Raw genomic sequence first — 72,089 nt, 5'->3', positions numbered from 1 at the left:
TTCATATCATTCTTTCTCGAAAAAAAGAATTAAAAATCAAAATTAAAGAACATATATTGAATATATGAACTTATATTAAATTAAGTACTGAATTTTTAATATTAAATTTTATGATTGTTGAATTTATATTTAAAAAATTACTTGATAATTAGTAAATATAAGTATTGAATATCTGAACTTTTTAAAAAAGGTAATTTATTTCATTTTTTTAATAAAATAAAATCAACATACAATTTTCTAATAAGTAGTTACCTAGCTATTTATCATATTCAACTTTTTTTTTTTTGAAAATTTTATATTTAATTATCAAGCACATTAAAAATATTATATGCTGAAATTTTTAATTTTCAATTTCCAATGATTTATCAAACACAACCTTAGATTGTAAAGTAAAATGAAGAAAATTGGAGATTTTAATTTTAATTTTAGATTTAGTTTGTATATTAATAAAAATGGAAAAGGAAACAAAATATAATTAAAAAATTTATTTTTTATTTTTTAAATAATTTATATATGTTAAATTTTTATATATATCAACAAAATTAATAGATATTAGCTTTTCTCTCTGATTTTAGATAATTTAACAAAAACTAAAATTTCAAAAGTCAAATGAAGCATAAAAGGGAAAGGGGGCTAAAATGATTTTTTTTATGTAGTTTGAGGACTAAAATAAGTAAGCATTTTTGAGACATTAATTTGCAATTGTTTGGTCAAGAAGTCATTGGCGCCTTGTATGGGCTCTGCCACATTTACTGCTCCTACTAAAATTAGATAAATTATAAGTCAATGGTCATCAACTTGTTAGCTGGGATTAGAGTTGTTTACGAGTCTTTGAAAGTTTAATACAAATTTAGGAGTTACACGTAAAAATGTTAAGTTTGAAAAATATTAATTTATAGTTTAAGTTTCACTAAAATATTTCTAGTTGGATCAGACTTGAATAAATATAAAATATGTTAATATTATGCTTAAATTTAATCCGACCATAAACATCATTAATTAGAATAAGGGTATGATATGTCAAAAAATAATAAAAATTCGAACTAAAACTCACGCTAGCACATGATGATATTAACAATGCACACACGTCAATTACGCATGAAGAATCTCAAGTTTGTGTATTCAAAAAACTAAAACCTTGAATTTTTTTTCAACAATAACAAAGCCTTATTCACTGTATGTCGCTATTGTTTTACATTATTTTTATTTAATAATGTTAAAAAAAGGTAATATATATTGTTATACCCACCCACGTAAAGACACGTGGTAAGCCAGAAAAACACTTAAACAATAAGCCTATCATCATAAAACTAAAACGCACCCTTGAGCTCTCCTTTCCAAGATGGCTTTCAGGAAAAGTATATATCGATCGCCATTTGGATTCTTTAACACAATTGTTTTATCCCACCAGAGTCAAAATGAAAGATAGAATTTGTCCTATCACAGACATCCTCGTCCCATCAAAGACATCTTCACTTGTTCTATACAGATAGTTAGGTGACAAGTCTAACACGTTAACATAATCTTACATGGGATTCTTGCCGATAAATACTTCCAGGAACAATGAAAATTAAGAGAGTCGACTCTTCGAGAATACTAAATTTATACTCAATCAGCACTCCTTCAACTTTTACGTTCTCTTCATCTCCACTCTTCAAAACCTTCAACTTTTCATCCTTCATAGTAAACATCTTTCTCTCATTTATACTCCTCCCTTATCATATACTATATCAATAATTATACATTTTATTATTTACAACCAACCATCAAGCGTTACAATATAACCATCCACGATATTGGATTATAACATTTTGTCTTTTATTGTTAACTTTGTTATCTCCTTAATGAAATGATAATATAGAATATTAACTTTATTAACTAATTTAACTCTCCACCTACAATTAAAATATAAATTTTATGCTTTTAAAAACAATTAAACATAATTTTTAATAAATTTCAAAATAATTATAACAATATCATAAAATTATAGTCTCCATAAATAATTCCTTCGGCAAAAAAAATAAATGAATAAAAAAAAGTTTGGAATTCTTACTATTGTGGACCCAAAATGTCTGTGGTGTGAACGAAGACTCTTATAAGACTTCATAAGAAAAGGTTTTTAATCAAATATAAAAAATAAACCATTTATCCCACTTAGAAAATTTGACTGATTTATATGAGTATAGCATCACGATTTTTAGTATTTGTTTTATGATAAAATATATAAAACTATTCGTAGCTTTTCCTCAATTCTGAAATAAGAGGATAATGCATTTTAGTATACTCAAACCCATATCCTCTTGTATTGGCAACAATATCGATATCAATGAAGCTAAGACTCAATCGACAAATTAAATTATGACAATATAAGATATTTTTATGTAAAAAAAAAGATTTAAGTTGGACGCCATGAAGAATTCAAAAAATGCATGTACTCTATCCTTATCTTAGACGAAGGGGCACTGGTCAAATTTTCTTGGAGTGAAAGGCTATTTCAAACATTGAAGGGATGATATTATGGATATTTTAAATTCAATTTTAAAGGATATTGTCTATCCTTACTTTGAAATTAATGGACATATAGCATGTTGATTTTGCAAATTGGGTGTAATTTTTAGGAGTGATTCATTTTATAACTTGAGAGCTCAACATTGTCCCTAATGGATTAAGTATTTGGTGAATTTTTTTTGGTTTGTAAATGAGATTTTGGGAAAGTGATTGTAAGAGTTCGAAGATAATTTTGAGGTTACAATTATTTATAGGTATGAGGATAGATTGAGCCTAAATCAAGAGTTTTATTGGATTAGTTATTGAGTAAAAATCAAGGGTTTTTCTGTGACAGTCCTAATTTGGCCCTAGTCGGAAAGTGGTTTCGGGATCACAAAATCGAGTCCTAAAAATAATCAAATGTTATATTGTGTGTTTATTTCATGTGAAAGTGCATGTGTGAAAATCCCATGCTTTGATTCTGCCATTTGTGAATGAAATTATGAAATAGGACCTATGTGAAAATTTTTGAAAATGCTATAGGCTAATATGTAGTGGCCTAATAAATAGTAGTGCAAAATAGGAGGATTTGCATGTCAAACTCCCCATTTTATGTGTAGTGGTCGGCCATGGTGTTAATGGTAGACAAGATGTGCAAAATTTTTTTATTGAAGTTATGGCATAAGTATGGCACAAATAATATATGTTATTTTGTGTCATAAATGTTTAGTAATAGAATAACAAAAAGGAAGAAAAGGAAGGTTTTTGTTCATTCTTGTTCATGAAAGCTGAAAATAGAAGAGAAAGGAGAGGAAAAGAGCTCTTGAATATTCGGTCACTTGGGGAAGAAAAATCCAAGGTAAGTTCATGGTAGTTTGCTTCTATCTTGATGTTTATGAGTTCTTCTTGATTCTACCCTAACTCATGAAGCATATTTTGATTTTTGGTTGTGTTGTGAGCATTCGGTCATGAATTAAAATGAAGGAAATGGTTGTTGTTTCATGTCCTTTTGATGAAAAATGGAAGATAGGTGAAGTTGAGCCAAGCAAATGAGCATGCATGTGCCTTAGATGCTAAGGGAAAAATCGGCTAACATGTTGTGCTTTAAAATGATGAAATGAAGATTATGCTTAAGTAAAATTATAGATATGTGATGATTGATTGGTGATATGCATGTTTAAATAACATGCATGCAAGGTATGTGTGAAAGAGTGATTTGGTAATAAATCTGTTTGAGACAGCAGCAGTAATGTGATTTTGGAAAATCACCATAAATTGTGGGAGATGATTTAGAAGCTGAATAAATTATGTAATTAAAGCTTAATGAGTTTAGTTTCTTATAAAAGAAACCGTGTAAGCAAAAGAATTGCCAATGATGAGATATTTGAAGTGATGTGGGACAGGGTCAGAATGACTTCCAGATCCTCTGTTCTGTCTTTATAAAATCATTATAAATTGTAAAAAAATGTTCATAAGATGAAATTTATATTCTTAGACTCCTTAATGAGTCTAGTTTCAAATGAAATAAACGAAAACATATTTTGAATTCTGTATAATGAGCAATTTGATTCGTAGTGAGGAGTGGTTAGATTAGTCAAACAGTGAAACAAGGGAAACTTTAAGAAAAATCTGGTATTGATTGGCCAAACCAAAAATTCTGAAAATTTTATGGATGAAAGATGTATGAGTCTATCTTCAGGGAAAATTAACGGTACTTTATTTGGAGTTTCGTAGCTCCAGTTATAAATTATTTAGTGACTGTTGCTCAGGAAGACAGCTTGCAGTGATATTATGATTATGTGGTAAACATTGACAAAAATTTGTTAATGAGTTGCTTATTGATTTCTTATAAGCTTACTATGATCAGTAGGTGTGAAACTCGAATATATATATATGTATATATATTATATTTTGAAAGTGATGCTCGAAGAGTCGAATAATGACTAGTTTAAAATCTTTGAATTTAAGCTCAAGAGCATAGAGGGGCAAAATTCGGATAAGGGAAAAGAGAAAGTAATCGAATAGCCGTTGTAATCGTTCGGCAACATTCAAGGTAAGTTCTTAAGTGTTTAAGCTTGATTCATTTTTATATGCCTAAGAGTTAAATTAATATGGTAAAGGGAATGTAAATTTTATTTAGTTAATGTGCCGAATATGTAATGATTTAAGGCTATAAGCTGATTATGGCTATTATGCCTAAGTTGAATTGGATTTGGAAATTTGATGCACTAAATGAGTGTTACAATGAATAAACTATGCCGTATATGTGCTGGTGGAGATATCACGATTGTGATTATTGAATATCTAAAGGAAACCATGATGTGCAGGCAAATTGCCGATAAACTATTAAAAGTGTGGTGCTATAAGACTATGGGCTAATACTATATGTGGATTCGTTCCGTATAGTAAATTATTCAGGTACGAACAACCTAATTAAGTACATGTAAATTAAATGAATTTGATGATTGATGTGAATCGAACGTATAAGAAATGGTTTCATGTTTATGTTCAACTATGAGACCTTGTGTTAAATCGACAATCGAATTCATTCAAATACATTAAGTTGGTCAAGTATGCGATATGTACTTATGCATGTTAAATCTATTGGAATTGAATCACAAATGTGAATTGAGAAGCATAGGTAAAAATGCCTATATGTGAGTAAGGGTAAAACCATCGTAAATTATCGATAAGGATGGGCTATGTGCAGAACCATCTTCTAATTGCTAATTTGAAAGGTTGTGTACGAATCAGTGAGCAATATGTACATATTAGATGAATTGTAACCTTTTGGTTCTACCTGAATTAAGTTGTGCGATAAATAATTTATGTATATGACTTAGAGTCGAATGGTCACTATGGGTTAAGTTTGAATGGTGAAATGGATATGTGATATTTACGTATGACTTTTGAACCGAAATGTAAATGATGGTGTTCATAAGGAGCTTATATTCGAATGTAGCAAATGACTACTAATGTGATATGTTGAATGAGAGGTGTTAAAATATGATTAAATATGCATGATATTCGATGTATATCCGGGTTAAATCCCGCAGGCTTCGTGCTAGTATTATATCCGGGTTAAATCCCGCAGGCTTCGTGCTGGTATTATATCCGGGCTTAAAAACCCGCAGGCTTCGTGCTGGTAAAATATCCGGGTTAAATTTCGCAGGCTTCGTGCTAGTATTATATCCGGGTTAAATCCCGCAGGCTTCGTGCTGGTATTATATCCGGGCTTAAAGACCCGCAGGCTTCGTGCTGGTAAAATATCCGGGTTAAATCCCGCAGGCTTCGTGCTGGTATTATATCCGGGTTAAATCCCGCAGGCTTCTTGCTGGTATTATATCCGGGCTTAAAGACCCGCAGGCTTCGTGCTAGTAAAATATCCAGGTTAAATCCTGCAGGCTTCGTGCTGATATTATATCCGGGATAAATCCCGCAGGCCTAGTGCTGGTATTATATTCGGGCCTTCGTGCCTAGCAGGCTTCGTGCCGGTGATGTGTATTCGGGCCTTCGTGCCTAGCAGGCTTCGTGCCGGTGATGTGTATTCGGGCCTTCGTGCCTAGCAAGCGTAATGCCGGTGAAATGATATGTTATGTGAATTCGGTGTTCCTTGTAAGATAAGGGTTTAGCCAAATGTTAAAGATGAAATGATAGTGTATTGTATCATGCCTATATGGCCTAATGGCAAGTATAACATGTTGGTAAAAATGGAATATGCTTTTATAATCGAATGATAAGTTTGAAATGAACGTGAGTGAAATGTTATGCATAAGCTATCAAATGCTAAGTGTGAAAATGAGATGAAAGAAAAGTGTTTGAGATGTATAATTATATACGTTCGAATGATGTTAGTACTTAATTGATATGAATATGTTATATGAAACTTGTTGACTTGATTATTCGGGCCTTTGAGCTTAGCAAACTATAATGCCGGTGAGATACTATTCGGGCCTTCGAGCCTAGAAGGCTATAATGCCGGTGAACTGATATCAGGCCTCGAGCCTAACAGGCGAAATGCCGGTGATTTGAGAAAAATCCATGACTAAGGTACCTCGTGTTAGGTTGACAAATGAATACATTCAGTACGTTAAGTAGGCTAGGTACGCATTATGTACTCATATGTGAGTTTGATCTGCAATGAATCATAAGCATGCATTGTGATACATACGTGAATAAATGTTATAACTATATATATGATCATGATACACCGGGTCAGGGTGTGAAAGTATGTGAAAGTATTCGATTTAATTATGTTATACGAATTTAGATTAAGTGTGATAAGAATGCTGAACGTGCATTATGTGTTTGTGTGTATTCGGCCAGATGGCAATATACCTGGAATATGGCCACTTAAGAAATTGAATAATCGAAGTATAATTGCGTTTATTTGTTTGCATTGCTTAAGACTTACTAAGCTTATGAAAGTTTACTCCATTGTTACATTCCTCTGTTTTATAGATTGTTGACTTCAGTTACCTACTCGGGTTGGAGTTCGCCGGAAATATTATCACACTGTCGAGCTCACATTATCGGTGTAAGTAAATCCTAGTATTTCGAGTCTATGGCATGTATAGGGTTTTAATGTTTTGGACCTCGTAAGCTCATATATGGGATAGATTGCATGTGAAAAGAAAAGTTTTAAATTGATTGAAATTTTTCAGCACGATTTTTGTGTGATTGACTGAGTTTAAGTCGGGTAACACCTCAAACCCTGTTCCGGTAAGGGATATGGGCGAGGAGTGTTACATTTTCCGTGCAATCCATTCAAAGTAATAGTGAACTGGCGAAAGGGGTGATTGGAAATATATAATTAGGGTTAAATTAATTTGTAATTAAGTTCCAATGCTTTGCCTATTAATTACATAATTATTTAATCATGGAGTCAATTTACTAAAAATATTATAACTAAACTCTCTATTATACGTCATTACCAAAGTTATTTATTTTTAACTTTAGTCTAATGACCTTGTTTGTTACCTCAAGGGATATCCATTAATCTGATTTGATCCCTTTTTATCTCATGATCACCATTATATTTTTCATAATGAAAATTATCATTACTTATGCTAGTAATATAAATTAATTTGTCTCGAACAAATGACTTATGGTCATATTCCATTATTGTAAGTGGACTCATTTCATGCATAAGTTACTTGAAAGTTTATATTTACAATGAAAATATAAATAACGGATGCGTGTTTATGCTATCTAGACATTTAACTATCACTTATAATTTAACGACTTAATAACTACTTTTTTATTTTCCAAAATATTATCTAATTAATTTAGTTAATCTGCTCAATTAAATTATTTTCTCAATCTAATTCTAATTTTATTAAAGATAAATATATTTAAATACATCGTTAATAAAATTGTGATGACTAATTAATTTAATTTCCACTTTGAATTTCAATTATTTAATTTCAATCAAGAAAATAACAATTTGAATAATTTAATTTAATTTCTAAGTCGTCTTTTGTACTTAAGCTAAAAAACGCATTCATTACGGATACTAATATATACAATATATTTATCTTAATCATCATTTTCATTCGTTTCAAAGTATCGGTTCTATATCCAACCCGTTTTGGGTTATGTCGAACTAACAAAAGGACTAATTGGATATAATTAGGGCTCAAATAATCTGTAATTAAGTTTTGATTATTCGTTTATTAATTACAATATTATGTAATCATGGAATCATTTCAGTAAAATATCATATAAAAACATCATGCAAAAAATATTTGTTTATACAACTTAATATTAATTAACTTTTAAGTAACCAATGAACAAATATTTGTTTATACATTTTGTTTTACATAAAAACAACATCTAAAAACATCATGCAAAAAAATCAAATAATCATTCAAAAATATTTATTTATTCAATCTATATAAAAATTTACAAATAAACCATCACAAAATCAAAACACAAATCCCAACAAATTTACAAAAAAAAATATTAATGAAATTCTTATTTGATTTAACAATTGTATAGCAAGCCTATTCCACCACATTGTCAGCATTTTATAATTCTTTCACATTGATAACAATACTCATATCAATTAAAATAAGGCTCAATCAACGATTCCATAATAATGTCATTCTATCATTTGCAATCAATTGGACAATAAATTCTGCAGTTATTGTTCTAAAACATAAGAAACTAAACATCTATCAGCATTTTCGAATGGATATATATTTACATTATTCAAATAAATAAAAAAGACTTTGATTAGTCTTAAATTTGATGATTCAAATAAAATAAAATAAAACCTGTGATTAGTTTTAAAAAAAAAAACTTAAATTCACCCGAATAAAATTGATTTGATTGAATTACATATATAGTTGACCTCGACTGCCAATTTTCAGGTAGAGAAAAAGGTGATTGGCCCATGGTGAATGTTGAAACCATTCCTCGATTTTAAAATTTTAAAATTTTAAAATTTTAAAATTCGAATTAAAAACGAAGTTTTGGGGCAAATTTAAAAAAAAAGAAAAGGGCCTATTTAAATGCACGTGAAACAACAGAGGGCCTAAAGTGCAATAACCCCCTTTATAAAATGCACAGCATCAGCTAGGATTAAATTGAAAATTGTGACAAATTTTGGTGCCAAATTAAAAATAAAAAATAATTTAATTGCAAAGTAATAAAAAGCGGAGGGGCTAAACGCGCAAATAGCCCCTCCAATGAAAACACGCGGATCCTGAAGTTAGAGCGGGCCGGGTCGAGGGTCGGCCATGGGTTAAGAGCCAAAACGACGTCGTTTTGGCATTAGTGGCTTAAACCCAAAACGACATCGTTTTGATGGGGCTATATAAGTCAAAATTCCTAAAAAAAAACTCATTTTTCCCATTTCATAAAAAAAAACTAACCCCTTTCTCTCAAACTCTCTTAAGGCCTTCTCCCTCCGACCAAACTCCGGCTCCGTCCGCCGCCATCCTCCGCCGCCGGCCACCGCGCACGGTGGTCGGAAATTTCAAAAAGGTTTTTTTTTATATTTCTTATATATATACCTTGATATATTTTAATACATGAATGAGAAGAAATGGATTCGAATAATAAAATAAAAAAGAAAAAAAACCTTATGCCGGTTTGCACTTCTTCTTTTTTTTGATGGCTTTGTTATTATCTTTTTTTTTTCTATTGCTTGCTGTTTTTTTTAAAGAAAAATCTTCAGAGAGATTACACTTTTTTTCTTCAATCTCTTTTTTTTATCAAAAAAATCCCCCCCTTTTACAATATTCTTGTTCTTGTACCGAAAAAAATTCGGGATTTCAGTCTTTATAGCCGAAATACCATGGATTTGCTATTATCTATTTCCTTGTTTTCTTGCTTCTTTTCTGCCCCTTTTTTTGTTTTTTCTTCTTTTGACTTTTGCAAGTGTAAGTGGAGCAAGTGGAGGTGGCTAGGTTTTTTTTTCTCTTTTTTTTTACTAAAAATTAGTTAAGGTTGTGGGTTAATTGGGCTTTTAGGGTTTTAATATTTGGGCTGTAATTGGGTATTGTATTTATTTATTTGGTTTATTGGGCCTCGGGCAAAGTTTGGGCCTTACAGCTACCCCTCTTTGCTCATTGTCGTGTAACGAGAATGGAGCAAAGACTATAAAAAGGACCAAATTTGCCCGGTCTGGTTAAATCTCAAAATCTTGCTCCTCATCTTCCCTAAACGTATTCTGATGTCTTTAGGAGTGTTAAATTTGCTATCTTCAACTTGCTTCCTGAAAACTCAAGAACACCGATCTGTTATTTTCGATCTGCTCTCTGCCGCTACAGAGACGCCAAATCTGTTACCTTCGATCTGCTCTCCGCCGCTACAGAGACGCCAAATCTGTTATCTTCGATCTGCTCTCTGCTGCTACAAAGACGCCAAATCTGTTATCTTCGATCTGTTCTCTGCCGCTACAGAGATGCCAAATCATCTTCGATCTGCTCTCCGCCGCTACAGAGACGCCAAATCTGTTATCTTCGATCTGCTCTCCACCGCTACGGAGATGTCAAATCTGTTATCTTCGATCTGCTCTCTGCCGCTACAGAGACGCCAAATCTGCTATCTTCGATCTGCTCTCCGTCGCTACAGAGACGCCAAATCTGTTATCTTCGATCTGCTCTCCGCCGCTACAGAGATGCCAAATCTGTTATCTTTGATCTGTTCTCTGCCACTACAGAGATGCCAAATCTGTTATCTTCGATCTGCTCTCCGCCGCTACAGAGATGCCAAATCATCTTCGATCTGCTCTCCGCCGTTACAGAGACGCCAAATCTGTTATCTGTTTCAAGGAAGGTTAGATCTACTATGCTTTAGCATGTTACCCTACTGTTTAGGGGATAAAGGCACATCGATCTTCATTGTCCCTTGAAGGACTTAACCTGTATAATGCATATGAGTTTATGCCTAATGATTAGGATGCCATGACTCGAATGAGCCAAATGCTCCTAACTAAATGAATGATTACGAATGTATAAATATCATGAGAGTGGTTTCTTTTTAAATGTTTAATGTATCGTTGCTAATAGTTCATCCGGGTTCTATCATCGATGCACTATCGTGTCTTCCTGCTTAGTCGTTATCTTTGATAGAAGATTCAAAGAAATAGTCACAACTTGGACTATTCTTTCTCCAATGTTTCCCGCTTTTGAGTCTGGTTAATTCTACCTAGTGGCCCTGCTTCAGGTCCTTGTACTGTTTAGAAACTTTCCAGAGTAATATGCGTAACCTCTTTTATATGAATGTTAGAAGTCCAAAAATCGTGATTTCAACAAAAAAATGCTCGAAAGAGATTATCATAATGGACAAGATGGAATTTTATTGAGCAAAACTTGAAGTGAATACATTAAACAAGACAACAAATCTGGTAAGGCTCAAAATAAAATGAGGAAAATGTGCCCCAGATATCGCAGCACGAGCTTCACTATTCTAGTTTCTCAAAGGCTCATTCGAACCAAATGTGTGTTCAGGAGATCCCGCGTCTTTTGTTGATGCTCCAGGGTGTAATATTCTTCTGTCTTGCTAATTTCGGGAGGACAAGACTGTCATATGCCCCATATTCAAAATTTGAGCTTCCCGTTTTCGGGTTTTCAACTCAAAGGCCCTTTTGGTTCCAAAGTGCCCTTTGCGGGTTTTCACATTTGCCTCTTTCTTTTTTTTTTTTGCGAATTCAGAGCGCCCTTTGCGGGTTTTCACTCTGGCCGCCCTTTCTTCAGGTGAAATACTTCTTGACCGAATCCGAGTTTACAGGATTGGGCAAGTTTCTACCGTCCATCTCGGCTAGAATCAATGCTCCTCTAGAGAAAGCTTTCTTCACCACGTAAGGCCCTTCCCAATTAGGCATCCATTTCCCTCGAAAGTCCTTCTATATGGGAAGGATCTTTTTCAAAAGCAGGTCTCCCTCGTGGAATTCTCTAGGGCGAACCTTTTTGTTATAAGCCCGCATCATTCGCTTTTGGTACATCTGACCATGACGGATAGATCTTAACCTCTTTTCCTCAATTAGGTTCAATTGATCATATCGAGACTGGATCCATTCAGCTTCTTCTAACTTTAACTCTGACAACACTCGAAGAGACGGGATCTCGACTTCGATTGGCAACACCGCTTCCATTCCGTAGACCAAAGAGAAAGGGGTTGCCCCAGTTGAAGTTCTAACTGACGTTCGATAAGCAAAGAGGGCAAATGGTAACTTCTCATGCCAGTCTCTGTAGGTTTCGGTCATCTTCCCCACAATTTTCTTAATGTTTTTATTGGCCGCTTCCACTGCCCCGTTCATCTTTGGGCGATATGGTGACGAGTTGTGATGTCTGATCTTGAATTGACTGCAGACTTTCGCTATCATACTATTGTTCAAGTTTAATGCATTATCAGATATAATCCTTTCTGGCATTTCATATCGTCATATAATCTCCTTTTTCAGAAACTTGCTCACTGTCGACTTGGTCACACTAGCATACGAAGCGGCTTCTACCCATTTGGTGAAGTAGTCGATAACCGCGAAAATGAACTGATGCCCATTGGAAGCTTTCGGCGATATTGGTCCAATCACATCCATGCCCCACATAGAGAATGGCTATTGAGAAACCATGACATGCAGCGGTGAAGGAGGCACATGAATTTTGTCTCCGTAGATTTGACACTTATGACATCTCTTAGCGTAATTGACACAGTCTCCTTCCATGGTGGACCAATAGTACCCGAATCTCATAATTTGCCTGGTCATTGTAAAGCCATTAGCATGTGTCCCACAGACTCCTTCATGGACTTCTTCCAAGATTTTCTTAGCCTCTACAGCATCTACACATCTTAGTAGCACTTGATCCTTTCTTCTTTTGTATAGGATATCTCCATCTAAGACATAGTCGATAGCCAATCTTCTTAGCGTTCTTTTGTCATTCTCGCTTGCCTGGTCCGGGTATTCACAATTTTTCATGTATTGCAATATATCGTGATACCAAGGGTGATCATCTCTCTCTTCATCTTCTTCAATATTATAACAGTGGGCCAGAGTTTCATAAATACTCATCCAGATGGGTTTGACATCTTCTTGTTTGTTCACCTTGATCATGGAGGCTAAGGTAGCCAAAGCATCAGTCATCTGATTTTCGTCTCATGGAAGGTAGTGGAAGGTAATGTCATCAAACTCTTTAACCAATTCCAGGACCAGCTTTTGATAATCGATTAACTTGGGGTCTCTAGTATCTCATTCTCCTTTGAGTTGATAAATCACTAGCGCAGAATCTCCATACACCTCTAGCACTTTAATCTTGCATTCTATAGCTGCACGGACTCTCATGATACACGCCTCGTATTCCGCCATGTTATTCGTACAATCAAAATCTAATTTACTAGTGAATAGATAATGATCTCCATTTGGGGATACCAAGACAACCCCGATTCCATTGCCCACAGCATTTGACGCCCCATCGAAGTTTAATTTCCAAGGAAGTTCTTCCAGGGCACCTTCTTCAATGGTAGCAACACACATTAGGTCTTCATTCGGGAAGTCAAAGTTCAAAGGCTCGTAGTCTTCCAAGGCTCTACTGGCCAGAAAATCTACTATTGCACTTCTTTTTACTGCTTTCTAGTTCACATAGACTATGTCGAATTCAGAATGTAGAATCTGCCATCGGGCCATCCTTCCATTCAAAGCTATTGACTCCATCATGTACTTTAAGGGGTCCAATTTTGAGATAAGCCAAGTGGTGTGATATAACATATACTGCCTCAGTCTTTAGGTTGTCCAAATTAGGGCACAACACAACTTCTCTATCGGCGGGTACCTTACCTCACATTCCGTGAACTTTTTACTGAGATAGTAAACAGCTTTTTCTTTCCTCCCCGACTCGTCATGCTGACCCAATACACATCCCATGGAGTTCTCAAATACTGCCAAATATAGTATCAACGGCTTATCGGGGTTAGGTGGCATCAGCACCGGGACGTTGGATAAATACTGTTTGACCTTGTCGAAATCCCTTTGGCATTCTTCATTCCATTCACCTGGGTTATGTTTCTTAAGGAGGCGAAAGACAGGGTCACATTTCTTGGTCAGTTGTGAAATGAACCGAGTAATGTAATTTAATCTTCCTAGAAAGCCTCGAACTTCTTTCTGAGTGCGCGGGGGGGATAGCTCTTGTATGGCTTTAACTTTGTCTGGATCAATCTCGATCCCTTTCTCACTAACCACTAATCCGAGCAACTTTCCAGACTTGGCTCTAAAGGTACATTTGGCGGGGTTGAGTTTTAGCTGAAACTTCCTCAACCTCAAGAACAATTTCCCCAGGACTTGTATGTGCTCCTTCTCTGTTCAAGATTTAGCTATCATGTCATCAACATAGACCTCGAATTCTTTATGCATCATGTCGTGAAAAAGGGTTACCATGGCTCTTTGATAAGTTGCCCCCGCATTCTTCAGTCCAAACGGCATCACCTTGTAGCAGAACGTGCCCCACATAGTTACAAATGTGGTTTTCTCCATATCTTCAGGATGCATCTTAATCTGGTTATATCCCAAAAAACCATCTATAAATGAAAACAGTGAGTGTCCCGCCGTGTTGTCCACTAGGGTGTCGATATGAGGTAGTGGGAAATTATCTTTTGGGATGGCTTTATTCAAATCTCTGTAGTCCACACACATTCGCACTTTTCCATCTTTCTTAGGGACAGGGACGATGTTGGCTACCCAATCTGAGTATTTTACCACCTTCAGGAATCCAGCATCAAACTGCTTTCGAACTTCTTCTTTTATTTTTAGCAAAACGTCGAGCCTCGTTCTTCAGAGTTTTTGCTGAACAGGCTTACACTCTTCTTTTATGGGGAGTCGATGCACCACGATGTCAGTGTCCAACCCGGGCATATCTTGGTATGACCATGCGAAGACATCTTTGAATTCTTGAAGTAATTCAATGAGGTCTCGCTTCATCTCCGTGGTGATACATGTTCCGATCTTCACCTCTTGTCCTTCTCCTAAACTCACAATTTCGACTGATTCTTTGTGAGGTAGGATTTGTTTCTCGTCTTGTTCTACCATCTTTAACAAATCATGAGATAGGTTACAGCCTTGGTCATCTTCAAAATCCTGAGAATCATCTATATACACATCTTGCTCGAAAAGAAATTCTGAGTCACTAGCAGTGTCATTCGTATCATTAATATCTGGGGATCTATTATGAAGACGAAGGCAGATACAAAGAATCAAAAGAATTTAAAACATTTATTTATGTGATATGATTATGAATGACGAATGAAAGAATATTTAGAAGAATGTTTCAAGAATAAAAGAATTCAAAAGTAATCATTTGTATGGTTATGAATGGAATTGAAAGGACGAGATAACATTTGCTCAAAAATGATAATAACCGTACATTTTATTAAAATGTCGTTTTTAAACATCGGCCTATTTCATAAAAGATTCTTATTACTCCTAGGCCTAGAGCAATAAGTGTGTTTTGAACATTACTCTGAATCCGTTCTAAAAGCTACAGGAATCTCTTCTGCAGTCTAGTTGTCCAGAACACTTCCAGGCTTGCAGAGGCAAATACCCGACAAATTCTCTCTTCCGGTCTCCTCTTCGCATATGACATTGATGTCCAAGCTTTCCAGCCTTTCTTCTATAGCTTCCGTCATTGGTGTGTCTCTCTCGGGATGAATAATTCCCCCAGACACAAATGTTTTCGATATATGGGGGAATGTCATTAGTTCCCACTTAATTGTCTTCCCCGTTAATCGAGTTCTTCTTCTTTCTTGCTTCTTTTCCAGCTTCCTTCTCTTTTATTTTGCATCCGGCTTAAATCCTAAACCGAAGCGGTCTCTCTTGTCTTTCGGCATTGACGTTTTAACCCTTCCTTGCAGATGTCTCCCAAGTCCCCTTCCGGGTAGGGCCCCTCTTCCGATCGTCAGCTGGAGGCTCATCCTCGTGGTTTTAGACAATTTTGGCACCAGAATTTTGCTTCCCTCGGCGATGAACATCGCATTAACAAATTCCAAAGATCGAAATGAGCATTCGATTGCTTCGTCATCTGTCTCCAAATAGGGTGCATTATTGCTCACAGTTGCAATAATATCCTCCTCAGCCTTGATCGTTATCAATCTTCCTTCCGATACTAGCTTCAATTTCTGATGCAACGAGGAAGACACTGCCCCAGCCGAATGTATCCAGGGCCTTCCCAACAAGCAATTGTATGAGGGCTTGATGTCCATTACGAGGAAATCCACCTCATATGTGTTTGGCCCAATCTGAAGAGGTACCTCGATTCTGCCCATCACCTTTCTCTCCGTGCCATCAAATGCTTTTACGATGTTCTGGCACTCATTCATGTGAGAGCTGTCTATAGGTAATCTATTCAGCGTGGTCAAAGGCAGGACGTTCAAAGCCGACCCATTGTCAATCAGTACGTCTGGCAGCGTGTACCCTTTACAGCGCGTGGTGATATGCAAAGTTTTAGTCGACCCCATGCCCCCGAGTGGTATTTCGTCGTCATTAAAGAAGATATAATTTTCGGCACTTATGTTGTTCACCAAACGGTCCAGCTTGTTAACGGATATGTCATTGGCAACGTATGTCTCGTTTAAGACCTTCATTAGCGCGCTACGATGAACTTCTGAGCTTAGAAGTAAGGCCAACACCGAAATACGAGCTGGTTGTTTACGTAGCTGTTCCACCACGCTGTATTCGCTATGCTTTAGGAATTTTAAAAACTCCTTGGCCTCCTCTTCGTTAACTGGCTCATTAATAGGTCTGGTTACTTTTCCCTTCATTTCCTCAACCACCTGGGCTTTTCCTTTTGTGGGCTGCACCTCCTCATTTGCCGTATCGTAACGCCTCCTACTACGTGTATAGAAACCCTTGCCTTGGTCCCCTCTTGAAGCGTCAACAGGGCTCTCCTTTTCCAGCATCATCACACTGCAATCATAATTCCATGGGACCTTTTTGCTGTCTTTGTAAGGGAAAACTGCAGGTCTTTGGATTATGACCCTCGGGGGCATTTGTACTCCGGCTTCATTATTTTTTGGTCTCAAAATAATCACTACGGGATAGTTAGGCGTTCGATTTTGTGCCGTCGATTCTCCCTCTGATGCACATATATCTCCCTCTACGGGGTTTTCGTTCTCTTCATAGAATTCAATTTCTTTATTGTTCATCATGTTTTATACTAGGGCTCTGAACTCCACGCAATCTTGGATTTCATGCCCCACCTTGTCGTGAAACTCACAGTAGTTTCTTTCTTCTTTGGATTCTTCCCTCTAGTCCAAGACAATCAATCCTCTCTTGGCCATCTCCTTCCATACCCGCCTCAACGGGGTCCTAACTTCTGCCACCTCATATTTGGTCTTCTTGTTCAAGCTTTCACTTATCCCATTCACTCATTGGTCGGTATGATTGGGGAGTGGGTTTCCTGCTACATTGGGCGTGGCTGGGTCATCAAATCTCACAATCCCCACCTTAATGAGTCTTTCGACTACTTTCTTGAACGCAGTGCAATTCTCGATTGAGTGCCCGATAATTCCCGCGTAGTATTCACATTAGGCGTTTGTGTCATACCATTTGGGATCGGGGGCTGCAGTGGCTCTGGGTAGAAAGGGGATACTACATGAGCGTTGAACAGGTTCTGGTACAACTCCCTATATCTCATGGGTATAGAGGTGAATTGTGGCCTTTCTGTGTTCTTTCTCGAATTGGATTCTTGTCTTACAGAGCTTTGTTGATTGGTAGTCACCGTTTTGGGTTGATTCACGGTAATTGACTTGGACTGCCCCTTGTTGAATGTGCTCGTGTTGTTTACTTCATTGTCCCTTTTCCTTGGGGCCGACTTTCTGGCACTCTGTCCCGACTCTATTTTGCCGCTCCTCACAGCATTCTCGATCATGTCCCCCGTCATCACTATGTCGGAGAAGCTTTTTGTGGCGTTTCCTAACATATGGGTGATAAAAGGGGCTTTCAAGGTATTGATAAAGAGCATTGTCGTCTCCTTTTCTAGAAGTGGCGGCTAAACTTGTATGGCCACCTCTCTCCACCTTTGTGCATACTGTCTGAAGCTTTCATTTGACTTTTTTTCCATATTCTGGAGAGTGATTCTGTCAGGGATAATGTCCGTCACATGATTGTATTGCTTCATAAAGGCCTGAGCCAGGTCCTTCCATGAGTTAATCTTGGCTCGGCTCAGTTGATTATACCACTTAGATGCCGCTCCAACCAGACTATCTTGAAAGCAGTGGATTAGTAGCTGGTCATTGTTAACATATCCCGTCATTCGCCTACAGAACATGGTGATGTGGGCTTCAGGGCAACTTGTTCCATTATATTTCTCGAATTCAGGCATTTTGAATTTAGGGGGGAGGACTAAATCTGGGACCAGACTCAGATCCTTGGCATCAATCCCTTGATGATGATCCGCGCTCTCCATGGCTTTGAATTTTTCCTCGAGCCATCTACAACGTTCTTCTAATTGTTTTTGCGAATCCATCCTCACCTTTTCCTCTTCAGCAGCTTCACCCAAGTCGGGAACGGGCGAATAGTTCGGGTTGTTGACAAAGTTAGAGCCTGAGCCGGCTTGAAAGTTCATCGGAATTGAAGCTCCAGCCTGAACTTGCTGGGGTATGATTGCGACCGATGGTTTTTGTAGGTCAATCTCGGGCTTCATCGATACATGCGTCAGAGTAAAGCCAGGGGGTATTGGAGATCTTCATTCGTTTCCTCAACTTGGTCCATGGGGCCCTTTCCCTTATCCATTCCTCCCAACAGCAATTTGGATAACTGGGACATCATTTCTCTCTGGGACTCCATCATTTGCTCCTTCATCTCTCGTTGAATCTTGGCTAGCTGCTCTTCTATCTGAGACTGCATTTGTTCTTGCATGTCCTTTTGCATTTGCTCCAATTTCTCGAGTCTCTTATCCATTGATTTTTTTCTTGTACCTTAGGAGTGCGTAGTTGGTTGGTTTTCGTTAGTTTCCAGGTTACTGAAATAATTTTTAATTAATTAATTAGAAAACTCTTATGGCCTTTAATGCATAATGATATGATGTAATGCAAATGCATGAATGTAAAGGAGGCATCAATTTTGATTCAATTGCCCTTAGAAAATTTCACTCGAAAATAAAATCTTTTACATAAAGTCAAATTACAAATAAAATTTCGCTCTAACATTTAAAGTCTTAATTTTTCTAAGCAATGAGGCCAACTCTTGTCCGCGATCCGACTCCAACTCATACTTCACGCTCAGTATGTCCGCTTGAACCGCTAAAGTTTGTAAGTAGTCTGCTACCTCCCGAACGTGGGTTATGGCTTCCCCCATAAGGTAATCTCTGTTTCTGACTTGGTCCTGCGCATGGTGAAGCTGCTCTTTCCAACGATCATCATTTGCCTCGAAAAACTGGATCTGCATCTCACAGTTCTGTAGTGATGCCTCTAACTCTCCTATTTTTCCTTTCATCTCTTCTATCTGGCTCAAGCTTGCCCTTAGCTCTATTGCGGTGTTGCGGTTTCGGTACTGATGCAGAGACTTCTCGAGTTTTGCCACTCTAGCCTTTAGTTCACCTCGCTCGTTTCTGCTCTTCGACAGACTCTTCTCCAAATCTTCGTTTCGTGCCTGAGCTTCTCGAAATTTTCTTTTTCGCCGATCGGTATTGGCTTTTTCTTCTCGAATTTCGTGGCGCTATTGTTCGAAAGTCTTACCTAAACCCGCAGTCCTCATAGATAGGCGCAGCTTCTTGTAGTCTGTCTTCAAGCTGTTTAGGTCTTCTTCGGCCTTAGTTTTTCCTTTTCTCCATTTCTCAGCCTCTGACCTCTGAACATCAGCGTCTAACCTTAGATGCATCTTCTCCTCTTCTAACTGTTCGATCTTCTTCCTGAGCTCTGAACTCTTCTTCTCGAAATCTTGCCTTATAATTTCCAATTTTGATGGGGCGATTTTTAATTGTTCCCCGATAGGTCGAGCATTCTCCAAGCTTGGCCTAGGAATATTATCATTAATCCTCTTCCTAAACCACTCGCTATACTCGGGCGTTACTATGGAACCGGCGGCTAACCTCTTCATCCAACAAGTTAGTTTACAAGCATCCGATAACTCCCAAACTCTCTTCTTATAATGAGCACCTTTAAATGAGAATTCACTCTGAGCAAGCCCATAGGTCGCGGGTACAAACTGCCTCGACTTATATTGCCTCAAGGTTAACATTGGAGTATACCCGATAGCTCCCCAAATTCCTAACAATGGCACCTAATCAAAGTTACCACATCGGTACATGATCTCGTCAAGAACCATCCAATAAGCTCTCCACTCGATATCCCCCTCCTTGAGGTTCTGAAGAATGTCCATCCACTTCTCCTCTGAGATATCCTCTCTCCTCTGTATAGCTGCTTCTTCTTTCAATGGGAAATAACCCTCGGAGAAGACTCGATAGGAAACTTTGTCTACCTTCCAAAAGTGCCCGTGGAACCATGCCATCAATAATTGTGCACATCCAATGAATCGCCCCTTGCCTGTCTTCCTACATGAGCTCAAAGATCTGAACGTTTCTGCCAATATTGCTGGTACCGGTGTGATTCCCTTTTCAAGGCGATCAAACAAGTTAATGACCGCCTCATCCACGTGCCTCAAAGCCTTAGGAAAGATCACGAATCTGTAGATGCTTAAGGCAAATATATCAACCCTCTTTCTTTCATCTGGATGTGTCAAGATCAAATCTCGCAAATTCTCCCAAGGGATACATTTGCTACTCCTTTTTGCTGAATCCGAGTAATGACCCAAGGCTCGCTCATCCCAAAAATGCTCATCAGTTTCTTCACGAAAGTCTGACTACTAAAAACCCGAGCATAAGTCTTCCGGACCTGAATTTTGGGACACCTGAGCAAAGTAGTGTATTCCTCCATGGTAGGTACCAAATCCACTTCTCCAAAAGTGAAACACTTGTACGCAGAATTCCAAAACTGCACCAAGGCTCAAAATAAATTCTTATCCACTCTAATGTCTAGCAGGTAGGATACGTCACCATAATTTTGGTAAAACAATTGCTTGATTCCTTCATTCCAACTAGCCCAAATGTCTCTCAACTCTTGCAGCTCGTTCTGTACTACATTGACGCGAGTGAAATCTTGCAACTCCGATACATACCCTTCTGCCAAGCTATCCCCTCTCTCCGATTGCAGCCTCTCCGGCCATGCACGAACGGCCGCATTATCCTCGACTTTACTAAGAAATTCATTCTCCATGTCAAATTTTCTAACTTAGTAATTGAATACGGATTAACGCCTCCTTTAGTATGCAATGTTATGCAAAAAAGACAAAACCAAACAAAACACCGGTTAGTGTCAAATAATAGCGATAGAATGCAAGCACATAAACGATAATTATGACGCATATAGGGGTAAGTACTAAGGCTCGACGCGGCTTCATCCAAGGATGGTTCCTAAGGTTTACTATATGCGGTTTAGTTCTAGAGATAAGGTACCTGAACCAGCAGATTCCTCAATCCTCACCCATTATAGGCTCATATAGATTGAGTTCAGTTCAGGGGGATACATTTCCCTATGACCATACGGAGATGAAAATCTCTCGAAATCATAGGTACGGATGTACCCCGGAAGCAATCCACTATCCCATGCGGAGGTGAAAACCTCACGAAAGCGTAGTTTCTTACTCCAACTTAGAAGGTGTGACCACGGTGGTCATGCAATGAAATGCAGTACTTTTTTACAAGACCCTGACTAAAACAATCACACAATCAAATGCAATTGAAAGATACATGATTTTTTTTAAATGGATTTTCGATTTTCGACAAAAAGACAGTAAATAATTGATTTTTATGGCTCGACTCTCAAATTCCCCAGTGGAGTCGCCAAGCTGTCGAAACCATTCCTCGATTTAAAAATTTTAAAATTTTAAAAAAGGGGTAATCGACTTTTGAAAAACAAATGCATGGATTCGCCACCGATCTTTTGTTTTGGTATGATCGGATCACCTAAAAATTTGGTTATTTTAATAAAACATTTATGATTTACTAAAACAACAATTTTGGTCTACAAAAAGTTTAGAAAACGAGCTCGGGAGTCAGTTACGCATGAGGAAGGATTAGCACCCTCACTACGCCCAAAATTGGTACCAAATCAATTAAATACTGTCCTTATGTCTAAAATTAAAAAATGTTTTTAAAATGTGGCTTTTTTTAATAAAAGTTGAATAACCCGAGTTAATCGTCAAAAATCTTCTTGTTTCGATGTCCGAAAATTTATAATTCGAAAATCACTAAAGGATGCTCAACTATTTAGCCCAACGAAAAATCGAAACCCAGTACAGTAGGGTACGATTCTTCGAATTCCCAAACATTGATCATTGCCTCGCTTTGGAAAATACGAGTGAAATCCCGGAGAGATATTTGATTATTTCGGTCAGACGGGAGATTGCAACCCAGCACGATAGGGCACTATTCCCCGAACTGCCCAAACATCAAACACTTCTTTCGTTTTAAAGGGTTTTTAGAAAACGTGGATGAAACTTCAAAGGGATCTTCGATTGCTTATAATAAATGAAAAAGCGCAACCCAACACGATAGGGCACGATTCTCAAATATCCAATCATCGAACATCCTTTGTTTTGAAAGGTTTTTAATAAGTATGGGTGAAAACCTAAAGGAATATTCGATTGTTTTTTAGCAAACGAGAAATCACAACCCAGCACGATAAGGTATGATTCTCGAATCATCAAACACCGAGTATTGCCTTTATTTACGAAAAATCTTATTTCGAGGTAACAACATGTCATACCCGATAAGTTAGGGCACCACACCCCGTATCTCCAAAAATAAACATTTTTTTAAACTCACATTGTGATTAAAAGGAATATTCCATTATTTAGGTTAAATAAGAAAAATCGAAACCCAGTAAGTTAGGGTACGATTATCTCGAATTACCTAATACAGAATATTACTTTTATGAAAGAATTGTTTTAATATATTGAGTAAGAAAAATAACGTGATTTATAGTAAAACATAAAAGCAAATTATAATATTAATATGAATAATAACATAATAGGTGCGACAGTGTCAAAAACGATAATATGAGTAATTATAAAAGATGAAGTAATAGCAAGACCAGTAATATGTAAATATAAACAAATGCATGAGGAAAATGAAATGATCGAAGACATAAGCAAATTAACGAATAAATGAAAATGAATAAAACATGGAACAACAAAAATGGCAATGACAATGAAAATGATAATGATAATAATAATAATAATAATAATAATATAATGTAGAAAATAATGATAATAATATATGAATAAAGAAAAAAATAAAAAAATAAAAATATACATACGTATACCAAAAACATATTCATAATAATAGTATTGAATATTAAAAGTATATATATAATAGAGACAAAAATATATGCATAATGTAGTATTGAAAGTATTTACATGGGATAATATATAAAAAAAAACATATGAATAATGTGATATTAAAAATATATACATAAAAATATAATAAATATATATAATATAATATATACATAATATAGTATTAAATATATATAATACATACACATTAGAAATAATAATAATGTTACAAAACAATTATTAATAATACTTCATAAATATATACATAGATATATATATATATGTTAAAAATAAGTACATATTAATATTAAGATGATGATAATATTAAAATAACCATTGATAACTTTACATATAAATATATATACATATAAGTATGATAATAGTAATTATAATACTAATACTAATAATAAATACAATAATAGTAGTAAAAATAAACACAATAATAATCATGAAAATAATGTGTACATGAAAAATAATAATGATATGATAAAAAAACGATACGATATAATAATAACGTAAAGAAAATAAAATAATAATATTTATAATAAAAGAAAATAAAAGAGTATATTTAAAAGAATATATATAATATTATTGGAACTAATATTAAAAATTAAAGTAACAAAGATAATATAAAAATCAACTTAAATTAAAAAAGAGACTAAATTCGAATTAAAAACGAAGTTTTGGGGCAAATTTAAAAAAAAAGGAAAGAAAAGGGCCTATTTAAATGCGCGTGAAACAACAGAGGGCCTAAAGTGCAATAACCCCCTTTATAAAATGCACAGCATCAGCTAGGATTAAATTGAAAATTGCGACAAATTTTGGTGCCAAATTAAAAATAAAAAATAATTTAATTGCAAAGTAATAAAAAGCGGAGGGGCTAAACGCGTAAATAGCCCCTCCAATGAAAACACGCGGATCTTGAAGTTGGAGCGGGTCGGGTCGCGGGTCGGCTATGGGTTAAGAGCCAAAACGACGTCGTTTTGGCATTAGTGGCTTAAACCCAAAACGACGTCGTTTTGATGGGGCTATATAAGTCAAAATTCCTTAAAAAAAACTCATTTTTCCCATTTCATAAAAAAAAAACTAACCCCTTTCTCTCAAACTCTCTTAAGGCCTTCTCCCTCCGACCAAACTCCGGCTCCGTCCGCCGCCATCTGCCGCCGCCGACCACCGTCGCCGGCCACCGCGCACGGTGGCCAGAAATTTCAAAAATGTTTTTTTTTATATATTTCTTATATATATACCTTGATATATTTTAATACATGAATGAGAAGAGATGGATTCAAATAATAAAATAAAAAAGAAAAGAAAAAAATCTTAAGCCGGTTTGCACTTCTTCTTTTTTATGGCTTTGTTATTATCTTTTTTTTCTATTGCTTGCTGTTTTTTTTTTTAAATTTCAGAGAGATTACACTTTTTTTTCTTCAATCTCTTTTTTTTTTATCAAAAAAAAATCTCCCCCTTTTACAATATTCTTGTTTTTGTACCCAAAAAAAAATCTGGGATTTCAGGCTTTATAGTCGAAATACCATGGATTTGCTATTATCTATTTCCTTATTTTCTTGCTTCTTTTCTGCCCCTTTTTTTGTTTTTTTTTTCTTTTGACTTTTGCAGGTGTAAGTAGAGCAAGTGGAGGTGGCTAGGTTTTTTTTCTCTTTTTTTTTTACTGAAAATTAGTTAAGGTTGTGGGCTAATTGGGCTTTTAGAGTTTTAATATTTGGGCTGTAATTGAGTATTGTATTTATTTATTTGATTTATTGGGCTTCGGGCAAAATTTGGGCCTTACAGTGAATATGTGCTTAATCGAAAGTAGTCAGTATTGTAATAATGGATTTATTGTTTTTCTATCATTAAACAAATAAAAATAAAAATATATGTTATAAATTGAATCGTAAGATTATCCCATATAATACATATAACAATTCATCATTTAATAAATCCCAAAATTAAATTAAAAATTTAACAAACAATAATTCCAATTAATACCATGTATTTTAATAATGAAATCAATTTATACAATTAAAATTTACATTGAAATAAAACTTAAAATTTAATATTCCGATTTACTACCAAAACGGAATGGTTGAATTAAAAGACAGTAGCAATATAGAAGTAATTAAGGACTTGGATAAGTCATAATTAACTTTTGATTTTTCAATTTGGTCCATCAATAATAACAATAAATTGGCAAGACGTAGAATATTACAAGTCAATGATTTAAGTCATCTTGTCATTGGACGTATTCATCCTAAAATTGCAACTAGTCAATGGTAATTAGTCCTCTTTATTGTTTTTTAATTAAATAGGTGGTCGGATTTGTCAAATTTTAGTTTGATGAATTTAATTAGTTTGATTGGTTTAATTAAATAAATGATTAAAAATTATTTTAAAAAAAAGTAAATATAATTATTAAAAATAAAAAAAAATCAATTCGACAGGTTATTAGCATGCTTCAATCAATCCATGTTGATTCATGAATCAATTGATTCAATTATTTTCTTTAAATTGATGTATTGATTGGTTTTCAACCTAACCAATTTGATCAATTGATTTAGTCCAATTTCAACAATTTTAGTTGTGTAAAAAGATTAGTCGGTAAATTTAATTGCTTGAGTTTGGAATTATAAAACTACGAAGACTTAACCATAGTTTGGATGGATTGTACGTTTATTTTCGGTAAGGTTAAAAACAACAATGGCTATAAGATTAGTTATTGTAGCTATGAAGTAGAGGTGAAGTCAGAAAACTTTTTTAGGGGGCCGAAATAAAATTGTAATTTTTATTATAGTAAAAATGCAATTTCACTATTTTAATAGCCTATACCTTTATAATTTTTAAAGGATTAAATCAAATTTTTATCATTTTTAGGGGAAACCAAAGTACAATTTTACCTTTACTATTTTAAAATTTTAAAATTTTCAAACAGTCTAAAAGAAAATTTTTCCATTTTAGGGGGCCAACGATAGACAATAACTCCCCTCCCCCCGGAACACAGCTTACAAATTTCATCGTAATGTGCTCTCTAAGGAGCAACTCTTCTCGAAATCTCAAAAGGTGTTGAATTGGAATCCCATTCTAACTAAGGATTCTTGTGGTTCTGGAGGATCCTGCTATAGGAAAACCAAGAACGGCAAAGAACTTTCCCCCTCCAACTCTTTCGACTTAAGAATGTTGATTTTGAGAATAAGTGATTGCCCTTCTCCAACTCTTACTACCCAACCTAAGAGTGGACAGCTAATGCATTCCACTGGGGGGCTTTGCCCCTACTGTGAAGTTAAAGATTCGATTGCACCCAAAGTGGGATTAGATTATTATAGATATTATTAGTTCATAAAATTTATGATTGTCGAATGTAATTTTATATTTTAAAATTACATTTATATTTATATTTATATATATGGATTAAAAATTTCCTTTGAGTCAGAAATATAACATTACTCATACTGTCAAGATTTTATAATAAATAATGTGCCATCTCTTCAAGTAATTAAATATTTTTTTGATAATTTTACTTTAATTTTTAATGATATTTTATTCATTTTAAACCAAATGAAATAATAAAAATCACCAAATCTTTGCTATATTCTTTGAATAACATTTCAATTTTCAAACTATATATTTTGCTATTCTTCATTACATTTTGTTCAAAATATAAAAATAATACGTTTTGGCTATTACAAATTGCAAAATAACATTTAGTTTATTATATTACATTTTATCCGAAATATTATTTTAATAATAATTTTACTATTTTTAATTAAATTTGCCCTTAAATAATAATGAATAGCTTCTTCTTTTTTGTTCTTTTTTCACTTTGACTAAAAGAGAAACTCTGACGGGTTATTATTCCTTCCTAATTTCAATTTATTTATTTGAGAAATGATATATATAATTTAAAAAGATAATTTTTTAAAAATATATATATATTTAGATAATATTACATTCGCAAGTGAGAGTATGGGTTTTAGAGATGGAAGGTTTTGGTGGGGAAGAGAATAAATTTGTTCATCTAAGTTATAATGAATGTATGGATTTCTCTCATTTTTGGTGATATTTGGTTGGTTAAATTAATTTTGATACACAAATATTGGATTTTGCATGCTGGGTAACACTCCCTCCATACTTGGTGTGGACGTCGGAAACCAAAAGACGAGGATTCAAAGGAAAAGCAATAGAACTTTTTATATAGAATAATTTAAGTCATAATAAGTACTGACAAAAAAGTATAGGGACTTTTTTGACAAAAGTATTTTGGTTGAGGGGCTATTTTAGTAGTTTAACCAATTAAAAACGAAGCCAATTTACAGAGATTTTGAAGCTCATATGCTAAAGGCCTTCCATATTTCACTGGTCCTAACTCCTAACTTCATCTATTGACCATTTGGATCTTCTCTTTCTTACAGAATATCTCATTAACTCCAGCTATGGCTATAATGATTCCAATAGGCCTCTACTTTCGGAAGTTATCAGATGCTGTGATCCAAGGAAAGGAACTTCATTAAAGACTGAATCTTGAGAAGCTCCACGGCGACTTCCACAGTGTAAACCCAGTAAGTCAGGCAGTCAAAATACAAGCTTGAATCTCTTCCCTTCTTTGTTGCTCTACTATTCAGTGACAAGAATCAAGTTGAACTGCAAACACACACAGAGAAGGGAATTTTCGATATTGAATATTTTAGGTTTAATGGTGAAGAAACCGAACACAAATGCTACCGTTACATGTTACGTATCAGCAATGTATTTCTGGAAGAGAGAAACGGAAAAAGAAAAGATCCCATACTGATTGTTCTTAATTGAAGAAACAGATACCAACCGTATGAATAACAATCATTTTAAAAAGAAGCATACGATTTGTGTTTCCTATGGAGATTGATCATCTTGCTAATGCAGACAATGTCGTTTACAGAGTCATGCATACCCTAACACACAACGCACATACATGAAAAGACGCACTTATAATGCATGTATACTGAAAGTTATGAACCCACTTGTTAAGACGAAACAATATTAGGGAACTTCAATTATTTCTGTAGCAAGCATGACTGGCCACGGGAGGACTGGAAAGGAAGGTAGCTAAGTCAGATATTTACTCGACCAATGTGACCTGAACGTGGAAAATAGTTCACAAAACATGGCCCCTAATTGATTTTAGCAGATTATAATTGATGCCGCATGCTTAATTGATGGGATTACTTGTAAAACAGAAATTTCAAATGGAAACAAAAAGGTCGGAAGGCAATGAAATTAAATTAATGCGTTTACTTTACGGTGAGGAAGTACTTACCCCGTGTTATCTGAACGGAAAATAAACATGCTCAAATACTATGTACAATAGACTTATAGTTGAAGCCTTAGTCGATTGAAGAACACCAAGAAGTGATATTCAGGGGCCCAATATACAAATCCAACAACCGGCCCTCCTTTGATGTACTGTTCAGATTAGCAAATCAGAATATCAAATAATCAATATCCATTTGACCAAAAAAAGTCATTGAACCAAACTTGATCGGACAAAAGAGATAAACCTTCCCGTCAAGAATAACAAGCTCGCCGTCAACCCATCGAGGATTTCGAAAGCCTGGTTCAGCAAGCCTACCCTGTCCTTTATATCGAGCAACCTGAGTCAAAAATAAGACCACGGAACTTCCTTAACTTTTGAAGCAGATATCAAAGAGTGAAATTCAAAGGGTATCACAAATTCAAACTTTAAACTTTACAAGTTATCAATATATACTAAAAGAAAATGTACCACTCCAAATTCTTCAGGAATTAGCCCATTATGTGGGAGTTGATATCTTTTACCAACTCTGGCTCGAAACGCCACCTGTAGATATTCCCAAGGTATTAGATGACAAATCAAAAAAAAAAAAAAAACAAGTATGAGAGGGGAAGGTCAGTAAGTACAAATAATTTAAGGACAATAATGAGAGAATCGGCTGCATTTCTAATGCGTACATACCTTGCCTGCAGGTACATAAGGATCTCCAGTTAATTTTACAGCTTCCACATATTCATAAAACTCAAGATCCGAAGGCTCCTTAGTCCCACTATCCCCTTGCCACTGACCAAATTTGCGTTTAAGATGAATGACTTCTGACGTGTAAAGCCCATGTGTACCAATATATAATCCTGATCAAATAATATTGTAAATACAATAATTCTATAATACACATGAATAGATAGAATGAATAATAAATCATGTTTCCATAAAACCATTAACGAACATCAACAGATGGTGTACAAATTACCATTTAGGGGATCCGGTGATGCTGCAATCTCAATGCGATGGAAAGTTGTAGAACCAGATAGTGGTTGACCATTTTTAACTTGACTGAGAGTAAGATTTATCAATTCACCAACATCTTTGAGTACCTGCATTGTTGAAATTAGTTAGCAATCCAAGCATTCTACAGTTACAATACTTATTTGTCAAATATTTATTTAATATATTGAACCTACCTTCAAAGGTATCTTCTCTCTGCCGATAAATTTAGCAAGATCAATCATTATTTCATCTGCGGTGCGTTGACCTTGAACCTTTGCTTTTCTATCTATCAAACCCTTTGCCTTGAGACTAGTATCTTGTTGACTTACGTCCTTTTCTATAGAAAATGAAAATGCTAGGTGCCCCTTTTTCACTAGCTTAGCAGGCACTCTAAGTGATTCAATTGCAGGAACATTGCCAGAAAGCTTTTGTACAAGACCACCAACAACAACTTTAACTGCAATTTCACTTTGCCTATCACTATCAATAACTCCATTATCCGTATCCATCTCAATTTTATCTCTCTCTTGGTCATTATCACTCTTAATTTCATCATCCACTTCTATGCTTTCTATATCAACATCTTTTTCTTCATCTTCTTCATCTATTATCTGCTCAATCACCTTGGATACAAAATCTTGGTCTACTTTCCCAGGTGAAGTGACCTTCACGACCTTGACCTTTGCACCAGGAACCACATCTTGCAATATATTTTGAAAACCAGTTAGTCCCTCACTCTCATCTGCATCATCATCTTTATCATCATCTTCCTCATCAACACCATCTTCAGTGCCAAGAACAAAAAGATCGTTTTTCTCTTCAACGGAGTCTGATAGACCCAAGTGGCTGGTGGTTCCAGATGTTATTGGTGACATTGAAGTATCTTGGAAAACACTCCTCCTTTTCAAGTACACAGCCTGAAAGACACCAAATAACATTCCATTTGCAAAATACATTAAACGTTACTACAAATTTGAAAACTATGAAAGCTAAGGAGGGTGCCTGGAACACAGTATTGTTCAAGCATATTTATTCCTTTTAAGCTTACAACAAGAATACCTATGGCTCACTTAAAGAGGACGGAGTAATAAACAGCCGACAAAGATATAATACACATTAGACAAGCCAAAAGATACCTGCTGTTTGTATTCACCTTTCTTATTTACAGTAAGAAAGATCTCAAACAAAGGAATACCAACTGACGCAGTAGCGAGCTGCCTGACATAAAAGAGAATCAATCAAACAAGGTCAGAAAACAATCATTGAAATTACAAATCAATAATCAATAAGTATGAGCAAGAAGTATAAGAAAACTTGAGCCAGTTCAAAATGCTTAAACAAGAAACACTTGTAAAAGCAGCACAAATACATGTACAGACCAACAAACAAATGATCAATTATACATATGAAAAAGGGGAGTGATTACCTAGGACTAAAACTCCTGGCAACATATCTACCGTGTTCGGCAGTTATCCGTATAATTAGACCGTACGGATCTTTGGTATCATTCGGAAGACCAGCCCACCATCCAACCTGAAATTAAAAGACCATAAAAAACAAACAATATTGACTTAGCTACTAAAAAAACATCCTTGCCTTTTTCTTCTTTTTTTCCATTTGCATTCTAAAGTAACAGAAAAGAAAGGGTTAACTTACTAATCCAGCACCAGCATTATCCCTTAAAAATACAGCATCCAGGAAACGTTCTTCCATTACTGCTCTCTGAAGTTATAATAAAACAGGTCAGCAAAAACAATGGAAACTCCCCATTTTTTTTATTTAAATTAAAAAAGAGGATTAATATAATGAAAAAGAAATAGAATTTGTACATTTAAATGAGATATAACTCTGCCAACAGTGTCATTTCTAGAAGCAGCCGCAATTGCAACCTTTAACCTAGCAGCATCCTCATAATCTTCACTAAGTACAGCTTCATTTAATTGCGACTGTTAAAAAAATAAAATAAATAAAAAAGCAATCCCATCAAATAAAATTCCAAAAAAAAAAGAATAATAAAATTCGTAAATAAAATACCCTTAAAAGGGATAAGAGGCGTTCTTGTTCATCGACTTGTTCGAAATGCTTTTTCCACCGATCCCAATCCCAATCACAATCCTCCACTCGTTGCTTATCCGAAACGTCGTCGTTCACCTTATCACCATCCCCGGTTGGGCTTTTCCGAAAAGGGTTCATGTAGGAATAAAATCTCTTGACGGCATTCTTGAAAACGCCTTGAATAGCGGAGTCCCACCGCCAGTTACCGGAATTACCATCGGAAGAATCGTTGGAACAACGGCAAAGGGTGGAATGAGGGAACCTCCTGGAGGTAGAAAGAGGGTAAAAGAAGGGTGTTTTAAAAGAAGGAAAATGGGGGCTGGGGAAAGTGAGATTGGGAGGCTTCGGAGATGATGGAATTGAAGCCATTAAAAAACAACTTGGGAGTTTAACAATGGCGGATGGCCACCTCTGTTTCTTTATTATTACGAATCAAAAAGACAAATTTTTGTAGGCAATTTGGAATGGGTGGTAGGCAATTTGGAGCTCTCAGATAAACTATTGTTTTTTTTCTTTTCTGCCTTTTTTTTTTATTTTTATATATAGATATATATATATTAAAACTTTCAGGCATCAGTTGCGTTGACACTTAACTTCGTGCCTATTTAATAGTACTTAAAAAAATACTTTTAGCTTTAAAAGTATTTTTAGAAAAATAACTGCACAAGTTATTTTTAATTGAAATTTTTTATTTTTTATTTTAAAATAAAAGTAAAATTTTTTACTTTTACTCTTCTAAAAATATTTTTAGTACTTAATTATTTTTTACCCCTCTAATAACATAATACTTTTATAAATAATTAATATTTATTATTTAAAAATATTTAAAATTTATATTTTATATATTAAAATATGAACAACAAATTATAATATTCTTTTGTATTCTTTACTAAAATATAATATTATTAACTAACTTAAATATTATTCCTCAAAATAAACATTTTATTCCTTAAAATATAATAATTTTAAGGCACTTTTCAAAAACATTTTAAAAGAACTCATCTTTTTCCATTAAAATACCTATATTTAATAATTTATTTGGGTCAAATTGTGGTTTTGGTCTATCTGTTATACTTATATTTGCAACTTATTTTATGGTTAAAATGCTAATTTATATTTTTAAAATATATATTCTAATAATAAAATTCAAATCAGCATTTTGATAGAATCAAAAATATTAACTAATTGAACTAACCAATAATAATTAAATTAAAATTAAGTTAAATCAAAGTATAAGAATTAAATATTAAATTTTGGCGAGACAAAACTATAATTTGACCATTTTATTGGTTATTTCAATTTAATTTCAATTTATTCAAATAAATTGATTTCAATTTGATTCACTGTTTGTAAGTTAGAAAGCTATAATCATCTGAACCAGACTAAATTCTATTTTTATTAATTTTATAAATAATTTCTTTTACAAATATAAAAATAACAATTTATTTAAATTAGTAAAAAATTTTAAAATACTTTATACAAATATATTTTAAAAACTAATTAATCAAATGTAATTTGATTCGATTTGAGTAGATATTCAATTTGATTTCCAGAAAACTACTAAACTTTCTCTAAAGGAAAATGGAAATATACAAAATGGAAACCATGGATTACTGACATGACAGACAAAAGTATACAACGTTAACTAGTGCTAAGAAGTGGTATATACCTTTGGAACCCTTTGTGACCGGTTTGTTCATCGCCTTTCAGACACATGATCTCCATCATTCATCGGCATCGAAATCTCTTTTCAGATCGATTTTGCTTGTTGATGGGATCAGAAATGCAACTATTTTGAAAAGCTTCGAGCTTTCCTTCGGCAAGAAGCTATTTATGCCTTGGGAACCTCTGTGACTGGCTCTTCATCACCTTTGGTCATCGGGATCAAATTTTCTTTAAGATCAAATTTCGTAGTCGGGTCTACTTCTTGATGGGATAGAGCTGAAATGTCCCTATCAAAGTACAAAGAGGAACATGTACTCGCAATGTCATCTTGCTCCTGAGAATCTTCAATAATACAATCAGAGTAACCTTCATTTGAGGTTGCGGACGATATAGTTTTATTAGTTACCCCTCCATGGTTCGATACCTGGTCATCATCGTCTAGCCTTATCTCTGATGAATCTGGAGAATCACTCAACTTGTTAAAATCTGAATCCTCGACATCCAATGGCATATGTTGGTTCCATGATGTACTTAATACACTAACGTCTTTGCTAGGACACCGTATGAATAAGCGAGGTTCAGTTACCAATCCAGAAGCTTCACCATCAAGATCTATGGGAGAATCAGCAGCAATTTCTTCACTTGTCTCTTCTATTTCCTGTTTCATTGATGGATGTTGGATAAGTGCAACCATGCTAAATCTTATTGGCAACATTTCCTATCATCTAATAAAAGACATGGAGACATGGTTACATAACAATGAAAATAACCAGTGAATCAGCTTATATTCTCTATATGCTAAAATTTCCATTGATGCAAATCAGAGAGTTACAGACAGAGGATTCACACCTTATCAATTTTCATTGGCAAATTGATCTTATATCTGACTTAAGCTTATTGGTAATAAAGAAACAAAATGTTACCTCTATAGGTGACATAGCATTTCTTTGACCATGTGTATAGTTTCCAAGCGATCCCCCGAGAATTCCCACCTCATAACAATCAAAAATCTCTAATTCCGAGTCTTTCCGGCTTTCTAGAACTGTTGTAGGGGATGCAGCAGAGAGTATCAAACCGTTAGAATTTAAGGAATGATCATGACATGTTTCTGCTGAACTGCCAATCTGGTCAATGGACTTTACTCCAGAATCTTGCTCACTATGGAGGGGTAAGACGGAGGAAGAGTATTTATAGATGCCTTCAACTGACGGGGAACTACAGGATTGTTCTTCCAGGATTTCATAGATTAACTTCTTGATATGACAACGTTTCAAAGAAGCCTCAGCAGGTGGAAACCAATTCACATTAAGCTGAAAATGTCGAAGATAATATTAGAAAAGGTGAATATAAAAAGGTTGAAGAAAGCAAGTTTCAAAGAGTTCCACATAATAGCATTATACAAGTTTCAAATCTTGAAGAAAGTAATGGCAGTACTCACAAAGTTGGAGGATCCTGTTGTCTTAGAAGGGGAGAAATTGATAGGTGCTTGAAGAAGAAAGCGTTCCACATAATGCAGCAAAAAGAGGCCACAGTCAAATGAATTTTCCTGTTGTGGCAGCTGAACCATAAAATATAAATAGTAAATTAATTTTGCAAAATGTGAATGTGATACATTCTAATAAAAAAACAAGGTGACATAACATGCTAACCGACACCACAGCAGAAACAAGAGGAGCAATACCTCTAGTGGGACAAACTGTAAATTTAAAAATTTTGAAGGAACATCATCTGCTGCCTCTCTATGCCTCTGTTTCCACTCTTCAGATAAGTAACTGTCATTTCATGGCAATGAAACGAGGATATAATAATCAATAATAAGATCTTTAAAAGCAAGAATGACTATTTCAAACAGAGCAAGAAATTTTGAGATCCACAGCTCCATCTTAAAATAACAAGGCCAGATGATTTGTCCAACAATTTCTATGTTTCTTCATTTTGGTTTTTCTGTTCTAAGTTGCAAACAAAATAAAAGCATCGTAACTAAAGAAAATAATCATGAAGAAATTACCTCTGGAAAAGGTTTTTAAGGCCCCTATGACTTCCTCTAATTGAATCCATGTGCAAGATGCAAGGCACTTTAAGTAAATTTTCAGTTGCATCATCTGCAAGTCAACCGAAACTAAGGTAAAAGCGGAGACAATCATAATCCTAGTTGCTATGACATACTCAGACAGTCCATTATGAGCTTGCCTTTGAGTTTAGCCACTTCACCAGGATGACAGATGACAATCAAACTCCAATGAAGACTGTCATGGAGATGTGTTAATAACTCATTAGGAAGCTACATAAAGATTGTTCTCTCATGCCATGTTAAAAAAAAAAAAAAAAAAAAAAAAACACAAGTTTAATACCTGTAATTTACAGGAATGAAAATGTAATCCTTTTCAAAGATATCCACCTTCCTCGTCCATTTATGAACACGTTGAAATGCTGATTTGGCTTGACATTCATCAGATAAACCTTTATCCAGATCAGCAAGCTTCCGAAAGAAAAAGCTATTGAAAAAGTGGAACCTATGTTGCTCCTCGGGTTGAATTTTATTCTTCAAATATCTGCCAATGGATCAGAAACAAACATCAGTCATTTCAAGTCAGGGAATAGAACCAACACAGACTATAATACCTTGGCTTGGGATCACAAATTAAACATAGGGAAGGTTTCTCATTAACTCTCACAAGGCACTTAGACATTCATCATGATTATGATGTTAAATTAGAGACCTAGCTGCCAATCTTGAGATGATAATTTCAGCTGTCTATTGTATAAGCGCAGATCACCATTTGAATATTATAAAGTAGTAAATTTCTTGAAATGAAAAAAAAATGCTGCTAATCCAACAATGTAGAATAACTACTTATGCTGAAACAAGAAGACATGATGATAAAGACAAGATGTTTCCAATGCCATAACTATATTGCATGTATATTTGATAAATGAATCCTCAAGGTTGAACGAAGATTAGCACATCCAAGATCTAACATAGGCTAACCTTGAGAGCATGAAGAAGAAAACCAAGAACATAGAATATATCATTTCAAGCTTACTTAATATAGAAGTCAATGATAGTATCATTGATGAATGTTTCTGGGCAAAGAAGTTCAACATCTCTCTTGCTAATTGAAATAGCATCAGGATCACCTTTCGGATAGATAACTTCTTCAAAATGTTCATGAAAACTGCACAACAAATTAGTTAGATGCATCAATTTTTGAAAAAGATGAAAAAGTCTTTAAGTGATAAATAGAAAAGACATATGTGAAAGATTTAAAGCTTTAAAACTAAATAATACACATGTACATACATATACAGAAGAAGGAAAATGAATGAGTGCCATAACAACCATATCCAGTATTGGTACTTGAAGGTAAGCTCCCACTTCATTTATGCTAAAAGTTAGGAAATAGTATTTTCAAATGGGAATATATCCTGAGGATTCTCGAAACCGCTTCAAAGAAAAGGGCAACGGCTGAAATATAACATAGTTATAAACGATCTAAAACAGAAGGGAAAAAAGAAGGTAAAATCATTAAAACTTTAAAGAGATATTATGATACTGACTGAAAGCTTATTTTTAGTTTTTTCTTTTTTTTGGGGTTAGGAAAAGGACAGAGGTTCAAATCCCTAAATCCATAAAACCCAAAAATATTATAGAGCTTGTACCTTGAGAAAGGAAAAGGATATAGAGAAGCATTAATCATCAAACGATCCATTAAAATGCATTCAGAAACCGATTAGCACCAGATGTTCTGTCTCAACTGGTAAAAAAACATAGAAGTTTCTTCAACTTACTCAGAAAAATATGGCTTTGAAGAAGACCTGCCATTCTGCCTCATCAAGGTATTCTCTTCATTTTTGCTGCAAATTTTAACATGAATGGTTAAATCAATGCAATTAAACCATGCACGCATGCAAACAAAAGAAATTTTCATTTACACATAAATAGGAAGTTACAATAGAAGAAAGGGACTAAAACACAGTGAGCACCAGAAGATGCTGATCAGAGCTAGAATACGACGACACTAACAAGAAAATAGTCAAACCAAATGGTATATGCAAGATACCATTTCTCTGGACAGGGAAAACAAAATCAAATGCCTATATATTCTAATACAAAAAACCATCACTCTCTAGATCTACATTGAAAAAAGTGATAACTCGATAAGAAACAAAGTCAGTAGAAAACTTACTCAGAAAGAGTGTTCCATACATCCCTGTATCTCACACTCAATGATTTGATTGAGTCCTGCCTTTCAGACCAACAAGGATCATATACTGAAAACTTCAATGACTCAATGACTGCAGCAATCAAGAATCTAGTTCAAAATTTATTGCTGAGAAAAGATAACCAATAAATGAGATCACAACAGCATCTAAAACAATTACTATTGGAAGAAGATGGTTGAAGACAGTTTCTTTGAAATGGCACCTAAAAAGGAAATAGTGCAGATACAATGACGCAGAAGCTTTATTATTAATATTTTATTATTTTAGTTTTATTTTATAATGTTATTTAACTATTTGGTATATCATGGACGGCTTGAATTATTAGTTTTCTTTAGGGTTTAAATCTAGGGTAAGAATAAAACTTTATTTGCAAGAAAGTGAAGAAACTTTGCTTCCAAGGAAGTCTATTATAAATACGATGTAACAGATATACAGTCACCACATTATTATTTTCTTGGAATTAATATAAAGAAACTAGAGGTTTTTTATAACCCTAAGTTTTCTAGAATTCCACCTTCATTCTAACCAGTTTTACAGCCCTAATTCTATTGATTGCTGCTGTTTTCTCCCCTAAATGAAATCATACAAGGTTATGATGCAAGGATACAATACAGCTATGACAGGTGATATTCCAAAATGTCAAATTTCTGGACGTATACTTTTAATTGGAGTTCAGATACTTTCTCTCAGAACCTGAAATATCATGTTATATCCAGAAAAAATTCAATGAGAATTATTTGTGAAAATTAGCAAACCTGAAATTTCATTTGCATTTTCAGCTCTCTTAGAATTCTTTGATTGTAGAACAAAATTCATAATGGCTGTTTCAACCTGTGTCCAGCGGCATATTAAGCTTAAAGATTATAATCTCGAAGTATCTCAGCAAAATTTTGAAGAAAAATATAGAATGAACACCTTTGGTAACTCACCCTTTGACACCATTCTGCATCAATACTGATGATATCACCCACAGCCCATACAAAACTAATTTTTGTCTTGGTCCCATTTACACTAAAGTCCTCAAACTTGAGGAAGGTTTTTGAAAAAGTTAACTGACCCTCTGTGCAATACATACCCCTATACATTATAAAATCAGGCGAAATGATAATTTCCACATCTTCCTTTTCCTGCAAGTTACAAGTAAATAATAAATAAAAAGGCCTACAATAAAATTCAACTTATTAGAAAAAAAGATAAATACAATGTGGCATAACGCAAATTAAAAAAAGAAAAAAACTGATCCCGCCATTCTGGTAAACTATACGAAAGAAAAAATATTTATCAAGACAATATGGAAATAAGTCAACAGCATATTTTTATAAACAAATGTAAAAGATACAATGTTAATGGTTAACCCACACCAAACAAGCAGAATAAGAGTTATATCAATGAAGGTTTAACTCCACAAGTCCATATATGAATGAATTTCTAAGGGCAATCTGAAGCACCAAAACTTGTAGACTTTCAATGCAGGACATCATATATTAATCAACAAGTGGTTAGTATTTAAATAACAACCCTCTAAACAGCCATCAAAAGAAAAACTCCTTAGTCAATACTACAAGGGAGAAAACTATACTTACAATTTCATGTACATCAGAACCATTAGCCGAAACTTGCTCCCCAGGAGAATCTGAGAAAAGCAGAATGTTGCATAAGATCACCAGCCAATACATGATGCTTGAGAAAGAAGGTACCATAACTTATGAAGCAAAATCTAAAAGAACAAGGAAAATACCTCCAAACTCTACATGAGAAGAGGCAAATGCTGATGAAGAATTCATTTCAATCAAGCCATTGTCATTTGAAATTATACCAATTTGCTCATTCTGCAGCCATTTTAATTGATAAGTGGGATGTTACCCAATGGTTTCCTGCAAGCATTTCTTTTTGAAGGATTCTTGCAAGCATTTCATTATGAGAAACTTTAAATATAGCATTGAGAACAAGCTAGAGTGGAATTTTATTTTGCTCAAGATAATAAAGGAAAGGTGCCAGAATACCTCATCATTAGAAGAAAAAGACTGCAAAGAGTTATCCAAGTCAGGAATCTCATCTCTCATGTTCACAGGACGGTGTGCAGGAAATGTGCATAGCGGACCTGTAACACTAGCATTAACGTCTTTGTCTTTATATCTACTGGCCTTTGGTGCAGTCTTGGTCACTTGCACTTCTACAAAGTTACATGATGGACATTAGAAACTTTAACATCAATAGTGAAGTCGTACACCTGATGCCAAATACCTTCAACATCAACATCAATCGGTCCATCAATCTTTCCCCTTTCCCAAGTCTTGTGACTTTGCAAAACTATAAATACCATGAAAGAAACATAGTTACATAAATATTATTGCACAAGGAATTCAATAATAACTAAAAACTCTGTTCTTTTCTCATGCACACTTTTTTCTAATTATTTCATACATGTGTGTTACTCAAATATTAGAACCAAGATTCCAAAAACAAAATATATATTAGAACCTAGCTTTTTTATTTATACCTCACCTATTCCTTAACAGCACCAATATGAGCTGGAAGTATTAAAGCAATCAAGAAAAGAACTAACTAAAAGCTAAATTAATTATACTAAATGTAACTGTAACACACATGCACATTCCCATGTCAGCCGTCACGAAACAGCCATGGAACAACAGCGTCAAGCCTAATTAGTAGCAATACCTCTCCTTTAAAGGTACATATTCAGTTCCAACCCCCAATTGCTTCTCCCACCCGGGAAAAGGTGGAATAACAGGGAAATAGTGCCCAACACAAAAAGCAAGAAAAACACCAAAAGCAATGAAAGTTGCCATTAATAAATTATAAATGCAAGAAAAGAAAGAAAAAAAAATTACAACTCCACAGAAATCAATCAGAGGTCAAAACTTTTGGAGGCTCTGTAACTTCAAAATCTAGTTCAATAAAAAAATCCAAAAAAAATGCAAATTCATAACTCATAAAGAAAAAAAATAGCAATATCACACATTGAGGTTCTGTAACTTCAGAATCTAGTTCGATCGGTTCATTGCTACTTTCCGTTTGCTTAGTCCTCTTGCAATCTGAGGAGACAAAAAAAAGATTGAACAGCTATAAATATTAAACAAGAAAGCAAGTATAAAAAAGACTAAACATAACACTATGCCTAAACCAAATCCATACCTTCAACTTCAAGATCAATTGGACTGTTGCTAACTTCATTTCTCCCAGCAACTACAAAAGAAAGATAAAATGTAATCATCAAGGTCATTTTAACAAATCAGTTAGCAAAGAACCAATGCAAATGGAATGAATAAGTAGTCGTATAAAACGAACTAAATGCATTAAGTTAAGGTGGTTTTGATTGTTTGTTAAACAGGAAATTCAAAAGGGAAAAAAATTCTATCAAATAAGAACAAAACAAACGGGCGGCAGTATTTTCATTTTGTTATAAAAGTTTCAAGATACGTTAGATATATATACATAAAAGAATCAATATGATGGCATTTTCCCGCACTTTCTCGGGCACCAAACAGAGTAACCACCGAGGGATTGAAGTGAATATAGGCAAAAAATGAGTGAGAAAATTACAGCGTTGAAGAAACTTATATTTGTCGAGAGGAGAAGGTGGCTTGCGGCATCTTTTAGGGTTCTTAAACCTTCCGAGTATCTCTGCAGATTCCCTCTCAACTCTCTCGTCGGCGGCGGCAAAATCAAACACGTCTAACCGCTTGCGCTGCTGACTCGCACTCCAACTCATTCTCACCCCGCTCTTAAACTCACCAAATAAAATCAATACAAAAATGATCATTACTAAATACTTTTTTTTTAAACTACATTCTCCCCCAATTTTAAGTAATTAAAATAAAAAAATTACAATTTAAGGATTCAGCTTATATGATTTATTCATTTTGGTCATTTACATTAAAAATATGACATGGCATTATTTGATAGATGATTTTTAGTCACTTCCACGTTTCAAAATAAAGTCATGTCAGATTTTTATTGGAGTTTTTAATGAAAGTGATTAAAATAAATAATTATATAATGTGGGTGTCTAAATTGTAAATTTTTATTTTAGAGGCCTAAAATGGGATTTTTTTTAACTTCATAAAACTAGATTTTAGGCTTAAAACATTATTTGATACATGAGTTTGACACTTTTTTATAATGTGGTACCTATGTTATTTTTTGATCCAATTTAATATTTGTATTTAATAAAAGTTATATTTTGACGATATTAATTTTTTAGCCAAATAGAGATACCACATTAAAAAAAGTGTCAAATTATAGTACATTAGACCAAAAAATAAAGGTATCATGTTAGAAAAAAGTGTCAAATTCGAGTATTAAATGATATATTAACCGTTTTTATTTTTAAAATTATAATCTTTTCATTTTACAAAGGGGTAATATAGTTTTTGGCCTCTAAACTTTACAATTAAATCCACTTTGGCACCTACATTTTTTCTTAATCCACTTTGGTCCTTGAACTTGACAACTCAATCCTTTTTGATTCCTCAACTTGGATCTCAACTTGGATTTCGTTAAGATTTGATTACTTAACTAGTGTTAATGAAATTTATTCTTTATTTTTCATATATTTTTTAATTCATCAATTTTGGTCATTTTTGTTTTCTTCTTAATTTCAAAATTTTAACCAAACAAATTTATTACTATTGGTTTGATTATTTTTAATTTTTTACTTTTAAAATTTTAAAATTACAGTCCAAATTATACCAGTTAAATTTATTTAGAAAAATTCTTCTTAATTGTGAAGTAAATTTCTTCAATATGATCATTATTACTCCCTTATTTTTCAATTTTTAAAATTTTGGTATTGAGGTAAATACATGTTTTTTTGTGGTAAAATATTAAAATAACAAATTGACATAATATTACACATGTTATTGCATAAGTTTATGAAAATAATACAACTTAATAAATTTGAAAACTACTATTTAGCGAGTACTAAAAAAAATTCCAAAAGTAAAAAAAAAAATCTAAAAGAAGTATATAACTCATAACTTAACCTAATACAAAAACTAATAGCACAATTTAAGAGGCTTGGTAAAATAAACAACACATTTTGTTCATAAAAACAAAAAGTAGATTTGGCTATGAGGAATTGTTGATCTAAGTTGAAAAGCAAGAATTTGGGATTAGAGCATTTATAGAAGCTACAAAGAAGAAAAAGAATTATTATATAGAAAAAATAAATTTAATTTTTGAGTTCTGCATAATCTAAAAAAATATGAAACATAAAAGAGACAATGGAAATGCTTTTGCATGAGACAACACAAAAAGAATTCCAAGATTTTTCATTCTTCGGTGGCACTTGCAGCGCTCAGGTCCACTGATAAATCAAGAGCCTGCACAGTGATAAGATTTCATCAACTCAAAATCAACCATTGCAATATTACCTAATGTTATTCAGTCTCTGACTGAGTTTAAATGCGGATATTCTTAAAATCTTTATATATATTTGTAGATACAAGGTTGGGATTATGATGGTTTAGTGACGGTTTTACTCAAAGAGCGGAGAGACGGATATGGATAATCAGAGTTCAGGAGCAGGAAGGAAGACGGTAGAGGGTGAGAGTGTGGAGAGAGAAGGATTCTTAAAAAGGGTATTGAGAAGGGTGTTGGCCCCATTGTACGTGCTCGTGATGTCATTGACTCGCGAGGTAGAGGGCTCGCCAAGATCTTGGCTTTGTGTCTGTAGCTTGTGAGGAGACTTTTAATCAGGGGTATCGTCCGTGAGGTCAATATGGGGCGCAAGGTGAGCTCATGAGGTGTAGGTATAACAATATTATTTTCATACTTGTTAGGGTTTAGGGTTTAAATCTAGATAATATATATTAGTATCAAAATGCAATAAGATGAAAACCCTTACTTTTCCAGTAATCTTAGTATACATCTGGATCACATCATTCACAGTGGTTTCGAAGTGTGTCGTTGGGTCATAACTCTGCAATGATTCATTTAACAAAGATGCAAAAATGGTAGGCATTAATCCATGTCTGAGAAAATATATACTTCCAAGTGTTCAAGGATGTTTCAAATAATAAAAGAACATGCAGATTAATGAAAGAGAAGTCTCCTTACAGCAGATATGAAGCAGTTATCGGCTGTATGGTCATTAGTCGGCTCATATCTGTCATAATTGTCGTAGAATATCTCATCTACAGGTCCAAGTAGCTTAATTCCGGGCTCCAACTCTACCTTGGGGTCGTCAGTCTCGGCTTCTGTTGAAACAAAAGCAATGAATTTTCCCTTGGGAGCCACATTATGTGCATATGAGCAACAAAAAAGGTACCTGCAATAACAAAAATTAACCCCTGAAGGTACTGAAAACCGATTACAAAACTTGTTCATTCGATGGAACTCTTCTTCGCCATGCAATCTTTTGATAAATTTTCGAACATTTATGTTTAAGCAATTTACAATGGCTGAGGAAGTTAGCAGCATACATGTCTGATTTACGACCAAGTTGCTTCTGAGGCACAATAACCTGAGCTGAGTGAGAATCATTGGTATCTGGAATAGGGTGGCTCATTATGCAAACAGCACGCGCAACTTTTCCGACCTTCTTAACCTGTTGCATCAAATGAACATGAAGAAAAAGTTGTTATACTTGTGTTTTGAGGATGCGTGAAACAAAAAATATGAGGCATCGTTTCATTGGAGGTCACCTTATCAGGCAAATAAGATGGATCGCAAACGACTTTCTTGCACTTAGCAGTTTCACCTTCAGAAGTTACGCCAATAACTTTCCCATCATCACCGTATTCTATCTGCAACCCGAAATTTCACAAGAGAAACTCGGATCATAAAATGTCCAAAAAGCAAAGTAACAAAATGACATTCTCTAACAAGTTAGCATCTGTCCCCTAAATGACTCAATGGTGAGCTTAAAGATGATATTCACTAACTAGTTAGCGACTATGCGTACTTTAGAGAAAACAAAGCAAATTACATTCAGGTTTTTTGCATTCCGGGAGATTTACCTTACATTCAGGCTTGTTGAGCATGTAAGTACCGCCGTAAACTGCACTTAAACGCGCAAATGCCTGCCGATAGCAACATAATAACAGGTCAAACAAACAAATAAGTTTCCATTAAACTAGGAAGAAAACTCAATATAATGAAAAACCTGAGGCAATTCTCCAAGTCCATATAGTGGATAGATATAAGGGGATCCTCCTTGAAACCGTGCCAAAGACTCTGCATAGAGCTATACAAAAAAAGGAATGCATAAATACTCAGTTTAAAATAATGGATACATATACAAAACGAACCTTTTACCTTCATTCTCTTAACAAAATCCAAAGCTGGTTGATCTAAGTAATTATCACTGCTGTAAAGTGCCAAGGCATGACCAATAAAGTCAATTGTATCATCTTCTAGCCCATACTTTCTACATCGCAAAAATTATCATGCATCAGGACCAGTAAACTGTGACAGACAGTCACTGTAAGTGCTAGAGCAAGCTTTTTAGAGGGCAATTGGGATGAGATACATACGAGATAAGTTCTTTCGCTGTTACTTTAGTCAAGTCAAGTCCTTCATGAGATTTTGGATCGTTTTCGTCATAGTCTTGGACATAAATGAAGAACTTTCTGGCACGGCGCTTCTCAAATAGCCCCATCAATGGTGATTTCAGTGCTTCAACATCGGTCGCCGGAACTTTGTAAATCTACAAGTAATGGTAATCAGGTTGTTGAAGACGATAATAGAACAAAGTTTGCACTAAACAAATGATACCAAAAGAAAAAAATTACAATCCCTTACTTTTGATTTGTTGTACACGAAACTACCATCCACAGCCTTGAAGTTAAGATACTTGGTAACATCAGTGTGAATGAGAATACGAACCAGACTGCCATTGGCCATCATGAACTGTAAAAACCACATTAAACATGAATAACCGGCACAAGGATACTCAGATGGATCCAACAGGCAAATTAAGTACTGAAAATTACAACATAAAATAGCTAAATTCGCATGCCTTTGGAACCATGTCAACATTATAGTCTCTGCTTGCACCTAGCTGCTCTGGAGGCTTGTCTTCACCTTTGAAATGTTTCCAAAGCTATACATACGACAGTAAAACAAAGATTAGAAATTGTATGATGAAAAATGTCAGAAACGGGCCGAATAAACATGATCAAAAGAAGAATTACCTGCGTAAGATTAAGAGAAGTCGATTCGCCACCATAATAGTCATTTCTGTCCATGTGCAATACCTATTTTGGAAAATGCAGATACACCCATATATATTTAGAGGATCATACACATACCAACACATATTTCAAGAAAAAACGAAAAGTTCGGGTATCGTTAACATCCATCCTACTCCCTACAACACATTAACCAACACTAATCCCCACGTTCTGTTCGTAAAAATGCCCAAGTAGAAAATGATCCACAACTTCAAAAAGAAAAAATTACCCATGATTCTTAAACGAAAACCCAGATTGCAAGAGGCTTTGGAACATTAAAACATGAAAAACCAAACGAAGTAAGATCAAAGAATGGTGATATAAAATAACATACTTTGAGTCCATCAACGGAGAGAAGACCACTGAGAATGCATTCCTTAAGACCTGTCCCTAGGACTATAACATCATACTCTTCATCCATGGCTGAATGAATGTGCTCAATACAAGGGTTTCTAAGGTTTCAGTAATTCCTTTTTTTTCCCCTCGCAATGAATGTGCATTGAAATTAAAAGAAGAGAGAATTGGATTATTTTTCATTTTTCTTGTTAGTGTTTTGGAACAGGTCTTCAGCGGGAAGTAACGAGATTAACGCCTTTCGGAAAGTACTAAATTCACGCTATTTTGTGCGCGTGGTATGCGTGGAGCCTTAATATGCTCCCCATATTAATTGAGGTTAAATTCTGCTATTAGTCCCGGTCCTTTGTAAAAATTGTGTATTTAGTCCCTGTATTTTAATTTTGATCAATTTTAATCCTGTACTTTTTGAATTGGTCATTTTTAGTCCTTCTACTTTTTGAATTTTGAAATTTTAATCCTGACTAAGATAGTATCAATTAAATTTGATTGGTCAAATCCAATTACTTGTAATGTACTATGTGTACAATTGTAGATTTGATCTACATTTCTTCAACTGAATCATTTTAAGTCCCTATACTTTAAAGTTTAGTCCAATTGATTCAAATAATCAAATCGCACATAATCAAACTCCGGTTTACATCAATTCGATTCATCAATTTTGGAAATGTTTTTAGATTTATTATTATATAGTATTTTAAAGTTTTTCATTTCTTTAAATATAAATTTTATATTATAAAAATTTAAATTTATTTATAAATTAAATAAAAATAGAAGTATATTCATATAAATAACAAGTGAATCTAATTAAATAAAATTGATCAAAACACTATAGTAATTTTATACATTTTCGTATTTTTTGTATGTTTATTATGTGGTTTTTTATTTTTACTTTCCCACACGGCCTCAGCCTTTCACACTTTCAGGGGACACGGTTGTCTGACCTCCTATTTTACATTTTTACCTCATTTTTATGTAAAATTTTAAATTAGTCCCTATTTAGTTTTGATTTGTTTTTAGAGTTTTTGTAAGCTCAATTTAAGTCATTCTTGCATGAAAAACATGTTCTAACTAAATGATTGATGACTATTAGTTGTTTTAAAGAAGTTTTGAATTGAAATTACATGTTCTTGTTCTATATTTGTTGTAGCATTCCGTAATCTTAATTTGGTGATGAAGAGGGGTAAGGATTATTATATGGTTATTTTTTTATATTTTTGCTTAGCCTATATAAATATACTAAAATATATTTATACATTTTCATATTTTTTATGACTATTATGTTATTTCTAAAATAATTTATTCTTGTAAATCATACTTTTTAAGTAAACTAAAAATATTTAACTTTATGTATAAAAACTTTCAATACTTAAATATTTATTAATAAAGATAATATTATGAATTATTATGATTTGTATTGAAATATTAGTAAGTTTACGTTTTAGTCATCCAACTTCAAAAAGTTACAACATGGTCATTGAACTATTCGAAAATTTTCATTCAAGAGATTGGGTTGTTAAAATCTTTGTTGTATGTCCTTTGTTTACACTGCTTGCACCAATTGAAAGCTCTCATTCCACTTCTTTTTTATAGTTCAGTTTTTTTCATGAAACAGCTTTGAATGTTATGAATCTACAAGCCAAAATCCAAACAACTTTCTTCTCTGATCTTTGCCACTAAACGTCAAATTGACTTGGATCTAAGGTATGTTTTGTTGGTGTGTAGGGATAAAAATAAACTTATGAAAAATTAACGAATGCTTTAAGGCGTGTAACAATGCAACTTTCTTTTAAGGTTCTATTTGCCCCCCACTTATATTATGATGTGCAAAAGAGTTACTAGCAAATGAATCTCGATGATACAATAAAGTCCAATGATTGTCTATGTTTTGCACTGAGCGGAGCATATTAAGGATATTAATTTCTAATTCTTTATAGAACAATCTAATAATATAAAAGATGATGGGAGAATAGAAAGAAACTTTTTATGTGTTTTTCAGGTGTGTCATGCAAATGAAATTCTACTCCTATTTATAGGAAGTCTCATATCTCTTCATAGTGACATAACTATCCAATTTGATAGTTATATCTTTTTAACAATAAATATAATTATTCAATAGATATCTACTTAAATAATTATGACTATTTGTTAATAACTAATTGACATAATTTTTCGTTATTTTTAACTTTTCATTTGCAACTATTAGAACATTATATATTTTGAAAATGTTCCAATCTGTTCTTCTACTCGTTGATGGATATTAATCCACCGTATTGATCATCAAATCGTTATTTGAAACTCACTAGTCAAACTTAAAAAAAAAAACTTAACATATTAAAATAAAATCTTTTTAATCATTTAGTGACCTAAATAAAAATTTTCAAATAATTCAATGATTAATTTGTAACTTTTTAAAGTTAAATGATCAAACTGTAAATTTACTAATAATTTAGTAATGTAGTTTATCTTATAAAAAAATATGTAAGTGCATAAATCTATTTTAAGTTTGATAATGCAAATATACCTTTCATTGTATATATTCATGTTTAATTAATTTTTTTAAGAGTATAGCTTAAAATGATAGAGTAGTTTCTTTTTATTAATACAACATTGAAGGAGGAAAAAAAAAAGATAATACATGAGCTTGTCAGTGGTGAATTTAGGGGCTGGAAGGGCTCGGCCTCTGGTTTTTTTATTTAGATTCTTTTATAATTTATAAAATTTTAAATTAATAATAATAAAATTACATTTTAATCTCTTTAAAATAATAAAAAAATTCGTTTAATTTTTAAAAAATTATAAATATATAAATTATTAAGATGGTAAAATTATATTTCTATTATCGAAAAAAAATATAATTTAATTTTGTTACCAAAATAATTTAGTTGACCTGAAGCTTGTGTCATCTAATTGCCTAACCACAACTTGAAATAAATGTGGGTAAAACACTATAACTTTTATGATTAAGTTTTGTACTAAATTTCATCAAAGTTTGAAAACAATTGTCTCAAAATGTAAAAATGGACCCACATTTATATATTTATTGTATAAATATTTTATATAAAAATATATAAAATAGTAGGGATTTGAATTGTAAAATAGATATTAAAAAAAAAGGTAATTGAATTTGTTGTACTAATTGAATTAAATGTGATTCCATTTGTTATATATTTTTATTCAACAAATCAAGTACGTATATGATGGTTAATGCTTTGATTTGGTAATCAAAAATTTATTTTTGGTGAATTATAATAAGAGGGTAAAGTCCGAACAACTAACGTGATTAACGCAATTTGAATCCAAGCCACACCTAGAGCAATAAACATCCTTAACCATCAAGCTATTACAGGGGGTTTTGATAATCAAATTTAATACGATGAATTCATAATTTTGATATTTTAACTCACAATTTTATATGATTTTTTTTCCAATGTATTTATTTGAGTAAGTCTAGTGACTGATTTTTCTCGTTCTGTAGGTCCATGAAAGGCGTAAACACTGATCACGAGTTTTAAAATTGTTCCATGCTCAAAGGGAGGATTGAACCCTGACTACTAATTAAAGTAGGAGAGACTCTTAGTATCTTACCTAAGTCTCGTGATTTTTTACATGCTTTTTAGTATGAAGGAATAAGGTTATAAAACCAAGTACTAGATTATTTTTGTGAAATACAATAATAATTTTTTTGGAAATTTTAAGAATTTTGAAAAATTATGTCGAAATTTTAATTTGATTTATTTTGGTATGATAAATTAATTTCTTGAGTTAATCATGCAACTCAATCAATAATTATTATTTTTAATGTAATTAAAATTTTAAGGTGTTACAATTACAATGTAATCATAGTACAAATAAAAACGCATGTTCAGGAAACCACAAGCTTCAGATTATTACAAACATAAAAAAGATTATCCTAGTAATCAGAAAGTATAATCAAACTATTACAGTCCAAACGAACTAAGAACTGCTACAATCCATACTAAAGCCAAAGAAATAGACTCATTGGATTAAAATTCACACATGACAACCACATATGATGTTACTCAAAGACGGCAAATATAGTTGGGTATGGTGGCTAATGGATCTCGAACTTTGATACTCAAGACTTAAAACCTCCAAATTTGCCAACTCAGTTATTGTTTTATAATCTCTATTAATAATTGAGTTAGTATCACGAATCAATATGACATAAATTTAGTTAAGAAATAACTAAAATTCTTTTATATTTTAGAAGTAATAAATATTATCATGAAATTATTTTATAAATCTATAAACAACGAGACTTAAATCTAAAAGATGAAAATCCCTTAATTTATGTATAAAAAAAAGCCCTAAAATCTCAATTTTATCATTTTATCTAAAATCTCATGCATTTTACATAAATTCTTTTCACCTATTTCATAAAAGTGAGGTAATTTAATATCTTTTATTATAATTAATTAAATAATTATAAATATGAAAAAACAATCCTATCCTCATATTTTCATTTCACTTACACTTCATTTTCCTACGACATTACAATTTAGGGTTTCTTTCGATAGATGATTATTTTCAGTACGATCCGTTTAGTTTTCTTTTTGTTTCGTGTTACAATATCACTACAATATCTAATTTTACCATTACTGTTATTTTTATACTAACAATAAATAAATGCACCACTCATCTAAAATTACCCCTCATCATTCATATTAATAAAGTGTATTTTTTTTAATGATCCACATTAAAAAGTTACGTAGGGGTAAAAGTACAACATTTATAATTGTGGGTTCCACTTTATCTTTTGACAGACCAACCAAATTCTAATTTCTAATTGATTATTTTGCACCATAATTATTACTAGATTTTTAAACACCCATACGTGTGGGAATGCAATATAAAGTGGGAAAATTGAATTGAATATTAGGTAGGTAGTTTTTTTAATTAAACTAATACGAGTTCCACGCAAGTTTAGTGTTGGGTTAATTATTTATTTATCGATTAAATTATAGTGTAAAAATTTAAATGTTACAATTTACTAAAAATTTTTATACTTTTTGTATATTTAGAATTTAATCTCCATACTATTATTTTTAAGATTTTAGTCTCTCTACGAATTTAAAAATTATGTTTTATTTATTAACACTTATAATTATTCTGTGTTGGTGTGCATTTTGAAAAAAAATTGGTATCTATGCAACAAAAAAATATTATAACGAACTTGAAATTAATAAAAAATTTTAATGGTGCTAATAATTCTTAATTCACATTATCATTTTAATTAGAATAATTTATTTAGACTAACTAATAACGTTATCAAAGTTGAGGTATCAAATTATGTCAAAATTAAAATATATAGATTAAATCTCAAATTTGAGTAAAATACAGAAATCAAATTAAAATCTAACCACTCTTATAACTTAAAAAGTAGAGGGATCGGAATTGAAATTTACCCATGTGAAAAAAAAAGGTTACAAACTTGAACAAGGGTGCCTTCCTTTTTTATATATATAGTTGTAAATCTTAAAAGGCAAAAAATAAAAATAAAAATTTTATGTTAAATAACCTTTATACTTTGATGATGTATATTTTTATTAAAAGAAGAATATAATTTTTGGTCATTGAATTTGGTAATTAGGTTAAATTTTAATACTTAAATTTGTACAATTGATTTAATCTGATTATTAAATTTGGATTCTATCGAGATTTAATAACGAGATTATTGTTACTTGAATAGGACTAGATCGGACATATACTGATTAATATAAGGATTTGAATAAAGAGGTTGAATTGGTTGACTTGAAACTAGTAAAGATCGAAATTGACAATTAAATAGATCGAAATGGTTTAATTTTTTTAAAATTTTAATTAATTCTTTAATTATTGTAAGTCCAACGGTTGAATTAATCAAACTAGTTGAACCGAAAAGCAGTGATCTTGACTTGTTTGACCACTTGTCCAACTATTAAAATATTAAACATGACACTCTTAAATTCTACCATATCACCACGTGAAAATTTATGTACACTTTTTTTTAAAAAAATTTAAATGATGATGTGCTATGCTAAACTTTCAACAACTTAATGAAATCATTCTTCATTCCTATGTCATAATGCTGATTACAAGGGGTATTTAATGCATGCAGTACATGCAACCTCACCAGTAACTACTAACCGAAAACTTAACAACTTACTAACTAATAACAGAAACTGTTACTCCTAACATGCCCCTTACTTATCAATTCTTCTTCTCATCAAAAGCTTCTTGACTTGTATCAGTAACACAAAGTAGATCTCGAAACTTAGTGAAAATTCCCACTGGCAAAGGTTTTGTCAAAACATCAGCAATTTGGTCTGATCCCGAAACATGGCCAACTTGAAGTACACCATCTGCAACTTTTTCTCTAACGAAAAACAAATCCATCTCTACGTGCTTGAATTTTGAATGTAAAACCGGGTTTCCTGCTACTGCAACAGCAGCTGAACTATCACACCATATCAATGCTTTCCTTGGAACTGGAACATGCAACTCAGTCAGTAATGACCGAATCCAAACCAATTCTGCAGCGAGATGAGCAACACTTCTATATTCTGCCTCTGCTGTTGACCTAGAGATCACTTGTTGCTTCCTTGAGCTCCAGGAGATCGGGTTCCCTCCAAGAAACACACAGAATCCTGAAGTGGACCGTCGATCATCTACATCCGAACCCCAACTAGCATCCGAGTATCCTTCAAGTAAAAACTTCGACGAACGAACAAACTTCAACCCATAATTCAGTGTGCCTTGTAGATATCTTAAGATTCTTTTCACAGCTTTGAAATGCAAATCCGAAGGTTATGCATAAATTGACAAACTTTGTTAACAGCATACGCTATGTCGGTCTAGTAATTACCACATATTGCAAAGCACCAACGATACTTCGATAATGACTTTCATCTTCAACAGGACTCCCAGTATTAACAGAAAGATGACCGGTGGTGACCATTGGTGTAGGTAAACTATTTGACTTCTCCATAGATGCACGTTGAAGAAGATCCAGAATGTATTTTCTTTGTGTGAGAAACAGCCCTTGTGTAGTGTACTTGACTTCAACTCCAAGAAAGTAACTTAGCTTCCCCAGATCTTTTAACAAAAACCTGGCATTTAATTGAGTAACAAAATCACCTATGAACACAGTATCATTCCCAGTAATGATAATGTCATCGACATATATCAACACATAAATCAACTGGGACTTGGTTTGAAAAATGAACAGAGAATTATCGGCTTTGGAAACTTCAAACTTCATGGACACCAGGAATTCACGCAACTTATTGAACCACGCCCGTGGTGCTTGTTTGAGACCGTACAAGGCTTTCCGAAGCTTGCAAACTAGCTGCTCACCATTTGCCCCTCGCTTTTCGAACCCCGGGGGCTGCACCATGTAGATATCTTCACTCAACTCGCCATTCAAAAAGGCATTATTTATGTCTACCTGTCGAAGTGGCCAGTTAGACGACATAGCTAAGGCAAGTACAACCCGAATTGTAGTTGGTTTAACAACCGGGCTGAATGTTTCTTGAAAGTCGATACCAGCTTCCTGCAAGTAGCCCTTAACCACGAGCCTACCCTTATATCGAGCAATAGACCCGTCAGCATGTTTCTTCAGTTTAAAAATCCATTTACAACCAACGGCTCGTCGTCCTTTAGGTAGTGGCACGAGATCCCAGGTTTGGTTAGCTAGCAAAGCATCATATTCCGCTTTAGCAGCGTCTGTCCATGCCGGGCTTTGAAACGCCTCACTTATCGTCAAAGGCTCCTTTTCAGCCAATACCGAAACTAAAACTTTCGGTTTAAAAATTCCATTCTTTGAACGGGTCTGCATGGGGTGCATATTAACATTCAAAGGAGCTTCAACTTGACATTCACTCTGTCCATGTGTCAACGAAATTTCTGACCGACACTCATTTGGACCACATAATGGAGAAACCTCTGTTGGAAGAGAGATACCACCTAACGAGCTGGAACAAGGAGGAGTATGATGTGATGGAACTGAAGAACATGCCATTGGAGATGTCCTAACCAATCGTGTGTCTGCTTGTGTTAAACCTGTTTCAGGAAAATTATGACGCATAATAATAGGGAGCATGGTCTGCTGTTTACAAGAGTCCTTCATGACATTGTTGTGGAACTTTGAACAAAAACCACCATGGAACGAAAATCTTTCCTCATCAAACCGAACGTGCCGAAAAAGATACACCCTACCATCATCAACAAGACACCGAAACCCTTTTATATTCGGGGTACTCCCAAGAAAAACACAAACTTTTGACCTGTACTGTAGCTTGTATTGCTGAAAAGGTCTCAAATTAGGATAGCAAGCACAGCCAAACACCCGAAGAGTAGTATAGTCAGGTTTGTTACCATGAAGTTTCTCATACGGACTCATTTGATGTAAAACTAAGGTAGGCAGTCTATTTACTAAATAAACAGCATGTGCAAAAGCATAATACCAGAACTTCAATGGTACACCAGATTGAGCTAGAAGAGATAATCCCATATCAACAATTTGTCTATGCTTCCTTTCAGCCACTCCGTTCTGCTCGGAGGTGTATGGACAAGTAACCCTATGTTGAATACCCAGTCGAGAAAACTCTTTTGTCAAAACACGATATTCTCCCCTACCATCTGTTTGGAACATCTTGATAGAACAACCAAATTGAGTTTTTACCATCTGATGAAAATTAGCAAAACAAGAAGCAACCTCAGATTTATTTTTAAGAAAGTAGATCCAAGTATATCTACTGTACATGTCAACAAAGGACACGTAATAGCAAAACCCATTGGAAGGCACATGAGCTGGCCCCCATACATAAGAAACTACAAGCTCAAAAGGAATCTTGTACACTGTAGTGGAAGCAGGAAAAGGAAGCTTTTGAGCCTTGCCCATTTGGCAGGTCGTACATATAGTAGGTAAACTATTTTGTACAAACGAGATTTTACAAGATTTTAACACTTGAGACAAGACATTAGAGCACGGATGTCCAAGTCTATTGTGCCATAAAACTGCAGAGGAAAGTTGGGTACTGTTTATTGAGCACGAACTAGGCTTCGAAAGAAAACTTGTACTATCGAGAGTAGACTTGGACAGCTGAAAACGGTAGAGACCTTCATGCATGTGGCCCTCGAGAAGGATCTTCCCTGTCTGAATGTCCTTCAAAAAATAGAGAAAAGGATGAAACTCAAAAAAGACACTGTTATCTTTTGCAAACTGTCCCACAGATAACAAATTTTTGCACACTGTAGGAACATGTAACACACACTGAAGATGAAGAAGCCTAGAGCCAGCCAGAATATTAGAAGATCCTATATTAGCGATAGGTGCTGACTTACCATTGCCCATAACAACCTGACCTGCACCTGTATAAGGAGTCACTGACATAAGAGCGGATCTGTCAGGTGTAACATGATTTGTTGCACCAGAATCTGGATACCAGGTTTGATCAGCTGATGATGACGATGAAGTTGACAGTCGAGAGCACGAACCAGAACAATTAAGTACAGAAGAGCAAGCCGTGGAGGAAGGAGCAAACTCGTGCACTTGATGAAAATTGACTGAAGGGTTTTGTCCAAAATAATTCTCATCAAATCGATGATAACAATTTTGTACAATATGACCAACCTTACCACAAAGTTGACACTGTGGTCTAGAACGAGACCATCCTCGACCAGTGCCTCTAGTTCTGCCATGCGACCAACTGCGAGTCGAACCACGAAAACCTTGTTTTGAGTCCTGAGCATAAGAAGGTTTCGAACTATCTGCATCATCTTGATATTTAGTTAAGTTTGCCTGCAAAGGAGTTTCTGACAAAACAGCCAACTGTCTAGCCTCAAAATCAAGAAGCATATCAGTCAGCAAGTCCAACGAAACTGAAGCCGCAGACGTAAAAACACGAATAGACTCATATTCAACGGGAAGCCCAGACAGAATAACACTAACTTGCTCTTTTTCCGTAACATCACTGCCAACAGCTGTTAAGCTATCAGTAAGAGTCTTGACCTTATGCAAATATTCTTTAACATTTAAACTACCTTTCTTGATCGAGTATAATGCATGACGCATACTCGAGATCTTAATATTCGACGTAGCGCCAAACCTTCTTTCAATGGTGTTCCAAATATCAAGACTCGTTTTAGCTGCAGTTAGATGAACCAAAACCTCGTCCGTGACAGTCGAAACAAGCCAAGCAGCAAGAAACTTATCCTGTTTCTTATGAACAAGAAAACGAGGATTATCAACAACACGACCATCAGCCTCTACAAGAACAGCAGGAGGAACAGAAACCGTGCCCAAAACAAAGCCTTCAAGCCCATATCCTTCAAAAATCAGCAACAACTGATGTTTCCACAGCAAGAAATTATGGTCTGCAAGTTTGACCGTGTCATGCTTGGTAAAATATTGAACGGTTGAAGATCCACCAACGCCAAGATCCTGCGACTGAGTTGCTCCACCAATATTTGAAGAATTATGCGGAGTATCTGCACTTGGCTCCATGAGAAAACAAAAAAACAACAAAACTATTTGATGAGAAAAAAAATTTGGCTCTTGATACCATGCTAAACTTTCAACAACTTAATGAAATCATTCTTCATTCCTATGTCATAATGCTGATTACAAGGGGTATTTAATGCATGCAGTACATGCAACCTCACCAGTAACTACTAACCGAAAACTTAACAACTTACTAACTAATAACATAAACTGTTACTCCTAACATGCTATAATCTCATAGTCTTATAACATTAAAATTTTATAATTTATTTTTTTAATTTTCAAAATTTTAGATTTAAAAGTTTTGGAACATAATAGAAGGTTCAAAAAAAGAAGAAGGCATAAACCTGAAAGTGTTGACCTTTAGTTGACTTCAAAGTGTTTATAATTTATTTTTTTATTAGTTTTTCTGGGATTTCAAAGAGTTGTCTTGGAATGAGTCTCCAAGTATATGTGTTTTTTTATTAGTTAAGACATGGTGGAATTCTAGCACATGCATTGATGTTTTATTATTAAAGCTTTGTTTATTGTTGAAGTAGAAAAGTAATTTTCAATTAAAACTTTGATTTTAAATAAAAAAGTTTTAAATTAAATTTTGATGTTAAATTTGATAATTAAATTTTTGCTTTTTGTTTTGTTGGAAAAGTATTTTTCAATGAAATTATTTTTTTTATCTCTCATTAAATATTTTACTTTATAATATCAAGTTTGAAATTGACATTTTATTTTTTTAAAAGTACTTTTTAATAATAATGATAGCTTGGAGGTCGTTAAAGCGCTACAAGCTAGCCATTTGGAAAGGTCCTTGGTAAAAAAAATTCATTTGAGTTTACAAGCTATTGAGTAGTAATGTTTTAAGCATATTTCAAGAAATAAGAATAAAGTTGTTGATAGACTTACTAAAATGATTTTAGACAAAAGTACAGAGGTATAGGTTTTAGATAAAGTCCATGAGGTGTTTGTTTGATGAGTTTGGGATTGATAAAGTAGCTAAATTTCTAGTTGTAATTGTTTAACATAAATGGTTAACTTTTTTTTTACACAAAAAAATATAAATTTTTTTACGACACTTTTTAACCTCAATCATAAACTAACCCTAAGTAGCATATAGGTGGGTCTAATGTGATTTGGTGCTTATCCATGACGTATATTAATCATGACTTGGGTTGGGCTGGGTTTGTGTTGGGTCAATACAAAATTTTAGACTCGTTTTTTTAGATCTGGGTTTGGTTCGGCTCAAAAAATGAGCCTAAAATTTTGCCCAAGATTTATTGTCCAAATAAAAAATGGTAAACTTGAGTCCAACCACACCTACTCGTATTAATTTTTTTATATAGAAACAAGTTTAAAAAATATAATGCATCAAATACACTAAACACATTAAATTAAAATATTTTCCCAAAAATTGAAAATATATTAAAAATGTTTATACTTAGATAACACTAAGATAAGTATAATTTAGCAAGCAAATGCCTTTAAAATAATAGCAAAATTAATAATAAAATAAGAGTTATACAATATCCAAATAATAACAACAAAATAGTAGTAATATATTAATAAAATGATAGCAAAATAATAATAAAATAACAACAAACAACAAAAAGGAAATTTTTTTAGGCAAATTCGGGCTGGGTTGAGCCCTGCTCATTTAGAAAACAAACACTATTTCTTGTTCAAACCCATTTTTTAGACTTATATTTTTACTTAAATCTTTTTACTTTTTTAACAGGTTTTCGAATTTGAATAAGTGACTCACCTCATATCAAATCTAGATGTGATGATTATATGTGGACGAGGTAGTCTCTTTGGTTGAGGCAACCTCTCACAGTTATGAATATATTGAGGGGTGAATAAATTTAGTTATATGAAGCAAGGTGATATTATAAACAATATTAATTCAATTTATGGTATTTATGGTTTCTTTAGATAAATATTTATTTTTAATGTGATGGGTTTAGTTTTATTTTCACCTTGCATTACAATATTAATATAAATTTTGATTTAACAGTCATTATTATTCTTACATTAACAGAATTTAATCAAGAAGTGATGTGACGTATGCATAGCTGACTTTTTGGAAGAACCACTTTATAATATGCTTCACTCTTTATTTGTGTGTAAAAACAAGCTCTATCACTTTGATCTTTCCCTCATACAATCCACAGTATAGAAAGAACGGACATAAGGTTGATATTTTGTTCCAATAAATATAGGTAAGAAAACAAGATAAATACTAATAAAATAAAATAATATTATTTCATTTCATGCTCCGAAATCCTTCTCATTACGTTATTCCGTATCTCAATGATTTTTCTTTTATTGAAAAAAATACTAAAAACGTTTAAAATAAAATATCCTTTTTTTTTGTGGAAATGACGAAATGCCACACACAAGGGTTAGGTTAAGGTTCGGCGCACCTTAATAAAGACGACTGTCACAATGCAAAACTGTACCACAATCCATAAATTCCTTTTGAAATTACCAAAACACCCTTTTCCAGCAAAGCTTTCCATATTTTTTTTGCCATTTCAAAAGTTCAAAGTTCAACCCACACTTCCCTACTAAAAATAAAAAATTTTGCACTTGGACACTGGATTTTGAAAAGACAATAATACCCATCCACATTTCCCTTTATTCCTTATAAGCCAAGTGAAACCAATGCGGAATTTGTTTCAAAACAGGTGTCTTGAATCGTCCAAAACCAGACACCGAGGTGACGCTTTTGTCTGGTTCCTTTTTCCCACCATCAAACAAAAGTAGTTTCCGCACAACAAAAAAGCAAGAGAGAGAGAGAGAAAAAACCACATTGGGAGAAGGAAATGGACGGTAACACTACTGAAGCGGAACGTTGGCTCACCATAGCTGAGAAGCTATTGGCGTCACGTGACTTGCACGGGGCTAGGACGTTGGCGATCCGAGCACGGGAACTGGCCCCGGTGCCGGCTGACCAGATACTGGCTGTGACCGACACTCTCATGGCTGCGCAATCAAACCCTCAAGATTGGTACGGGATATTACAACTCGTGCCGTTAACTCAGTCTATGGAAGTGGTGGCGGGTCAGTACAGGAAACTGGCTATGCTTTTGAATTATGGGAAGAACGGTCTTTCTTTTTCAGATCAGGCCTTTCGGTTGGTTTCTGAAGCTTGGAATGTGTTGTCTAATCCTTCTAAGAAAGCCATTTATGATAACGAGTTGAGGTTTCTTCAGTTTGGCCCGGTGAGTCAGTTCGGTCAACAGTATCACCATTATCAGCAGCAGCAGCAGCATCAGCAACAACCGCAACTTCAGCAGCCGCAAACACAGGCGTTGTTTATGCAACCGCCGCCGCCTCCGAAAGAGACGCAGACGCTGTTTATGCAACCGCCTGCTCCTCCGCCTCCTAAGGAAACGCAGACGTTGTTTATGCAGCCGCCGGCTCCTCCGCCTCCGAAGGAAACGCAAACGCTGTTTATGCAACCACCGGCTCCTCCGCCTCCGAAAGAAACGCAAACGCAAACGCTGTTTATGCAACCACCGGCGCCTCCGCCTCCGAAAGAAACGCAAACGCAAACGCTGTTTATGCAATCGCCGCCGAAAGAAACGCAAACGCAAGTTACACAACCGCTATTTGCGATAAGAAGCCCTACGAATAATAATAAAGATGGAAATGCTGCATTAGAAGGGGGAGGGCAGTTGGGTTTAAATAATAATCCGCCGGAGCCGACTCGCCCGGCTGAGTCAACTTGGGCAAGGCAGATGAATCAGATAGGTTTAGCTGGGTCGAGTCAGATTAATCAGTCAGGATCAGTTGGTTCGAGCCACATTAGTCGGCCAGAGCCTACACGGACAAGCCAGGTTAACCGGCCGGAGCCTACGCAATCGAGCCAGCTTAATCAGCCGGAGCCAACGCGGACCAGCCAGGTTAATCAGATAGGAGTTGCTAGCTCGATTGAATTTAATCGGACCGAGCCGATTCGGACAGTTGAGATTAATCAGACAGCTCCGCCTCCTCCTCCTCCAGCGGAGAATACTCGAACAGAGCCCAATGGTGTGACTGGGAAGACCGATTCCACTCGGCCTAGTCAAGCTACTGAGTCAGAGGGACCGACTTTCTGGACAGCTTGTCCGTACTGTTACGTTCTCTACGAGTATCCCAGGGTGTACGAAGATTGTACGCTGAGGTGTCAGACTAAGAGTTGCCGGCGAGCTTACCATGCAGTTGTGATACAGTCGCCGCCGGTGAACGGAAAGGACACTCATTTCTACTGTTGGGGTTTTTTCCCAATAGGGATTTCGAGGAATGGTAAGAATAAGGGCGGTAATTTCCCCGGTTGGTCCCCTATTTCCAACATGTTTGCTTGTCCCATCGACAAGATTGCTGGAAAACAAAAGACTGCCATAAAACCTGCTCCAAGAGTGTATTACGAAGACAATGATGCATACGTAGAGATTCTTGATTCAAGTGGACCTTCAGAGGATGGTGATGACGATGATGATGACGACGACGAATGGCAGAAAGATGAGAGGAAGAAGAAGAAGGCAAAGAGTGCCAAAGGGAAAGGATCTGCTGGGAGAAAAGCTAAGAAACCACAGAGTGAGAGAGTGAATAAAGGGAGCAACGAGCAAGTTAGTGATAATCGCATTGGGAATTTAAACGGTGCTCCGATATCACCCGAGGGAAAGCCAACTGCTGAATCAAGCAGAAGGGGGGTCGCAAATAGTGGGAGGAAACAAATGGTGAGAGGAGCAAAGAATCTGGGGAAGTTGGATTTGAATGTGGAGTTCAGTAACGAAGTGGAAGAGTCGGTACCGAGGAGGAGTGAGGGGAACCATGCTGGATACGGCGAAGAGGATAACATTGAAGGGAACGGATTTTTTGAGGGTCTTGATGAGTTTTTAAGTAGCTTGCCTATACTCTCAGCTGTTGGGGATGATAAAGTTAAGGCTACTTAGTGAAGTAAGATCCTTGTTTCCTTTTTTGCAGCAGTTGTAGTTCTAATCGTATGCTTGTAGTATTTAACTATGTGGAGGTACTCGGTTGAATTTGACTGGATACTTTGTAGCATCCTATGTTATTATTTTTATAGTTCCGAGCTGCCTGTTTATTCCTAGTGAATTTTCCTGTTTGGGAGGACAGGTTAGAAAGCTTGGTACATAACCATCAGACATTTTGGGTTGAAGATCGAATATCCACCCACCTTGTAAGTTCCCCCTCTTTTAGAAAAAGGGAAAGATAAAAGTGCCCGATGGTGGAAATATGGTCCGAGAAATGTTGAATCGAGCTATTTAGGTTGTTATTATTGCTTTTTTTTTTTAGAAGATTTCAATAAATAGGGGATTCATAGCAGAATAAGCTTCAATTGTTAGGGATTCTCTATGGATCTAATTATCAATGCCTTTGTGCTCTAAGCATGACACACCAAAGGTTATTTTCACTATCGTTTAACTCTTTCCATTCAATGCAATATATTAGCTTTAATATATTCTTTTTTTTAATTGTATCCTTGCCTCTACTTTGTGTGTGCTTGCTTTATCATGACTTATTGACAATAATCGATACCTTGTTAGTCTTGGTTCCTTAAGTATCGGTTGCCCAAAACCAAGAACAGACTTTCCTTCTGTTCTTAAGTACTGAAGCATCCGAATTTTATGGTAATATGAGTTGTAAAATCCTTTCGACCTAGGAGTATTGAGATTTCGGTCTGAAAGAGTTATATTGTTACTACTGTTCTTTGTATAGATGCTCTGTATGCAATGATTTATCGGCTGGCCTTAATTCGGAACGGATGAATCACATTTGATTTGCTGGTATGCTAGTAATGTAGCCATCAGCTTGCCATGCCAATGGTGAGAAACCCATGGCAATATTGTATGATAAATAAACTCTTTATCTCTTTTAGGGACTTATTATATTGATAGTTGGTAACTAGTATGGTACAGTACAGTGTCGGATATAGGAATGTATATGAAGGGCATTCCCTACTTACCCATGTGCAGCTGCTATTTTTGGGAATTGAATTGTTGTGTGTTTAAATTTCCTTGATTTATTACATGCATCATGTTTTTATTGCAACATTAGTGGAGAGAGAATCTTACTTTTGATTAAATGTTGAACAGCCCAACAAGTTATTCAATCTTTAAATTTCTATCTATATGTGTTATGGTTTTTTGCTTTCTTGCCTGCCCTTTGTGGTTGGTGTTGATAGTTTTGGAGTTGTTTTAGTTTACGTCTTCCGGTATTTGTGGTTTGCGTTGATGGTTTTGGATTTGTTTTAGTTCCAATTGTTCCGACTTCCGGGACAATGGTACGGAGATATTACCCTCCTCCGAAAACATGGAAAATGCTTTAAACAAATTTGAGCATACTGGTATCCGCCACTCTGGTCTAAGGAAACATGACTTGACATGACAAGCAAGGTCATATGGCATGCTTCTTGATCTTAGGACTGAAGTGTTTGGGGTTAAGGTTGTCTCATGTTCATCTTGTTTAGTCATTTGTTCATCTTTGATTTCCATATATATGTAAGCTTTGTTAAAGTTTCTGCATTATGATTTATTGGACCCTTGCAAGCAACAAAGGATTGCATTTGTAATCTGTTTTAACATTTTCTGAAACTCAGCCCAATGTGATAGGATATGGGCTGAAATAATTTAAAAAAGCCTTTAATTATATATTTTTGGTCCTTTTCAATTTTATTTTGATATTGAACAAAGTGATCACTTTCAAAAAATTATAACGAATTTAATTTACGTCAATTTCAAACCAAGGACATTTAATTATAAAGTAAATGTATTTTTTGTTAATTGTATATAAATTTTATTGGTATAATAATAAATTTAGTCTCAAAGTCTATACATTTTGTTAAATTGATCTTAATTTAATAAATTTGACCCACAATATTTATAATTTTTTTAAATTTAGTCTTAATTCAATAAATTTAGCTCATAACATTTATATATTTTGTCAAAATTTATGCAGAATATACAAATATCGAGTGTTAAATATGTTATTATATCAATCAAAATTGATTAGAAACATTGACGCTGTGATTAATTGCTTTCACTTGCTCACTTTCAAAATTTAAAGGGACAAAATTACTTTATTTTTTAAAAAGGGACCAATTTACTCAATATCAAAATTAAAAAGGACTGAAAATGTGTTTTTACCTTTTAATTTATACTTAATAAAATTTTAATTTTTAATTTATAGCTAAATATGTTCTAGCTTTTTAGTTATTCGTAAATAAACCCTTAATATAAATAAAAATTTCACTTCAAAACAAAGGAGGTACAAAAGTATTTATTTAGGTTCAAAGGAAATTACAATTTTTCCTAACTTTTCTTAAGTGTAATTTTTTTCCTTATAACCCTATTTTATTCCCCAGTGAAACTTTAAATGGATTAGGTAAATTGTTAAGAAATTTATTGTGTAAATGCGAGCTATGGAAGTGTTTTATAGTCAACGTAAGATTAATAGTATAAGTGCTTGAAATGGAGACCGCTATATTATTAGCTTTGATGTATCAAACTTTTGATATAACAACATTTAAGGTAAATTTTATATGTAATATATGTCCTAAATCGTTTGGTGAAAATATAATTGAAAATTTCATCAAACATTTATTATGTTGATCGTATGTAGACCTGAACCCGCCCGAAAAGTGGGAGGATTTGGGCAAAAAAACGAGGTCCATTTTCTAAATTGGTTGGGCATTGGGTAAATTTTTTTGGCCCAAGCCCAGCCTGAACTTGCAAAAAAAAAAATCTGCTACCTTTTCCTGCTGTTTTGGCGTTGTTTCGTTATTATATTGTTACTATTTTATTGTTATTAAGTACAAATAAAATTTTAAATTTATTTCTAATTTGTTGGGAAACATTGATTTTAATGTTTTTAGTGTATTTGATGTATTATATTTGTAAATTTATTTTTATATAAAAATAATAATATAAAAGAATTTAATACGGGTGGGTTCGAGTTTTAGCATTTTTATCCGTCCCGAACTTGGATAAAAATTTAAACTCATTTTTCAGACAGAGCAATACTCGGGCCTAAAAATGAGCCTAAAATCTTATTAAGGCTTGACCCTATCTGACACATGATCACCTCTAATTGTATATAACTAAACTTTAATATTTTAATTTTCTTCTACGTCTTTCATTAATTTATTTTTAAATAACAAGGAAACAAAAAACATAATTATCGTTGCAAAAGCAAGTTGGTATTATATAGTTGAACAAACCAAACGTAGCAAATAAATTTTTACATTATTCTTTTATATGAATTTTATTTCGTTCATATATTGTTATTATTTTCTTAATATTATATCTAATTATTTTATATAACCGTGTCGTAATCAAAATTAAAAAAAAAATCCCAGCTTATGTTTGAAGAAAATAAAGCAGAATTAAGGTGTTAAACAAATGTTAATTTGGTATGATAATATGAGTACATTAATTGCTTATTCAATCCAATATAAAGACCAAAGGCTTGATTAGGGTGATGACAACTTCATAATGGTGGTCAAATGTATGTGTCACAGTTTGATATAGCTTTTCAGTAAAGAACAGGTGAGAAGTTGAGCTAACAAAATCTAGAATTTCTCACCAAACATCCACAAAACCTTCTTGTTCTCCACTTCCTGTTACCTATAAAAGCCTCGTCATTTCATGCAATTGCATAAACAAGCACCCTTCAAGTATTCATTTTGAAGCACTTCTTGTCATCTCCCATCTGATTTTCTTAATCATGGCTTATCATCGTTTGCCTTTTTTTGTGTTACCCTTTTTATTAATCACTTTGTCATTGATGAGTAGCAACACAGTCTTGGTTGGTGCTCGGCGTCTTTTGGAGACATCTGTGCCGGAGATTCCTAAACCTAAGTTGCCTGAGATGCCGTCCTTCCCAAATGTTGAACTTCCAAAGCCTGAAATGCCAGAAATCCCAAAACCTGAAATACCTAAAATGCCTGAGTTGCCAAAACCTGAATTGCCTAAAGTTCCAGAGTTGCCAAAGCCTGAATTGCCTAAGGTTCCCGAGTTTTCGAAAGTTCCAGAGTTGCCAAAACCGGAATTACCCAAGGTTCCTGAGTTTCCGAAAGTGCCAGAGTTGCCAAAGCCTGAATTTCCTAAGATTCCCGAGTTGAAAAAACCTGAAGAAGTCAAAGTTCCAGAGATGCCCAATGCTCCTAAATTGTCAAAATCTGAAGCACCAAAAGTTCCGGAGTTACCAAATCTAGAATTTCCTAAAGTTCCTGAAGTGCCCAAGCCTGAATTACCCAAAGCTCCCGAGTTGCCAAAACCTGAATTACCAAAAGTTCCTGAGTTACCAAAGCCAGAATTGCCTAAAGTTCCTGAGGTACCTAAGTCGGAATTGCCCAAAGCTCCTGAAGTGCCCAAGCCTGAATTACCCAAAGCTCCCGAGTTGCCAAAACTTGAATCACCAAAAGTTCCTGAGTTACCAAAGCCAGAATTGCCTAAAGTTCCTGAAGTGCCTAAGCCAGAATTGCCCAAAGCTCCTGAATTGCCAAAAATTCCTGAGTTAACAAAACCAGAATTGCCTAAAATTCCTGAGGTACCAAAACCAGAATTGCCCAAAGTGACTGAGTTGCCAAAACCTGAATTACCAAAAGTTCCAGAGGTGCCTAAGCCAGAATTGCCAAAAGCTCCTGAATTACCAAAACCTCAATTACCTAAAATTCCCGGGTTAACAAAACCAGAATTGCCTAAAGTTCCAGAGGTACCGAAACCAGAATTGCCCAAAACTCCTGAGTTGCCAAAACCTGAATTACCTAAAGTTCCTGAATTGCCTAGCATGCCTAAACCCGAAGAACCCAAAGTTCCAGAGCTACCCAAACCAGAACTACCTAAGTTACCCAATCTACCAAAGCCGGAAACACCTAAACAAGAACTGCCTTAAGTTGCCTGATTTGCCTATCGTGCCAAAACCTTGAATCATGGTACTATGTTTGTTTTCCCTCGACAATAAACATATGATTTTTAGATATTCTTCTTATAAGAGTGTGTTGATTAGCATATTTAAATTCATTTCATGGATTACTTGTAGACCAGATTATTTATATATGTTTGTTTTGAGTGATTTTATTGTTATCATCTATATATTATACATGTATACTTTCTAAATAAATTTATAGTTATACACAAAGTTTGGTTTTTTCTTTTTACTTGGGATTTGGCATGCTCTTTTTCTTGCTCAATACGAAGATTTCATTAAAGAAAAGAACATATACAGACATAAAAAAGGCCTACAAAAAGCCCCCAAAAAACAAAGTAAGAAGTTGAAAGGCTTGAAATGGACTATAGCTCAACTTATGGGTGAGTAAAATTTGATTCAATTTAAAAACTTGAGAAAAAAATTTAAATTTTAAATTAAATAGTTCGAGTTGTTTGAGTTATTTGGATCAAATCAAATAAAAAATCAAAATATTTGGTTTAACTTGAATATGAATTACATAATTCCAGTTTTTAGAAAATTCGAATAAGAAAAGGCAAAACTACGTTGTTTTGATAAATGTTTACCTTTCTTAAAGTTAAAACTTCAAACCATTCAATTAAAAGGCAAAATTACGCCATTTTGATAAATGTTTACCCATTAAGTTAAAAAGTAAAACTATTATATTTTTTATGTAGTTAAATAATCTTGTACTTCGTCTATTAATTAAATAATCGGTCCATGTAAATGCAACATCAAATGTAAATAATAGGATTCGTTCACTCAACTCGACTTGACTCGACTCAATTCGATTCGAAAAAATTTCAAATTGAGTTCGGTTACTAAGATAAGATTCATTAACTAGATTAAATTAAAATTTTTTAACTCTATTCAACTCAACTTGATTGAATACTCACACTTAGTCAACCTCAGCAAACACAAACCCTACAAACAATATCAGAAATAACCAAACCCTAGCTACTTACATTAGCCACCATCATTAGAGGGACGTCAAAAAGCTGAAGAGGAGCACCAAGGAGGTCGAAAAGCTAAAAGCAAGGTGAAATCATGGAAATATCTGTCGTGACTATCGACATGAATGTCTTCGGAGAGACTAAGAAAACCATACATTAGTCAGTTAAGTGGGCTTGAACTAATGTTTTTATAATATAATATGAATACTAAATAAAAATATATAAATAATATATGAATAAATTTAAATTATAAACTTAATTTATAAATTTCTTCAAATGAAAAAATTTTAAATAAATTATGTAAATTGTGAAGAAACTTATAGTGTAAGTACGAGATATGCAAGTGTTTTATAGTCAATGTGAGATTGATAATATAAGTGCTTGAGATGGAAACTACTATATTGTTAGCTTTGAAGTCCCAAGCTTTTGATATAATAACATTTAAGATAAATTATATATATTATTTGTCCTAAATTATTTGGTGAAAATATGATTGAAAATTGTATTATACATTTTCAAATTATTTTTAAAGACTTGTAAAATACTCAAAAACATATTTTAAATGTTTTTAATTTATCTAAATGTTTTTGGGTTAATACCAAAGTATTCTAAGGTGTTTAAAATATTTTTAAGAGACTTTGGTATGCAAGTCTCGAGACATACAATTATACATCTCAAGACATGAAAACTTCGAAGCAAAAACCTACTTCAAGGGCTACCTGTCTTGAGGCATTGTGCAATATGTCTAGAGACAATTGGTAGATTGTCTTGAGACACACTATTAATGTCTCAAGACATGGCCTGCCAACAGTTATATGACGACTATTTTTCAACCTTGCCTCAAGACATCTTGCTAGGTCTTGAGACGTGACGTATAAGGATAATTTTTAAGCCCAAAATTAATACTTCCAACGGCTAGATTTCATCCCCAATGGCAACAAACATTGAAAAATTTGTTTCTTGGTATAAATACACTTCAAGATTCAAGAGACAAATATTCAAGCATCAAAATCAAGAGAAAAGTATTCAAGTATAGTGAATTGGGAAATTCTTCGTTGAGGTATACCAAGATAGTGGAAGTAGGCAATTGGAACAGAACCACTATAAATTGAATTATCCAAGTTTTTATTTCATTTCCTTATCATTTAGAAAAGTTTGAAAAGAATTTTAAAATACCAATTTACTCCTTTCTTGATATTTTTGGACCTAACATATATCTTAAAAAAATTATATTGTAAACATTATATTTATTTCCTTAATTATCCAGAACCTTGTAATATATAATATATATGATATAATATAATATTATATAAATAATATATATTATAATGTAAATATTAAATAACAGTATATTATTGTACATAAATAACTTTAAACTATAAGCTTGCTTATGAATTTATTCAAATACAGAAACTCTGAAGAATTATGTAAAAAGTTAAAGAAATTGACACTTTTTTACAATACAAGTGTTTCTCTTTCATATAATATATAGTGTTATTTTGCACCTTTGTAAAAATATTTTGTATCCATATATCATAAAATCAAAGTTTGTATACTTGATGATTTCTAACTTATTAAATCTTTGGAATGTGAGCATGTAATATCTTTTTTTCTGAATATAATGTATGAATCGTTTGGTTGCTTTTCAATTATCTATACCTGAATTATTCAAATATTTGCTCAACATCCAACAATATATACAATATCTGAAAGTGTACAAACTTGAACATACCTTAGATTTCCCACTGTTGAAACCTAGGGAATCTTATGCATTTCCGTAATTTCAAAATCATTCTTGGGGTCTTGATTGAGACTATACTTACTCCCACTAAACTTGTGATATATACAATCATTAATCAAAACCATTTCGAAATCGAATGAGATAATCACTTGGTGAATATTGTAATACCATTGACGAAAGGCCTACTTAAGCCCATAAATGAATTTTTTTAATTCGAAAACCATTGACTTTACATCATCGAATGCGAAGCTTTTTGGTTGCATTATATAAATTGTCTCATCAATATCGCCATTGAGAAACATAGTCTAGACATCCATATGATATAGCTCAAAGTCAAAACATGTCACTAAAGCCGTTATAACCCTTTCTTTAGTAGGCTTTCTTAATGACATTCATTCTTGACGTTGTAGAGTTTGTTACTTGACCGGGAGGTTCAATGACATTGTCTTGATCCAAATTTGCTACTTGAACAATATCAGGTATAACAAAGTGTTCATGATCTTTATCAATAACAATTAAAAGAATGCGTTGAGGAATATCAACATATTCTTCTTTAAATACAATGTCTTTAATTCTCTCTTCCCCTACAAACTCAACATCATCAAAGAACGAGCATTATCTATCTTAAAAATAACCTTAGTAGTAAGATCATAAAATTTGTAACCTTTATATCTTTTAGAGTACTCGAAAAAAAATCAAAGAGATCAAAAATATTGTTGGACACAAGTCTCTCAGTTCTCCTTTTTGAGATATAACCTAATCTCTTGTGTTACAACGAAGCCAAATTCTTAGCAGTTAATTTGTGTTTCTCTGCAAGGATTCATTTAAATGAAGTAATAATATTAATTAAATATTGTCGAAACCATTTTTTTGAAAACGAGAATCGACTTTGTTTAAAAATGAAAATTAAAATGGGAGTCGCCACCGATCTTTATTAGGTGTGATCGGATCACCCTTGTTTTAATAAAGCGTTTTAGTTTATTAAAACGAAGTTTTTTGGTCTACGAAACTTAAGAGAATGGGTTCGGGAGTCGATTACGTGCGAGGAAGGGTTAACACCCTCGTCACGCCTAAAATTGGTACCGAATTGATTAGTTATTGTCTTAATATCGAAAGTTGAAAATCAAGAAGGGAAGAGATTTAAAATACGATCTTCTTTGTTAATGTCGATTTTAAAAGGCTTGAATTAGCTCAAAATGATTGTTAAAGATTTCATTGTCTTGAGATATCGGAGTATTATATCCCGTAAGTTAGGATACAATACCATGAACTCCCAAGCGCAAAGTTGTCTTTAATTTTAATTGAAATTCCGTGTATTTTAAATCTCAAAAGGATATTTGGCTATTTAGAATCAACGAGAGAACCGAAACCTCGTAAGTTAGGGCACAATTCCTCGACGTTCCAAAACGCGAAACATTGCCTTATTTTGAAATTTTTGCTTTTGAATAATAGCGAATCTGATATTTAAACGACGTGGTATTATTTGTTTGGATTAAAATAAAACGATTTATTGGATAAATGCAACGAGGCTAGATTCATGAGGCGATGATATGAAATAGAAATATAGTAATGAGTCTAGAGCAAGGATACATGAACACAACATTATACGAATGAATAACAATAATGCAAAAATATGAAATAAATGAATTAAAATACACAATGGTAGTAATCACACAACATACATTATTTAAATATTAATCATTAATAATCAAAGATAAATGAATTAAATAATACATAACAATTTTACAAAATTTTATAAAGCAAATTAAAATGAATAAAAGGTAAAATAAATTTTAAAATGATAAGAAATGAATTTAAAATAATTAATGTAAAAAAAGAAATTTAATATCAACAATGTACAAAACAATTTAAAAATAGAATATATGTATAAGAAATTTTAAAATAGGTAATATAGGTGAAAATTTGAAATAAATAATATATGAGAAATTTTTAAAAAAAAAAATGATATGTAAACTAATATAAGATAAATAATATATAAATGAGTTTAAAGTAAATATTATCAAGAAAGGAATTTAAAATAAGTAATATACAAAGCATTTTAAAAAAAATGGGATATAAAAAAAATAGATAAACATATAAAAAATTTGAAATTAATAATACATGAAAAAATTTAAAGTAAATAATAAAACAATTTAAAATGGATAATACATTAAACAAATTTAAAATAAACAATGTACAAAACAATTTAAAGTGTATAGTATATGAAATAATTTAAAATAATGTATCTAAAACAATTTAAAAAAGTTCAATATATGAAATTTAAAATAAATAAAATAGTCTAAAATAACTAATAATAAAAAAGAGTCCAAATTTATATGAAAAAGGGTTAGATTACAAATAAAATGAAAATCAAGGGTCCAAATTCGAATAAAATAATGCAAGCATTTGAAAAGGACGAAATCAAAATTTAAATAAGATTAAAGGGAAAATTTGGGCAAAAAAAATGAAGCAACGGACCGATTTAAAATGAGCTGCAACCTTGAGGGACTGATTGGGAAATATTCCCAACACCTTTATGCGTAGCGTTTCAAGGTCTGCCTCTGCAAATGGCCCGAGGACCAAGTTGAAATAGAGACAAAATTATGGGGAAAAAATCGAAATAAAAAGGTGGCACAGGACCACATTAAAACGCGCTAAGAAAGCGGAGGGATCCAATGCGCAAATAGACCATTCTGTCAAAATGCGCGGATCCTCCGTGGGTGCGGGTCGGGTTGCACGGGTTAGAGGCCCAAAATGACGTCGTTTTGGCCTCTAAACCTAGTTCTCTAAACGGCGCCGTTTTGACTTTATTATTTAAACCAAGTTTTTTTTTAATTTCATTTCCAGCCCCCCATTTAA

The 72,089-nt window shown here is 33.8% G+C and overlaps 6 protein-coding genes and 1 long non-coding RNA gene across 7 annotated transcripts; 3 read left to right on the top strand and 4 right to left on the bottom strand.

Annotated features, from left to right (window-relative positions):
• Positions 1 to 15,753: 15,753 nt before the first annotated feature.
• On the bottom strand, positions 15,754 to 17,127 carry LOC121228109 (uncharacterized). The gene has a single exon (XM_041111252.1). The coding sequence runs from the start codon at positions 17,125 to 17,127 to the stop codon at positions 15,754 to 15,756; it is 1,374 nt and encodes a 457-aa protein (XP_040967186.1).
• Positions 17,128 to 24,374: 7,247 nt separating this feature from the next.
• Positions 24,375 to 25,206, top strand: LOC121228253 (uncharacterized). The gene is made up of 2 exons (XR_005925796.1): positions 24,375 to 24,530; positions 24,932 to 25,206. It is a non-coding gene; the product is annotated as an uncharacterized lncRNA (long non-coding RNA).
• Positions 25,207 to 27,473: 2,267 nt separating this feature from the next.
• On the bottom strand, positions 27,474 to 32,210 carry LOC107949153 (protein EXECUTER 1, chloroplastic). Its single transcript, XM_016883882.2, has 12 exons — positions 31,617 to 32,210; positions 31,412 to 31,528; positions 31,239 to 31,304; positions 31,009 to 31,115; positions 30,719 to 30,800; positions 29,777 to 30,499; positions 29,566 to 29,689; positions 29,277 to 29,446; positions 29,067 to 29,141; positions 28,843 to 28,935; positions 28,602 to 28,747; positions 27,474 to 27,949 (listed from the first exon to the last, which is right to left on the bottom strand). Exons 1-11 carry the CDS (start codon positions 32,004 to 32,006, stop codon positions 28,655 to 28,657), a joined length of 2,040 nt encoding a protein of 679 aa, XP_016739371.2. The 5' UTR covers positions 32,007 to 32,210; the 3' UTR covers positions 27,474 to 27,949; positions 28,602 to 28,654.
• An 801-nt stretch (positions 32,211 to 33,011) lies between these two features.
• LOC107949152 (probable ubiquitin-like-specific protease 2A) lies at positions 33,012 to 41,292 on the bottom strand. The gene is made up of 19 exons (XM_016883881.2): positions 41,091 to 41,292; positions 40,683 to 40,733; positions 40,508 to 40,582; positions 39,771 to 39,836; positions 39,530 to 39,699; positions 39,265 to 39,355; positions 39,110 to 39,159; positions 38,456 to 38,653; positions 38,282 to 38,357; positions 37,490 to 37,598; positions 37,092 to 37,157; positions 36,347 to 36,478; positions 35,654 to 35,854; positions 35,493 to 35,548; positions 35,311 to 35,404; positions 34,984 to 35,074; positions 34,741 to 34,860; positions 34,226 to 34,612; positions 33,012 to 33,960 (listed from the first exon to the last, which is right to left on the bottom strand). The coding sequence occupies exons 1-19, from the start codon at positions 41,257 to 41,259 to the stop codon at positions 33,469 to 33,471; spliced, it is 2,694 nt and encodes an 897-aa protein (XP_016739370.2). The 5' UTR covers positions 41,260 to 41,292; the 3' UTR covers positions 33,012 to 33,468.
• Positions 41,293 to 42,684: 1,392 nt separating this feature from the next.
• LOC107949400 (guanosine nucleotide diphosphate dissociation inhibitor At5g09550) lies at positions 42,685 to 46,347 on the bottom strand. The gene is made up of 13 exons (XM_016884086.2): positions 46,059 to 46,347; positions 45,686 to 45,748; positions 45,511 to 45,594; positions 45,294 to 45,401; positions 45,026 to 45,198; positions 44,808 to 44,919; positions 44,656 to 44,736; positions 44,510 to 44,572; positions 44,195 to 44,296; positions 43,973 to 44,097; positions 43,608 to 43,818; positions 43,396 to 43,470; positions 42,685 to 42,871 (listed from the first exon to the last, which is right to left on the bottom strand). Exons 1-13 carry the CDS (start codon positions 46,143 to 46,145, stop codon positions 42,821 to 42,823), a joined length of 1,335 nt encoding a protein of 444 aa, XP_016739575.1. The 5' UTR covers positions 46,146 to 46,347; the 3' UTR covers positions 42,685 to 42,820.
• Positions 46,348 to 58,988: 12,641 nt separating this feature from the next.
• On the top strand, positions 58,989 to 62,047 carry LOC107949151 (uncharacterized). The gene is made up of 2 exons (XM_041111611.1): positions 58,989 to 61,523; positions 61,704 to 62,047. Exon 1 carries the CDS (start codon positions 59,405 to 59,407, stop codon positions 61,517 to 61,519), a length of 2,115 nt encoding a protein of 704 aa, XP_040967545.1. The 5' UTR covers positions 58,989 to 59,404; the 3' UTR covers positions 61,520 to 61,523; positions 61,704 to 62,047.
• Positions 62,048 to 65,249: 3,202 nt separating this feature from the next.
• LOC107949150 (protein PELPK1) lies at positions 65,250 to 66,747 on the top strand. Its single transcript, XM_016883880.2, has one exon. It carries the CDS (start codon positions 65,313 to 65,315, stop codon positions 66,480 to 66,482), a length of 1,170 nt encoding a protein of 389 aa, XP_016739369.1. The 5' UTR covers positions 65,250 to 65,312; the 3' UTR covers positions 66,483 to 66,747.
• The last annotated feature ends 5,342 nt before the right edge of the window (positions 66,748 to 72,089 follow it).

Source organism: Gossypium hirsutum, chromosome A04 (genome assembly GCF_007990345.1).
Source record: "Gossypium hirsutum isolate 1008001.06 chromosome A04, Gossypium_hirsutum_v2.1, whole genome shotgun sequence".
NCBI lineage: Eukaryota > Viridiplantae > Streptophyta > Magnoliopsida > Malvales > Malvaceae > Gossypium > Gossypium hirsutum.
This window is presented reverse-complemented; position numbering and strand designations above follow the sequence as displayed.

What these genes read in the sequence shown, in the direction of transcription:
- LOC107949400 (XM_016884086.2), bottom strand. Translation starts at nt 46,145, where the DNA reads ATGGATGAAGAGTATGATGTTATAGTCCTAGGGACAGGTCTTAAGGAA. An exon ending in ATTTTGTTAAGAGAATGAAG is followed by an intron (nt 44,737 to 44,807) that starts GTAAAAGGTTCG and finishes TTTTTTGTATAG; the next exon opens with CTCTATGCAGAGTCTTTGGC. An exon ending in TCAACAAGCCTGAATGTAAG is followed by an intron (nt 44,297 to 44,509) that starts GTAAATCTCCCG and finishes TTCGGGTTGCAG; the next exon opens with ATAGAATACGGTGATGATGG.
- LOC107949152 (XM_016883881.2), bottom strand. Translation starts at nt 41,259, where the DNA reads ATGAGTTGGAGTGCGAGTCAGCAGCGCAAGCGGTTAGACGTGTTTGAT. An exon ending in TGAAGTGGCTAAACTCAAAG is followed by an intron (nt 35,405 to 35,492) that starts GCAAGCTCATAA and finishes GTTGACTTGCAG; the next exon opens with ATGATGCAACTGAAAATTTA. An exon ending in TACAGTTTGTCCCACTAGAG is followed by an intron (nt 34,861 to 34,983) that starts GTATTGCTCCTC and finishes TTTATGGTTCAG; the next exon opens with CTGCCACAACAGGAAAATTC.
- LOC107949153 (XM_016883882.2), bottom strand. Translation starts at nt 32,006, where the DNA reads ATGGCTTCAATTCCATCATCTCCGAAGCCTCCCAATCTCACTTTCCCC. An exon ending in GCCTCTTATCCCTTTTAAGG is followed by an intron (nt 31,529 to 31,616) that starts GTATTTTATTTA and finishes TTTTTTTAACAG; the next exon opens with TCGCAATTAAATGAAGCTGT. An exon ending in GAGAGAAGATACCTTTGAAG is followed by an intron (nt 29,690 to 29,776) that starts GTAGGTTCAATA and finishes TCAACAATGCAG; the next exon opens with GTACTCAAAGATGTTGGTGA.
- LOC107949151 (XM_041111611.1), top strand. Translation starts at nt 59,405, where the DNA reads ATGGACGGTAACACTACTGAAGCGGAACGTTGGCTCACCATAGCTGAG.
- LOC121228109 (XM_041111252.1), bottom strand. Translation starts at nt 17,127, where the DNA reads ATGATGAACAATAAAGAAATTGAATTCTATGAAGAGAACGAAAACCCC.
- LOC107949150 (XM_016883880.2), top strand. Translation starts at nt 65,313, where the DNA reads ATGGCTTATCATCGTTTGCCTTTTTTTGTGTTACCCTTTTTATTAATC.